This window comes from Ranitomeya imitator, chromosome 1, assembly GCF_032444005.1.
Source record: "Ranitomeya imitator isolate aRanImi1 chromosome 1, aRanImi1.pri, whole genome shotgun sequence".
Lineage (NCBI taxonomy): Eukaryota > Metazoa > Chordata > Amphibia > Anura > Dendrobatidae > Ranitomeya > Ranitomeya imitator.
The window spans coordinates 846,380,457-846,452,545 of NC_091282.1; the positions used below are offsets into that span (position 1 = coordinate 846,380,457).

At 45.3% G+C, this 72,089-nt stretch overlaps 1 protein-coding gene across 1 annotated transcript; it reads right to left on the minus strand.

Moving 5' to 3' along the window:
• Window positions 1-21,460: 21,460 nt before the first annotated feature.
• LSM4 (LSM4 homolog, U6 small nuclear RNA and mRNA degradation associated) lies at window positions 21,461-41,061 on the minus strand. Its single transcript, XM_069741107.1, has 6 exons — window positions 40,946-41,061; window positions 36,804-36,845; window positions 35,480-35,578; window positions 24,052-24,235; window positions 22,411-23,777; window positions 21,461-22,274 (listed from the first exon to the last, which is right to left on the minus strand). The coding sequence occupies exons 1-5, from the start codon at window positions 40,946-40,948 to the stop codon at window positions 23,689-23,691; spliced, it is 417 nt and encodes a 138-aa protein (XP_069597208.1). The 5' UTR covers window positions 40,949-41,061; the 3' UTR covers window positions 21,461-22,274; window positions 22,411-23,688.
• Window positions 41,062-72,089: the final 31,028 nt, after the last annotated feature.

The following is a 72,089-nucleotide window of genomic DNA, read 5'->3' on the forward strand; positions in this document are numbered from 1 at the left end:
GCTTGAATCCCTGGTTTGGTGATGCTTTCGAAGCAGCTGGTCCCGGCTGTACCCAACGATCTTCTAGCTTAGGGAGACTTCGCTTCTCCCAGAAGGCACCTGGAATATGCAAATTAGCCTCCTGAAGCTTGAATCCCTGGTTTGGTGATGCTTTCGAAGCAGCTGGTCCCGGCTGTACCCAACGATCTTCTAGCTTAGGGAGACTTCGCTTCTCCCAGAAGGCACCTGGAATATGCAAATTAGCCTCCTGAAGCTTGAATCCCTGGTTTGGTGATGCTTTCGAAGCAGCTGGTCCCGGCTGTACCCAACGATCTTCTAGCTTAGGGAGACTTCGCTTCTCCCAGAAGGCACCTGGAATATGCAAATTAGCCTCCTGAAGCTTGAATCCCTGGTTTGGTGATGCTTTCGAAGCAGCTGGTCCCGGCTGTACCCAACGATCTTCTAGCTTAGGGAGACTTCGCTTCTCCCAGAAGGCACCTGGAATATGCAAATTAGCCTCCTGAAGCTTGAATCCCTGGTTTGGTGATGCTTTCGAAGCAGCTGGTCCCGGCTGTACCCAACGATCTTCTAGCTTAGGGAGACTTCGCTTCTCCCAGAAGGCACCTGGAATATGCAAATTAGCCTCCTGAAGCTTGAATCCCTGGTTTGGTGATGCTTTCGAAGCAGCTGGTCCCGGCTGTACCCAACGATCTTCTAGCTTAGGGAGACTTCGCTTCTCCCAGAAGGCACCTGGAATATGCAAATTAGCCTCCTGAAGCTTGAATCCCTGGTTTGGTGATGCTTTCGAAGCAGCTGGTCCCGGCTGTACCCAACGATCTTCTAGCTTAGGGAGACTTCGCTTCTCCCAGAAGGCACCTGGAATATGCAAATTAGCCTCCTGAAGCTTGAATCCCTGGTTTGGTGATGCTTTCGAAGCAGCTGGTCCCGGCTGTACCCAACGATCTTCTAGCTTAGGGAGACTTCGCTTCTCCCAGAAGGCACCTGGAATATGCAAATTAGCCTCCTGAAGCTTGAATCCCTGGTTTGGTGATGCTTTCGAAGCAGCTGGTCCCGGCTGTACCCAACGATCTTCTAGCTTAGGGAGACTTCGCTTCTCCCAGAAGGCACCTGGAATATGCAAATTAGCCTCCTGAAGCTTGAATCCCTGGTTTGGTGATGCTTTCGAAGCAGCTGGTCCCGGCTGTACCCAACGATCTTCTAGCTTAGGGAGACTTCGCTTCTCCCAGAAGGCACCTGGAATATGCAAATTAGCCTCCTGAAGCTTGAATCCCTGGTTTGGTGATGCTTTCGAAGCAGCTGGTCCCGGCTGTACCCAACGATCTTCTAGCTTAGGGAGACTTCGCTTCTCCCAGAAGGCACCTGGAATATGCAAATTAGCCTCCTGAAGCTTGAATCCCTGGTTTGGTGATGCTTTCGAAGCAGCTGGTCCCGGCTGTACCCAACGATCTTCTAGCTTAGGGAGACTTCGCTTCTCCCAGAAGGCACCTGGAATATGCAAATTAGCCTCCTGAAGCTTGAATCCCTGGTTTGGTGATGCTTTCGAAGCAGCTGGTCCCGGCTGTACCCAACGATCTTCTAGCTTAGGGAGACTTCGCTTCTCCCAGAAGGCACCTGGAATATGCAAATTAGCCTCCTGAAGCTTGAATCCCTGGTTTGGTGATGCTTTCGAAGCAGCTGGTCCCGGCTGTACCCAACGATCTTCTAGCTTAGGGAGACTTCGCTTCTCCCAGAAGGCACCTGGAATATGCAAATTAGCCTCCTGAAGCTTGAATCCCTGGTTTGGTGATGCTTTCGAAGCAGCTGGTCCCGGCTGTACCCAACGATCTTCTAGCTTAGGGAGACTTCGCTTCTCCCAGAAGGCACCTGGAATATGCAAATTAGCCTCCTGAAGCTTGAATCCCTGGTTTGGTGATGCTTTCGAAGCAGCTGGTCCCGGCTGTACCCAACGATCTTCTAGCTTAGGGAGACTTCGCTTCTCCCAGAAGGCACCTGGAATATGCAAATTAGCCTCCTGAAGCTTGAATCCCTGGTTTGGTGATGCTTTCGAAGCAGCTGGTCCCGGCTGTACCCAACGATCTTCTAGCTTAGGGAGACTTCGCTTCTCCCAGAAGGCACCTGGAATATGCAAATTAGCCTCCTGAAGCTTGAATCCCTGGTTTGGTGATGCTTTCGAAGCAGCTGGTCCCGGCTGTACCCAACGATCTTCTAGCTTAGGGAGACTTCGCTTCTCCCAGAAGGCACCTGGAATATGCAAATTAGCCTCCTGAAGCTTGAATCCCTGGTTTGGTGATGCTTTCGAAGCAGCTGGTCCCGGCTGTACCCAACGATCTTCTAGCTTAGGGAGACTTCGCTTCTCCCAGAAGGCACCTGGAATATGCAAATTAGCCTCCTGAAGCTTGAATCCCTGGTTTGGTGATGCTTTCGAAGCAGCTGGTCCCGGCTGTACCCAACGATCTTCTAGCTTAGGGAGACTTCGCTTCTCCCAGAAGGCACCTGGAATATGCAAATTAGCCTCCTGAAGCTTGAATCCCTGGTTTGGTGATGCTTTCGAAGCAGCTGGTCCCGGCTGTACCCAACGATCTTCTAGCTTAGGGAGACTTCGCTTCTCCCAGAAGGCACCTGGAATATGCAAATTAGCCTCCTGAAGCTTGAATCCCTGGTTTGGTGATGCTTTCGAAGCAGCTGGTCCCGGCTGTACCCAACGATCTTCTAGCTTAGGGAGACTTCGCTTCTCCCAGAAGGCACCTGGAATATGCAAATTAGCCTCCTGAAGCTTGAATCCCTGGTTTGGTGATGCTTTCGAAGCAGCTGGTCCCGGCTGTACCCAACGATCTTCTAGCTTAGGGAGACTTCGCTTCTCCCAGAAGGCACCTGGAATATGCAAATTAGCCTCCTGAAGCTTGAATCCCTGGTTTGGTGATGCTTTCGAAGCAGCTGGTCCCGGCTGTACCCAACGATCTTCTAGCTTAGGGAGACTTCGCTTCTCCCAGAAGGCACCTGGAATATGCAAATTAGCCTCCTGAAGCTTGAATCCCTGGTTTGGTGATGCTTTCGAAGCAGCTGGTCCCGGCTGTACCCAACGATCTTCTAGCTTAGGGAGACTTCGCTTCTCCCAGAAGGCACCTGGAATATGCAAATTAGCCTCCTGAAGCTTGAATCCCTGGTTTGGTGATGCTTTCGAAGCAGCTGGTCCCGGCTGTACCCAACGATCTTCTAGCTTAGGGAGACTTCGCTTCTCCCAGAAGGCACCTGGAATATGCAAATTAGCCTCCTGAAGCTTGAATCCCTGGTTTCAAGTAGATGTTTTCAGTGGCACATAATAACACGATTTATGAAAAAACCCCAAAAAACTTTATAGTAGTGGACAATGAGACTTCTGCATCTCTCGACAGGTATTTTGGCCCACTCCTCAAGAGCAACCTGCTCCAGTTGTCTCATGTTTGAAGGTTGCCTTTTCCAGACGGCATGTTTCAGCTCTTTCCAAAGATGCCCAATAGGATTTAGGTCAGAGCTCATAGAAAGCCATTTCAGAATAGTCCAATGTTTTCCTCTTGGCCATTCTTGGGTGTTTTTAGCTGTGTGTTTTGGGTCATTATCATGTTGCAAGACCCAAGACCTGTGACTGAGACCAAGCTTTCTGACACTGGGCAGCACCTTTCTCTCTAGAATCCCTTGATAGTCTTGAGATTTCTAGACACACAGATTCTAGACACCTTGTCCCAGATGCAGCAAAGCAGCCCCAGAACATAATAGAGCCTCCTTCATGTTTCACAGTAGGGACAGTGTTCTTTTCTTGATATGCATCATTTTTCCATCTGTGAATATAGAGCTGATGTGCCTTGCCAAAAAGTTACATTTTTGCCTCATCTGTCCATAGGACATTTTCCCAGAAGCTTTGTGGCTTGTCAACATGTAGTTTGGCAAATTCCAGTCTGGCTATTTCATGATTTTTTTTTCAACAATGGTGTCCTCCTTGGTTGTCTCCCATGAAGTCCAATTTGGCTCATACAACGATGGATGGTGCGATCTGACACTGATGTTCCTTGAGCTTGAAGTTCACCTTTAATCTGCTTAGAAGTTTTTCTGGGCTCTTTTGTTACCATTCATATAATCCGTCACTTTGATTTGTCATCAATTTTCCTCATGCCGCCACGTCCAGGGAGGTTGGCTACAGTCCCATGGATCTTAAATTTCTGAATAATATGTGCAACTGTAGTCACAGGAACATTAAGCTGCTTGAAGATTGTCTTATAACTTTTACCTTTAACATGTTTGTCTACAATTTTCTTTCTAATCTCCTGAGACAACTCTTTATTCGCTTCCTCTGGTCCATGCTAAGTGTGATACACACCATGTGACCAAACAGCACAGTGAGTATATGTAGCCCTATAAACAGGCCCACTCACTGATTCCAAGATTGTAGACACCTGTACTGCTAATTAGTGGACACACCGTGATTTATCATGTCCCTTTTGTCACAATATTTCTAGGGGTACCATCAGGCCTATTTCATGAGTTTCATTTTTTTTTTTTAATTCTGTGGAAGCATGGTTGAAAAGCAATGTATGACTTTCATTTGTTCATTTTCATTGATCTTTTATTTATTATTTTTGTCAGATTCCAGTTATTTCTGTGACCATTGTGGGTTGAGTTTTAACCCCTCTAACTTCCTAACACAAAAATAAAAATCTTTCAAAAATGGTACTAATGTAAATTAGACATGTGGGAAATGTTATATATATGAACTATATTCAGCGACATACAGTACAGACCAAAAGTTTGGACACACCTCATTTAAATATTTTTCTGTATTTTCATGACTATGAAAATTGTACATTCACACTGAAGGCATCAAAACTATGAATTAACACATATGGAATTATATGCTTAACAAAAAAGTGTGAAACAACTAAAATTATGTCTTATATTCTAGGTTCTTCAAAGTAGCCACCTTTTGCTTTGATGACTGCTTTGCACACTCTTGGCATTCTCTTGATGAGCTTCAAGAGGTAGTCACCGAGAATGGTCTTCCAACAATCTTGAAGGAGTTCCCAGAGATGCTTAGCACTTGTTGGCCCTTTTGCCTTCACTCTGCGGTTCAGCTCACCCCAAACCATTCGATTGGGTTCAGGTCTGGTGACTGTGGAGGCCAGGTCATCTGGCGTAGCACCCCATCACTCTCCTTCTTGGTCAAATAGCCCTTACACAGCCTGGAGGTGTGTTTGGGGTCATTGTCCTGTTGAAAAATAAATGATGGTCCAACTAAATCCAAACCGGAGGGAATAGCATGCCGCTGCAAGATGCTGTGGTAGCCATGCTGGTTCAGTATGCCTTCAATTTTGAATAAATCCCCAACAGTGTCACCAGCAAAGCACCCCCACACATTACACCTCCTCCTCCATGCTTCACAGTGGGAACCAGGCATGTAGAGTCCATCCGTTCACCTTTTCTGCGTCATACAAAGACTTGGTGGTTGGAACCAAAGATCTCAAATTTGAACTCATCAGACCAAAGCACAGATTTCCACTGGTCTAAAGTCCATTCCTTTAGTCTCCTCTTAACAGTTGTTGTAGAGATGTGTCTGCTGCTAGAACTCTGTGTGGCATTGACCTGGTCTCTAATCTGAGCTGCTGTTAACCTGCGATTTCTGAGGCTGATGACTCAGATAAACATCCTCAGAAGCAGAGGTGACTTTCGGTCTTCCTTTCCTGTGGCAGTGCTCATGTGAGCCAGTTTCTTTGTAGCGCTTGATGGTTTTTCCACTGCACTTAGGGACACTTTCAAAGTTTTCCCAATTTTTCGGACTGACTGACCTTTATATCTTAAAGTAATGATGGCCACCCGTGTTTCTTTACTCAGAATTTGTATTATGGCAAAAAAAAAAAAAAAAAAAAGCAGCTAACAGTCTATTCAGTAGGACTATCAGCTGTGTATCCACCGGACTTCTGCACAACACAACTGATGGTCCCAACCCCATTTATAAGGCAAGAAATTCCACTTATTAAACCTGACAGGGCACACCTGTGAAGTGAAAACCATTCCCGGTGACAACCTCTTGAAGCTAATCAAGAGAATGCCAAGAGTGTGCAAATCAGTCATCAAAGCAAAAGGTGGCTACTTTGAAGAACCTAGAATATAAGACATAATTTCAGTTGTTTCACACTTTTTTGTTAAGCATATAATTCCACATGTGCTAATTCATAGTTTTGATGCCTTCAGTGTGAATGTACAATTTTCATAGTCATGAAAATACAGAAAAATCTTTAAATGAGAAGGTGTGTCCAAACTTTTGGTCTGTACTGTATCTCTCAGGTTTAAGGGCAAAAAAATGAAAATTTGAAAATTGCTAAATTTTTGCCAAGTTTCCAATATTTTTATAAATAAACGCAAGTCTTATCGAACAAATTTTACCACTATCATGAAGTAAAATGTCACAAAAACAGTCTCAGAATCAGTGGGATCCGTGAAAGCTTTCCAGAGTTATTACCTCATAACGTGACTCTGTCAGAATTGTAAAATGTAGTCTGGTCATGAAGGTGATCAGATGGCCAATAGATGCTACTGTGCAGGCGTCGCCATCTTGGAGACATTTATTTTCCCTAGCATGATGGCGCTGCATGCACAGTAGCAGCTAACGGATCACCGATAGCAGCTACTGCACAGGCGCAGCCAGCGCCATTTTCAGACTGATTTTTTTTTTCAATTTATATATAGCATAAAAAAATAATTAATTACTAGTGATGAGCAAATATACTCGTTACTCGAGATTTCTTGAGCATGCTCGGGGGTCTTCCAAGTATTTTTTATTGCACAATCCCTACGGATACAATGGCGTCCCTTTGCCCCGACGCACGTTTCTCTCTGCTTCTTCGGGACGCTATAATATGTTAACTTTGAAGTACTATACCCAGATTACATGGGGCAAGACTAGGACAAAAACGTGTGAAAAGTACTAAGTAGTGGGTATAACATGCATAGTGATCAAAGGTCAGATATAAAAAAAATGACCGTATATATTCGAGTATAAGCTGAGAATTTCAGCCAATTTTTTTAGGCTGAAATTGCCCCTCTCGGCGTATACTCGCGTCATTCCCAGGGGTCGTAGGGAAGGGGGAGCGTCAGCTGTCTAATAATACTCACCTGCTCCAGGAGCGGTCCCTGGTTCTCCGGGCGCTGACAGCTTCTTCCTGTATTGAGCTGTCACATGGTACTGCTCATTATAGTAATGAATATGGACCTGACTCCACTTTCATAGGGGTGGAGCTACATATTCATTACTGTAATGAGCAGTACCATGTGACTGCTCAATACAGGAAGAAGCTGTCAGCGCCCGGAGAACCAGGGACCTGCAGGGACTGTGCCAGGAGCAGGTGAGTTTAACAGGGGGCATATTCACCTGTCCCACATTCCACCGCTGCTCCGTCTTCCGCGTCCTCTGCAGTGATGCTCAAGTCAGAGTGCGATGACGCAATTATTGTGCGCGCCGCCCTCTGCCGGAACAGTCAGTGCAGAGGACGCGGAAGACACAGCAGTGCTCGGCGGTGGAACGGGAAAGGTGAGTATAGCAAGTGTCGGGGGCCTGAGCGACGAGGTGAGTATGTGATTTTTTTTATTTTTTATCAGCACATGGGGCAAATATCTCTATGAAGCATCTTATGGGGCGATAATCAGCATTTGTGCAGCATTATATGGGGCAAAAATCTCTATGGAGCATCTTATGGGGCCATAATCAGCATTTGTGCAGCATTGTATGGGTCAAATGTCTGTATGGAACATCTTATGGGGCCATAATCAGCATTTGTGCAGCATTATATGGGGCAAATGTGTCTATGGAGCATCTTGTGGGGCCATAATCAGCATTTGTCCAGCATTATATGGGGCAAATGTCTGTATGGAGTATCTTATGGGGCCATAATCAGCATTTGTGCAGCACTGTATGGGGCAAATGACTGTATGGAGCATCTTATGGGGCCATAATCAGCATTTGTGAAGTATTATATTATGTAAATGTGTCTATTGAGCATCTTATGGGGCAATAATCAGCATTTGTGCAGCATTATATGGGGCAAATGTGTCTATGGAGCAATTTATGGGGTCATAATCAACATTTGTGCAGCATTATATGGGGCATATTTTAGGCTACGTTCACATTAGCGTTACGCTAATGTGCGTCGCTGTTGCGTCGGCGACGCAGCGGCGACGCGCCCCTATGTTTAACATGGGGGACGCGTGCGTTTTTTTTGTTGCGTTTTCCGACACGTGCGTCGTTTTCGACGCTAGCGTCGGACGCAAGAAAATGCAACAAGTTGCATTTTTCGTGCGTCCGATTTTCGTCAAAAAACGACGCACGCGTCACCAAAACGCAGCGTTTTTGCGTGCGTTTTTGGTGCGTCGTGCGTTGCGTCGCCGACGCACCGGCGCGCAACGCTAATGTGAACGTAGCCTTATTAAGGAGCATCTTATGGGGCCCATCATGAACTGTATAGAGTATTATATGGGGCTCCTGATTCAATATGGATATTCAAAAACACAACCTACCGATGTCTCAATTCATTTTACAATTGTTATCATCCACCTCTCGTGTCTCCCCTTTTCCTCATAGTTTGTAAGTTTGCGAGCAGGGCCCTCACTCCTCCTGGTATCTGTATTGAACTATATTTCTGTTATGCTGTAATGTCTATTGTCTGTACAATTCCCGTCTATAATTTGTAAAGCGCTGCGGAATATGTTGGCGCTATATAAATAAAAATTATTATTATTATTGGTACCTATTTTTATTTTTGACATTTATTTAGCCAGATCCACTAGTCGGATCCGTCGAAAAAACTAATCCTCTCATCAGTTTTTCACAATCTGTGACGGAGCAGTCGAGCCAACGAATTGTGACTGATGGCAAAAAACTGATGTGTGAAAGGGGCCTTACTATGACTGTATGTTATACCCTAATAAGAGTATAATCTTTGATGCACCTTTCCATCTTCTTCAAGTGATCTAAATATGAATATTTTTTTTTACCTCACATCTTTAGATTTTTTTTAATTTTTGTTTTTATGAAGTACTACTTTAGTTAATTACAAATTAAAAGTTTTGAATTTTTTTCTTCATCAGTTATTTTTTTTACAGATATCTAAAGTTTTGAAAAAGCGCAAATTTTGGCCTGGTATGGCTTTACATTTTTTCATATCTCGGGCTAGAATAAAGAGAGTTGGGAAAGGCATCATTTTTCTCAGAACAGGACTGGCTTTCATTTGATATGTCACAAGACTATGTTTCGTTATATTTTGTTTTGGAGAAATCAAATTCAAAATTTTGATGCACAATTGTGAAAACATGCATGTGGGTTACTTATGTTCTTGATTATATTTGTACAGGGAGTCAACTTGGGACATGATAAATTTGTATTTTTTTTTTAAGCCTTGCATCATCTGATTTTATGTTTGTGTGAGTTTCTTCCTTTTTTCTTTTCAAATTACAACTTATTGAATTCAACATTTATATGCAACAATAAAGAAACACAAAAAACAAATACCGAAGTGCCAGAATAAATACATCTTAATCATCATAACACAACTTGCTCAGCATTTTCAACCTGAATGCCTTGAACAAGCCAAAAGAAAGAAGGGTGATATCCTCAAGTGAGATCTTCTAAATGCAGTCTCATCCTAATTATATGTTAAAAACAAGATTAAAAGAACCAATATTTTTACCACCTATTTATACATGTAACAATTTTTTTCTATTATATCACTAAACATGTCATTTATGAAGTGTTTAAGAAGAATAGTACAGTAGTTAAATCCTCGTTCTATAAAATATGAACTAATCAAGCAATAGCACTTCTATCATCAATGTGTCCCTTCTAGTGGGTGAAATGTCATCTTGTCCATAAGCGCTTACTACCAATGGCCGTTTCCTTTTGTGTCAGAGTATGGACTGCCTGATATGGTGTTCGGCTCCACCTGAGTTAATATCTGATTTTTGTAACTTTTACAATGTCTGGTTTTCTTGGATACACAAAGGACGGCGCTGGACCTGAAGGTGCAGAAAAGTCACTTCTACGTCTTCATTTTCACAATCTTTGGAGAGTACAGTAGCCGCCACCAATGAATAAAATAGTGAATCCCGGAAATGGTGGTGAACTTCCGGGGCTCGGGGTTGGAGTATCATTTCCGGGAGAACCGCCATATTGGATTCCCCCATGCGGTGCCATTATCCTAAACGCCGGACTTGTGAGTAAAAAAAAAAAAAAAAACACAGGGGGTGTGTACAGGTAGTTACTGCACTATAAAGTGCAGTCAGTAAGTGCAGTCAGTGTGCCATTATGTCGTCCCAAGAGGAGGTCAGGGTGCACCCTATGGAAGAGCCATTAGTTACTAGTGGTGAAGCCAGGAAAAGGAGTAGTGGACACTCTAAAATAAGTGACTCCACTGATAAATCAGGAAGAAAATCGTCCCGTTCTACATCCCAAGCTAAGGCAACCCCGCAGCCGGTATAAAATAATACGCTGGGTGAGTGTATATATAGCTCCACTGAGGCTTATATTGATTTCTTTGCTTATATTATTTTTAGGCAAAGAGGACGGGGAAGAGCAAGCACAAACAATGTGCTATATGTACCGAACCCCTGCCTGACTCCTATCCTAAAAGTCTGTGTCAGGCATGTATAGATAATACCCTACGGCAGGAGGAATCGGTTAAAATGAACGAGATACGACTTATAATTCGGGAAGAACTTCAGTCATTAGGAGGTGGTTCTTCTTCTTCAGTAAATATTGAAAAAAGAGAAGAGAAGAGTATCTTCACCTAAAGCTGACACGTCAGCAGAGAGTGGGGATGTCGACTCAGACGTCTCTCAGCTGTCCAATTCTTCAGAGGAGGAAGACTTTGTCTGTTTTCCAACTGAGGGCATAAACAACTTAGTGAAATCAGTAAGAAATACAATGGGGGTATCTGAGTCAAAGGAACCCCAAACACCAGAGGAAGTTATGTTCGCTGGTCTTTCTCAGAAAAAAGGCCATGTATTTCCGATAAACCAGGCTATAAAAGACCTCGTTAAAAAAGAATGGAGTAGAGGTCAAAAGGGGTTAATGCCAATATCCTGTAAGAGGCGCTACCCCTTTGATGATGAAGATCTAAATACCTGGGCCAAAATACCAAAGGTTGATGCAGCAGTCGCGTCTACATCTCGCCGTTTCTCCTTGCCCGTGGAGGATGCAGGTTCCTTATCAGACCCTATGGACCGAAAATCAGACGCACTTCTTAAAAAATCGTGGGAAGCCTGTGTCACGGCATTCAAGCCAGCGATTTCAGCCACATGTACTGGCAGATCAATGTTAGTCTGGTTGGATCAGCTGGACCAAAATATTAAAAGTGGCGTATCCAGAGAGAAATTACGAGCATCTATCCCGCTGATTAAGGGTGCTGCGGCTTTTATATCGGATGCCTCAATTGATTCCCTCCGCCTGGCGGCCAGAACCGCTAATCTCTCCAATACGGCTCGGTGTGCTTTATGGCTAAAAAACTGGAAGGGGGATGCCCAGTCTAGATCCAAATTATGTGCCATACCCTGTCAGGGTGAGTACCTTTTTGGAACAGTCCTTGATGATATACTCACTAAGGCGGGCGAAAGGAAGAAAGGATTTCCTAAGCCCTTTATTCCGTCTTACAGAAGGGCGTTCAAGAAGCCACCATTCGGAAGGAGGGGAGGCTTCCGAGACAGATGGAATAGTAAAGATTTTAAACAAAAAGGAAATCTGTTTAACAAACGCCCCTTCAAGCCAGCAGATAAATTCCATTAATGATATTCCCCCGGTGGGTGGAAGACTAAAAGAATTTAGTCAACAATGGAGAGAAATAACAACTAATCCATGGGCCATTGAATATCTTCAGGCCTCACATTAGACTTTATTAGAACTCCTGCGGATTCTTTCCTTCTTACCACCTTAAAGATACCGTCACACTAGACGATATCGCTAGCGATCCGTGACGTTGCAGCGTCCTCGCTAGCGATATCGTCCAGTGTGACAGGCAGCAGCGATCAGGCCCCTGCTGTGCTGTCGCTGGTCGGGGAAGAAAGTCCAGAACTTTATTTGGTCGCTGGACTCCCCGCAGACATCGCTGAATCGGCGTGTGTGACACCGATTCAGCGATGTCTTCACTGGTAACCAGGGTAAACATCGGGTAACTAAGCGCAGGGCCGCGCTTAGTAACCCGATATTTACCCTGGTTACCATCCTAAAAGTAAAAAAACCAAACAGTACATACTCCTCCTGCTCTGGCTGTGAGCGTCGGTCAGCCGGAAAGCAGAGCGGTGACGTCACCGCTCTGCTTTCCGGCTGCTGTGCTCACACAGACAGTACAGGAGGAGTGCAGAGCACAGCGCTGGAGGACAGACGGCTGTAGGTAAGTATGTACTGTTTGTTTTTTTGTACTTTTAGGATGGTAACCAGGGTAAACATCGGGTTACTAAGCGCGGCCCTGCGCTTAGTTACCCGATGTTTACCCTGGTTACCGGCATCGTTGGTCGCTGGAGAGCGGTCTGTGTGACAGCTCTCCAGCGACCAAACAGCGACGCTGCAGCAATCCGGATCGTCGTCGGTATCGCTGCAGCGTCGCTAAGTGTGACGGTACCTTAAGTTCTAGGCCTCAGCAGGAGGCACTTGAAACCGAGGTTAAAACCCTCCTACACAAACAAGTCCTAGTGGAGGTTCCATCTTCCCAGATAGGGAGAAGATTTTATTCCCCCTTGTTTCTGGTTAGTAAGCCCGATGGCTCTTTCAAAACCATTATTAACTTAAGAAAGCTGAATTCCTTTATAAGACCTAAAACTTTCAAGATGGAATCCATTCGTTCAGCTATAAAAAATCTATTTCCAAACTGTTACATGGTGGTATTGGATCTGAAAGATGCTTACTACCATATTCCTATACATCATTCACACCAGCAGTTTCTTCGGGTTGCAGTTTGTATAGAGGGACAAATTCGTCATCTACAATACAGGGCTATGCCCTTCGGGTTATCTATGGCCTCAAGGATTTTTACTAAATTGCTATTGGAAGTGATGTCTTTTTTACGGGTAAAGGATACTTTGGTCATTCCATATCTAGATGACCTATTAATCGTAGGTAAAGACCCCCTACAGTGTGAACAGAGGTTAGGGGAAGTAGTGTTATCCTTACAATCCCTGGGTTGGCTGGTTAATTGGGAAAAATCTAGACTTCAACCTGAAACGTGTCAGAAATTCCTTGGGCTCCTTCTGGATTCGGTCGACCAGATTTGTAAACTACCTGAGGATAAGAAAATTTCCATAGTTGATAAGGTGTCCTTAGCAATAAAGAAACGTAGAATGTCACTAAGACAGGTTATGTCGTTACTAGGTTCTCTAACATCATGCATTCCTGCGGTCCAGTGGGCACAGTTCCATACTAGGCAGCTACAATTGGAGGAGGACATTAGGAATAGAGGATGTCTGGATAAAACAGTTTTCCTAAAGTCAGAAGTATTACACTCCCTTAAGTGGTGGTTGGATCAGAAAAATCTTTCAAAAGGAGTTTTATGGGTAATCACCCCTTCTAGTATAGTGACCACAGATGCTAGTCCTGAAGGCTGGGGGGCACATTTTCAGGATCAGTGGGTTCAGGATCTTTGGTCCAGCTCAGAACTTAATAGTTCCTCGAATGTCAAAGAGTTGAGAGCCATACATTACTCCCTACTTCACTTTCTTCCGCAGCTCAGTGGCTCTCACACAAGAGTATACTCCGACAACACCACTGCGGTAGCTTATCTGAACCATCAAAGAGGTACGCGGTCGGACAAACTCAGGGAGGTGGCATCAGACATCATGGAACTAGCCGAAGGTCATCTGCTATCCCTGTCAGCAGTGCACATCAGAGGCACAGACAACTTTCGTGCCGATTTTCTGAGCCGTCACACTCTTCATCAGGGGGAATGGATGTTAAACAGAAAAATTTTCAAATTAATAACAGTTCGATGGGGTGTTCCTCAAATAGACTTGTTTGCCACAAGAGCCAACCGACAGGTCAAGGTGTTTGCCTCTCTGAACAGGGAGGACAAGCCGGACATACTCGATGCCCTCCAGGTACCATGGACATTCGACCTGGCCTATGCTTTCCCTCCTTGGAATCTATTGCCTATAGTTATAAGGAAAATAAGGGAGGATGGTGCAAAAGTACTGTTAATAGCGCCATTCTGGCCCAAAAGACCATGGTTCTCATGGCTGAGGGCAATGTCAGTATCAGATCCATGGATTCTGCCTCAGTCCAGGGACCTGCTCTCTCAGGGTCCATTCCTCCATCCTCAGACAAAGGGCATGAACTTAACTGCATGGAGTTTGAGAGGCGGTTACTAAATCTCAGGGGTTTTTCTAATGGATTGATACTCTTATGAAAAGCAGAAAACCTTCAACTACCCGTATTTACGTTAGAATTTGGAAGAAATTTCTGCAGTTCCATACTACACAACTTTCCTCTGAAGTTCCTATATTTCCTATGTTAGAATTTCTACAAAAAGGTCTGGAATTAGGACTCACCGTAAGCACTCTGAAGGTTCAGGTTTCAGCCTTAGGAGCTCTTTTTAATTATGACGTAGCGGGTAATAAATGGATATCCCGGTTTATATCTGCCTGTGAGAGATCGAAACCTATTAGCATACCCCGGGTTCCTCAGTGGGATCTATCGATAGTCCTAAATGCATTAACACAACCACCTTTTGAGCCTCTCCATGCAGCCTCACTAAAAAATATTTCTTTGAAGACCGTATTATTAGTGGCGTTAGTTTCTGCCAGAAGAGTAAGTGATCTTCATGCATTATCTATAGATCCTCCCTTTCTAGTAGTAACAGCAGATAGGATACTTTTAAAAACAGACCATTGTTATCTCCCTAAAGTAGCCTCTACCTTTCATAGATCCCAGGAGATCTTGTTACCTACCTTTTGTGAGAACCACTCAACTCCAGAGGAAGAAAGACTCCACACCCTAGATGTAAAGAGGACTGTGTTAGCCTATCTAGACAGAACTAGGGACTGGAGGAAGAGTAGGGCTCTCTTTGTGTCTTTCCAGGGTAAAACCAAGGGTGCCAGAGTTACAAAGAACACATTATCTCGCTGGATCAGAGAGGCTATAAGCTTGGCGTATAGAGCTGGAGGAAGAGATCCTCCAATGCATGTAGGAGCACACTCTACAAGAGCCTTGTCGACTTCCTGGGCAGAAAGGGCGAATGTGCTAATAGACCTTATATGTAAGGCTGCAACTTGGTCTTCACCTAATACCTTCTACAAGCATTATAGATTAGATCTATCCTCTGCTTCTGATCTAACCTTTGGTGTATCGGTCCTTGACTCAGTTAACCCACCCAGTCTATAGTCTCTGAAATTCTCTCTAGTGGGTGCTGTCGTGGCGAATAGAAAATACCGGATTACTTACCGGTAATGCTCTTTCATAGAGCCCACGACAGCACCCGTTCACATCCCTCCCTTTTCTGTATATAGTTGCACATGGTGCTTTTTTGGTGAGGTGTAAATATTAGAAAGATGTAGTATGAGGTTGTAAATATATATATATATATATATATATATATATATATATTATATATATATATATATATATATATATATATATATATATATACCTGAACCTGTTAACTAAAACATGGCGGCGGTTCCTCCTATTCTCTGTAAAACAACTGAGGAGCGAGGGGGGGCCGCCCCTTTTATCTCTCTGTAGGTTTCCTGTTCCTAGGGGCGGATCCCCTCTCTCTAGTGGGTGCTGTCGTGGGCTCTATAAAAGAGCATTACCGGTAAGTAATCCGGTATTTTTAAAATATGATCCCATCACGATCCAAACTTGTATTTTGGTACAGATGTGGCGAGGAGCATAGCAGGCACATGTGCAGTTTTTGAAGTTTTTAAATTAAACATTTTTTTTTCAGAAATGAGTTTTAAAATTGTGCGTTTGCATGAGTAAAATATTAACAAAGATACTCTTGTGACATATCTGGTGAAAGCCTGTACAGTTCTCAGTAGAATGGTGTTCATTTTGTTTGTCTAGCTTTTTTTCTAGCCTGAGTTATGAGAAGAAATGTAAAGGCAGGCAACACTGAAATTTGCACTTTTTCCGAACTTTGAAAATCAATTTAAAAAACAAAAATATCTAGAATTTTTTTCTTCGCATTTTGCATTCTCTGACACACTATTACCAAATAACAAAATCTCAAAAGAATTAAAACTATAGAGGTAAAAAATCATTGGTTCACTTGACATGCAATGACCCAGGTGCGAAACGTGCGTTGGGTCTGTTTCTTTTATTATTTAGTGAACCTTCCCCATGCCACTGTGCATATGTATTCTTTTAACCTATGGGAATATCTTCGAACTTCATGATGCCCTTTGACCTGACTTTTGCTGACTTCGATGACGTCACGGCCATGTGAGCGGTCAGGTGACCTGACCGCAACGCCATTGAAGGTCCTTCACTCACTGCATTCTTAGGAACGGAGGCAGACGCTTGCAGCGGTGACAGTCAGGGTCTTTCGGAGGGGTGAGTATATCCATATTTGTTATTTTTATTCTTTATTTTTTTTTACATGAATATGGATCCCAGGGCCTGAAGGAGAGTCTCCTCTCCTTCAGACCCTGGGAACCATCCAGGATCGCTCCGTGCACCCGTACCCGGCGTATAAGACGACCCCCGACTTTTTGGACAATTTTTAGGGGTTAAAAAGTCGTCTTATACTCCAGAAAATACGGTACTTCTAACGTCAGTTACTTGCAGGCGTTCAGTAATAGTCTTTACTGACATTTGTCATTTTCATATTCTGCTCTTCTGATCTTTTTCTAGTCTTTATTTTTTTTTCTACTCTTCTAATCCAATAACGTACACACCTCAACAACTGATTACACAATACACATGAAAACTCTAGACATAGACACAGTAACTCCATGAAAAAGAAAATAAAATGGTCCACTTCCCAAATGCTATATTTTTCCAAGCAGCCACTCTCTTGCCACTTATTCCTCTTTTTTCCTATTCTTCTCGTGGGAAAGAACTCCCACAAAAACACCCCAGGATGCAGATCAGTTACTAACCCTCTGTCAACCCTTGAAGATTACGAGCATCAGATTCCTGATTTTGTGGCCTTTCAGGAATCCAATTTGAAACGGCAGGCCTCACAGAAATTGAATATTTCAAAGCCTTTCTCTGAGGATTTCGTAAACCATATGGTGACCTGAACTATTTTATATGCCCAACAATTTCTTGCCCAAAAATCACACTTCATCATTCACTAGTTGGACCCCCATAGATGTGGTAGAAATTATGAAGGTTTGGGGCTTGTGCTTCACATGGGAATAATGAAGAAGCCAGAACTTCAGAAATATTTTAGCGTTAATATTTTATAAAAACCCAGTTGTCCGCACAGCTATAACCCTGACATACTTTGAGGCCGTTGAAGTTTGATAATGCACAGCGTCTAACCCGAAATGATTCCAATTTTCACCTTCTACTTTAAAGTTCTGCTGGTTATTGATCAGGTCAACAAATTTGCTGAGGTGTACGTTGCCCCAAAGGGACACCTGTGAAGTCCCTAAGGCTACTTTCACACTTCCGTATTTTGTCCTCCGTCACAATCAGTCGTTATGGGCAGAAAACGGATCCTGCAAATGTGCTCGCAGGATGCCCATACACTTGCATTAGTGACAGATCGCGACGGATGGGCACACGTCGCATCCGTCGTGCGACGGATCCGTTGTCTTTTGTCGGATGCGGCGCACAAAAAAAATTTAAAGTAACTTTTTGTGTGCGACGCGGCCGAAACTCCACCCCCTCCTCCCTGGACTGCAGAATGGGCAGCGGATGAGTAGAAAAACTGCATCCGCTGCCCACGTCGTGCAGTTATTTCACAACGTCCGTCGGCCCGACGCATTGCGACGGGCCCGTACCGACGGAAGTGTGAAAGTAGCCTAATACATGTCGCACAGTGCGCCTCTTTGAAGCCGGCATGATGTTAGGGGAAGAAACCACGCGCATGTGTGAGGTATGGACAGCGTTAGCGAGGTCGCCAGGGCTTTTAAGTTATATTATCACGCCCGTAGGGGCGTGATAACATGCTAAGTGGGACGACTAGCCTGGAGATACCAACGCCCCCCCGACTAGTCAAATCCCTCATTAACATATAAGCGGACTTTAGAAATAATTTTTATGTGTAATGTAATACGGGGATTGTTAGGCAGGGAATTTATATATGCAGACAACTACTGTTGGTTCTGTGGGCATGGGGGACCTCACAGGTTCTCTTTAAAGACCATTTACTTTTTTATTTACATCTCAAGCAGGCAGGATCAGTACTCGCTTGTCCGTTAACGATAAATCTATACAGACTTAACCCCTTAACAGAGGCAGTTAACTGTACTTACTCCTCAGCGCCACTTTTTAAAGTCGCTGAGAAGTGTATATCGCCCTCCAGGATCGGAAAATCTCTGGGGTCTCTGCTACTGGGGGCAGCTGAGATATCAGAGAACATGATTCGGGTCAGTTTTTATCGTCACCAGTCTTGTGATCACCGTTATTTATCAAACAGCGATCGCAAAAAAAAGTCCAATTTTCCATTCATTTCTTTCTCCTCTGATATGATCTAGCATACCAGACGAGAGAGAAATGGGGTCTCCAGAGCCCCCAGGTACCTCTAGCATCCCCTCCAGCTCTGTCCCCCAGCCCTTTGTGTAATTTTCCAGGAAGATAATGGCGGGCGCATGCGCAGTGTGCCTGTCGAGATCTGCCGGCCGGTACCCAAGCAACAATAGATTTTTCCTATTGGTTGATTTTGATCACTGTGATAGGGTCTGTAACAGTGATAAAAAAAAATGGTAAATCAAACCCTGATTTGTCACTCAGATAAAAATAATTAATAAAAAAAGTTTTTTTTTCCACTCTTTGCATTTAGGGTTGGTGGTGTTGGGGTTCTGGTTGGGATTAGGGGTGTGATGAGGTTAGGGGTGTGATGAGGTTAGGGCTGTGCTAGGGTTGGAGTTAGAATGGGGAGTTTCCACTGTTTAGGGGGTCTCCAAACGCGACACGGCGTCCGCCATGGATTTCAGCCAATATTGAGCTCAAAAAGTCAAACAGTGCTCCCTCCCTTGTGAGCCCTGCCATGCGCCCAAACAGTGGCTTTCCCCCACATACGGGGTATTGGCTTACTCAGGAGAAATTGCACAACAAATTCTATGGTCTATTTTCTCCTGATACCCTTATGTAAATAAAGTTTGGTTACAAAGTAAATTTTCATTTTTTCCTTCCACATTGCTTTAGTTCACATTAAAGCACCCGAAGGGTTAATAAACTTCTTGAATGGGGCTTTGCGCACCTTCAGGGGTGCAGCTTTTTGAATAGTGTCACTTTTGGGTATTTTCTGTTATATTGACCCACCAAACTCACTTTAAATGTGACGTGGTCCATAAAAAAATGGTTTTGTAAATTTTGATGGAGAAATAAGAAATCGCTGGTCAACTTTTAACCCTTCCAACGTCCTAAAAAAATATACATAGTATGCGTCTTAAATTGTGCTGATGTAAAGTGAACATGTGGGAAATGTTATTAACTATTTTGTGTGACACCACTCTTATTTAACCCCTTCATGACCCGGGGTATTTTCGTTTTTCGCTTCTCTCCTTCCCAGAGCCATAACTTTTTTTATTTTTCCGTCAATATGGTCATGTGAGGGCTTATTTTTTTGCGGGACGAGTTGTAATTTTGAACAACACCATTGGTTTTACCACGTAGAGTACTTGAATACGGAAAAAAAAACTCCAAGTGAGGTGAAATTGCAAAAAAAAGTGCAATCCCTCACTTGTTTTTAAAGGTTTGGCTTTTTTGCTAGGATCACTAAATGCTAAAACTGACCAGTCATTATGATTCTCCAGGTCATTACGAGTTCATAGACATCAAACATGTCTAGGTTACGTTTTTATCTAATTGGTGAAAAACAATTCCAAACTTTGATAAAAAAATAAAATTGCACAATTTTCCGACACCCGTAGCGTCTCCATTTTTCGTGATCTGGGGTGGGGTGAGGGCTTGTTTTTTGCGTGCCGAGCTGACGTTAATGATACCATTTTGGTGCAGATACTTTCTTTTGATCGTCCGTTATTGCATTTTAATGCAATGTCACGGCGACCAAAAAAACGTAATTCTGGCGTTTATTATTTTAGCGCTACGCTGTTTAGCGATCAGGTTATTCCATTTTTATTGATAGATCACGAGATTCTGAACGTGGCATTACCAAATATGTGTAGGTTTGATTTTTTATTTTGTTTTATTTTGAATGGGGCGAAAGGGGGGTGATTTGAACTTTTATATATTTTTAAAAACTTTTTTTTTTACTTTTGTCATGCTTCAATAGTCTTAATGGGAGACTAGAAGCTGGCACAACTTGATCGGCTCTATGTAGTAGAATTACAGCATTGCTATAAGCGTCGACCACAGGGTGGCGCTCATAGCAATCCGGCATCAACAACCATAGCGGGACCTCTGGTTGTCTTGCCGATGCGCCGATGACCCCCGATCACGTGACGGGTGTCACCGATGCACGCATTTCTGGCCGGATGCGCTTGTTAAATGCCGCTGTCAAGAGTTTGACAGCAGCATTTAACTAGTTAATAGGTGCGGGCGGATCGTGATTCCGCCCACACCTACTGCGGGCACATGTCAGCTGTTCAAAACAGCTGACATGTCCCGGCTTTAATGCGGGCTCACCGCCGGAGCCCACATCAAAGCGGGGGTTCTGCCATTGGACGTACTATTCCGTCCGATGGCAGAAAGAGGTTAAGGGTACAAAAGTTTGAAAATTGACAAAATTTTTTGCCAAATTTGTTTTCTTTTCATAAATAAACGCAAGTCATACTGAAGAATATTTACCATTATCACGAAGTACAATATGTCACGAGAAAACGCTTAGAATCAGTGGGATCCGTTGAAGTGTTCCAGTGTTACAACCCCATGAAGTGACAGTGGTCAGAATTGTAAAAACTGGCTTGGTCATTAAGGTCAAAATTGGCTCTGTCACTAAGGGGTTAAAATGGCTGTCCAAGATCTAGGATGGGTCATCAACATCTGATCAGTGAGGGTGCGACAGCTGGTACTCCCGCCAATCAGCTGTTTCTGCCAGCCAGCTGGCAATCAGTAGTGGGGGAGGGAGTTACACAGATTAGCTGTATTGGTTTGCATGTAACACCTAGCCCGGAAGTGATCATCTCCAGAAGAGAAAACACTGATTGTATTGAAACTAAAGAAAGTGACATCTGAAATCAGGCTCTCTGCCCCTATATTAGGCTATGCTCAAATTAAACATCAACATCTGCTGACAAGTTCTCTTTAAGTAACCAATAGAGAACCTTAGAGGTTTGCTCTTTTTATGGAATATATCAAATTTTGAACATCATACAAACTGTTAAGTACATTTAACCTCTTTATTCAGGTCATCGGCATTACAAAAATAACGATTGTAACCAGATACATGTGATTTTAACAAAACTACGTATGCCTGAACAGCAATCTAGCTGCATGAAATTCCAGTGTGTGAATTTTCAATAAAGCATGTGAACACATTCAGTTTTTAACTTTAAAAAAAAAAAGCTGAAAAGAACACTGCTGTACTTGGCAACCAGGAACTTACAGAACTTTTACACATGCTCCTTTAAAGGATAAAAATTACATTTTCTTACAGAGGGGGAAAAAAAATAATGATTAGCTCCAACTGTTGCCACGACTACGGCAAAATATTTGAGCACGTAACCAATGCAGTTGAAGAACTGAAACCCTTATTTGTTTAGGACATTCCTGACTAGAAGCAAGTGGAGAAATGTGCTTTGCATGTTCTTGGTGGGGAATCTATTCAGTGAACCCTCCTGGGGGATGGATTTACCAACTTCCATGTTTTTACTTTTGGTACAAACTGCCAGTGCCAATCAGTGAAATAAGACCATTCAGTAGAGGATTGTGTTACACTATGAGGTCATCGGGGAAATTAACTACTTCACAACTGGCAGGTTTTTTTTTTTTTACATCTCACATTCGCATTTAAAAGGGTTGTTCCACAAACAAAGTACATTTTAATCAACAGATCTTGGAATAATAACAAGTTCCACAATTGGATGTGATTAAAAAACTATTCCTGCGCTGAGATAATCTTATAAATGTGCCCCTGCTGTGTACTGTGTAATGGCCGTGTCTGACCGTGCAGGAACATGGTCTGATCATACCACAGCTCCTGGGCAGGGGAGGAAGCAAAAGAGTATGCAGTATGCTATCCTGTCTGTATACTCTTTTGCTTCCTCCCCTGCCCAGGAGCTGTGGTATGATCAGACCATGTTCCTGCACGGTCAGACACGGCCATTACACAGCACACAGCAGGGGCACATGTATAAGATTATCTCAGCACAGGATATTATTTTTTTTATTTAAACACATCCAATTATGGAACCTATTTTTATTCAAAAATCTATTAACCAAAATGTACTTTGCTCACGGGAAATCCCCTTTAAGAGAATTTCAGTTATACTGTAGTTGAACCAGGGTTATCCAGTTTCTATAAAAAACAGTTCTTGGCTTTTCTTTGCTGATCCAAAGACTCCCAGGTGGTCCCACTGGTCTTTAGTTACAAGGGGCTAATCAATGGTTACATGTCGTACTTGCTCAGAGCTTAGCAATATTGATAAGTAGGGTAGTCATGTGCTAGTTGATTGTTAAAAAAAACAAACAAGAAAAAACCCTAAAAAGTTCCACCTGGGCGCCAGTGCTGGATTAGCAAAGAATAGAAGTACTGGATTTTTTTTTTTTAGTTTTTGCTGTCATTTTATTTTTCGAAGATAACCCCTTTAAGTGTAATCAGCGCAGCTCACTATAAAACTAATGAGCAGCAGCAGCTTTGCTGAAATCTGGTCGTGACTCAGACTGTCATTAGATGGCCAAGGTCCAACTATTAGGTTACCATGGTGCAGCCCTTGCAGATCGCTCTTTTAAGCTTGAGAAATGGACATTCTGTTGTCATGTACAAGTTATTAATACTAAAAAAAAAGTTTACACAGATGTTACAAGTGATGAGCAAACGTGCTGGGATAAGGTGTTATCTGAGCATGCTAGAGTGCTACCCGAGTGTCTTTGGCGTGCTCAAAAAATATGATTGAATCCCCGTGCCTGTATGCTGCAACATATGCAGGGATTGTCCGTTAGGCAATCCCTGCATGTGTTGCAGCTGTCTAACAGCCACAAGAAATGCAGCCGCGGGGACTCGGACATATTTCCTAGCGCGCCAAAGTCACTTGGTTAGCACCCGAGCATGCACAGATAACACCTTATCCTACATGTTTGCTCATACCTAATGAGTACCACCTTTTCAGATTCTCTCAGAAATCATAAATCCTTTTTATGAAACCTCAGTTAGTAAATTCATTGGCCTCGGAAGATCATCAGTGCTATAAAAGTGTCACAGATAGGCGGGCACCTATACCAAAGACCAAAACTGGAAAAGCTGATGAAGAATCAAAATTCTGGGAGGTCGGGATTATTAGCAATCTAGAGACTTCACACTTTTCAATGCAAGGTTTGCCAAAACAGATGTTATGTTTACTTTTTTTGGGGAAAAAAAAAACAAATAAAAAAACTTTTATACACCCAATAAAGGTTCACTGTTTTCCTGCTTGTCGTCCGGGTTTTTTATCTTGGCCCCCTCGGCCTCCACCTGGCATGCCTCTACCTCGTCCCCCAAAGACACCTGTGGCAAAAAGACAAAAAAAATAACTAAAAAAGGGACTGAGAAAATTAACAACGAAAGTGGAGTCTTTAGACCAAAGTGAGTGTGATGAGATGAGGCATAATTATAGACGGAGCGCAAATTATTTATCCAGAGTATAATTTTCTTGGTACAGATGCCATAAACCAAAGGGAAAAACTGACTGTACCCTACATCTGTCTAATGTGTGTAAAATACTGCCATCTAGTGGCTTAACATTTGGTATAGGGTGCAACTGATAGTAACAAAAATGTACCTCTCCCAGATCCACCAGCCCCTCTGCCTTTCATCTGCTTTTGCTGCTGCATTCCACCACGACCTCGGCCCTTTGACATCACTTCTTCTTTCACCATATCAATAATTTCATCCGGGATTCGCAGGTATTTAATTGTGCTGCCACGTATGTAGCATTCAGGAATTCTCCAGAATTTGTCACCATCCTGTTAAAAGATGACAGAGACCATGTTAAGTTTTGTTCTTTATGGTAACTTGTATATAAAACAAAAGCCTATCATCAACATCTCGGGAGATGAGATATCCATCTGCGCATGCTCCGCCCTCGAGCAGCTATTTTCCCGGAGTCCACCATATAGTAAGCCATGTAAGGCCAGTTTCACACGTCCTGATATTTCCATACCGGAAAAACTGGTACGTACGGCACATGTGAGGCAACCGTGTGCCGCATCAGTACCACACGGACGGCCGCCGGGGAAGAAGCACTACAGTAAGCGCTGTTTCTCGGCGGCTGGTGCTGAAGCCGACTTACCATACTCCTCTGCCGGCAATTGGTGCGAGCAGAGGAGAATGATATCTGAACGATGACACCTCTCATTACTAAGCCGTGGGCTTGATGTCACCTGTCATTACAGAGGTGACATCAACCCACAAATATTACCCCACTTGCCACCGCTACAGGGCAAGTGGGACGAGCCTGGCAAAGCTCCAGAATTGGCACATCTAATAGAATTGGCAGTTGCAGGCTGCTGTTTTTAGGCTGGGGGGCCTATATCAATGGCCCCTTACCAGGCTGAGAACAGCTGCCCCCAGCTGTGAGCTTTAGCAAGGCTGGTTGTCAAAAATGGGAGGACCACCATGCCGTTTTATTTTTAAAATTATTTAAATTAAAAAAAAAAAAAAAAAACAGCGTGAGGACCCCTCTATTCTTGATAACCAACCTTGTAGAAGCTGACGGTTGCAGCTCCCAGCTGTTAGCTTTGTTTGGTTGGTTCAAGAAAATAGGGGGGAACCCACGTCGGGTTTTTCATTCATTTACTTAGTTAGATCGCAGGCGGCGTCTGTGAAATACCACAATCATCCGCTCCTGTTGTCGCTGTTATTAGCGGCAGCAAGTGTCAGATGATGGGGGAAAAGGGTCCCAAAAGCCCCCCACCTGCTGTCATCATTCAGACATCATTCTTCTCTGCTCGCGCTGATCGTCGGCAGAGCAGGGGAGAATGAGGAGAACCGGCTTCATCCCCAGCCACAGGGGAACAGCGCTTACTGTAGAAGCTTCATCCCCCGCGGACAGCATCCGTGTGAGGTACGTGTTTACACGGACCAATAGACTTGAATGGGTCCATGTGATACGTGCAGCTGCCCAAAAATGGACATGTCTACTTGTGGGTCACACAGTCCGTGAAAAAACTCAGATATGTGCACAGACCCATTCATTTGAATGGGTCTACGTGTGTCAGTGTCCCCGGTACGTGTGAAAACTGTCACCACACATACTGGAGACACTGTTGTGTGAAAGAGGCCTAAGTGCGGGGGCTCTGGGCTTTCACCAAAATGTCGGCGGAGCCCCCCGCATCACCGAACACCCGCAGCGGCGCACATCCAAACACCCCTTCATCCCAACCTGCAGCCTACAACAACACTCCACTCTTGCCTCCTCCAACAGCAACCCTGGGACTCTGCTCCACTGCAGCCGGTAAGGTATATCCGCATTATAAGACGCACCCTAATTTTCCCCCCAAATTTGTACGTCTTATAATCCAAAAAATATGGTAAATGGTGAGAAACATTCAGGAATTTGAAAGAAAACAATTCTGCTTATGTTATTTTCATTTTTTGGGATGATGGCTTATTTTTTGCACCTTGAACTGAAGTTTTTCTTGATGCCATTTTGGGGTAGACACAAGGTATTGATAGCCTCTTATTGTATTTTGTATATTTTTTGGCCAACACAATTGTGTATATTACAAAGTTGTGTTGGCCAAAAAAAAAAACCTTAATTCTGGTGGTTTCATTATTTTTTGTTATCCCGTTAATTTACTTTATATTTTGATAGGCTTGAAGTGGCGAACGTCCAGTCACCTGTGCTACACATAGAAGTGCTGAAACAGAATCACGATCTCTTATGAACACCAGCCACAAGATAGCATTCACATGAAGCTCGTAATGACAGGCAACGGGATCACCACTAGATCTCCAGGTGTCATGTCATTATTTTTTTTTTACCATTGGGCAGTAAAGAAAAAAAAAAAATTACCATATTTTCCGGACTATAAGACGCACCTAGGTTTTAGAAGAGGAAATTCGGAAAATAAAAAAATTGAAGCAAAAAATGTGGTCACTTCAGTACTTAATATCCCCTATCCTGGTAAATACGATCCCCTCATTCCCATCCTGGTATGCATGAATCCATCCTTATTCTGGTATGATTGGCCCCATCCCAATCCTGGTATGCATGAAGCCATCCTTATTCTGGTATGATTGATTGGCCCCATCCAGTTCCTGGTATCCATGGCCCCATCAGAAAAGATTTAAAAAAAAAAACCCTTTACTCTTACCTTTCTACGCTCTCTCGCAGTCGCAGGGTCCTGCTCTGGTGATAGCAGCTGCTTAAAGGGAACCTGTCACCCCCCCGGCGTTTTTAACTAAAAGAGCCACCTTGTTCAGCACTAATGCACCGCATGCGCGCAAATTATAAAAAGTAATATTGCAGCATTGGAAGGGACCCCAAAAAAAGAGCCACCTTCACAGAATGCAGCATTAGTGCTGAACAAGGTGACTCTTAGTTAAAAACGCCGGGGGGGGGGGGGGGGTGACAAGTTCCCTTTAATGCTTGTAAGCAGCGCATGGCAGGGACATCATGCGCTGTTCACAAGCAGAGCTGCCGGAATAGTCACCGGGTGTTCATCGGAGATAGAGGTGAGCATCCATTCCTCTTCAGTAGCGTGCAGTGTCAGCCGCCTGCTTCCAGCTGAATATTCATTTATCTTAAGTCTCGGCACACGTGACCGCCGGCTACAGCAGGAAGGTTCCGGCTCGCTGACACTGCGCGCTACTGAAGAGGAATGGATACTCACCGCAAACTCAGATGAACACCCGGTGAGTATTCCGGCAGCTCTGCTTGTGAACAGCGCATGACGTCCCTACCATTGCGCTGCTTACAAGCATTAAACAGCTGCTGGCAGCGGAGCAGGACGCTGCGACTGCGAGGGAGCGGAGGAGGGTAAGAGTAAAGGTTTTTTTTTAATTTTTATTCTTTGATGGGGCCACGGATACCAGGACTGGGATGGGACCAATCATACCAGCAAGGGGATGGGGCCAATCAATCATGCAAGGATGCTAGGAAGAAATGAATATTCATTGCCCTCCACGCCCATGGGCGTGAAATGTAGTGCAGTCATTTCTCTTTAGCATCGGGCACAGGAGTTAGCTGGAGCTGCCGGCTCCTGCCTCCGTGACCCGCTGCTCCTCCGATACCGCTCCCTCACCTCCCCAACACAGCCAGAGCCAATATATCCAGACTATAAGACACATCCCCCATTTTCCTCCATATTTGGGAGGGAAAAAGTGCGTCTTATAGTCCAAAAAATACGGCACCTTTTTATCACAAAATGTTGTTTTGGCCCCAGAGTTTATATTTTCAAACATGGAAGTGGGTAAAAATGGCAGCAAAATGTGTCCCACAACTTCTACTGAACATGGCAATACCCCATATGTGGCTGTACAGTACTACTTAGCCATATGGCAAGGCAGGGACGGAGCGCTTATTGACTCTTGAGAGAGCAGATATTACTAGAATAGTGTGTAGACTCCATATACAGAGCCCCCAAGTGCTAGAAGAGCAGAATTCTCCCTCAAGTGACCCCATTTTAGAAATTATACCCCTTTCAGAATTTATCTACAGGTGTTGTGACTATTTTGACTCCATTGGTGTTTTCCAGAAACAAGCAGCAGTGGAGTTGCAGAGTGAAAATTGCAAACTGCTGTTGTAGTGACCAGTACATTATGCCCATCTCATACTCCTGGAGACACGCACCTGTAGATTAGGCGGTCTCTCATTGTTACAAAAACGCCAAACATGTGGATGCTAATTGTGGTTTAGGCACACTGTGGGGTCAGAATGGAGGGGGCAGTTGGATTTGGGAGAGGAAAATTTGTTGAATTTTTTTGGGAGGCAAGGAGCTATAGCACTTTTCCAGAGCCTTTGAAATAGGCTTTTTTTTGTGCATCGAGTTGAAGCTTTTGTTGGGAAAATGTTATGTAACATTCGGGATCACATTTATCAGGGGCTCTACGATGAACACTTACATTGAGGCTTCCATCTAAATCTCAGTGACGTGTTTCAGATGAAACCCCTAAAGGGATCCATCTACTAAAATGAGGCAGCAGCATTACTCTGAACTTCGTCTGGCCTCTTTTCAGCAGTGTCCTTTTCAGAAGCGCACAAAACTGTGGCACGCCTAAGTAAACGGACACCGCCGAATTATAGGCCAGAGTCCAAAGTGCCTCCATAAGCCTCATAGGGATCTTCCATTGGGGGCGCTGTCTGAATCATGTAATTCTGATATTTACACAAAAACCCGAGTGTAGGCGCTCAGCGTAGAGCACAGGATAAATGTGCGCAGAGCCTTACTGTGATCTTTGGGAGGCAGAATGAACAAAAAAATTTTTGCGCTGTTCCTTGTGATTAGACAACTTTAATATTTGGATTGGATGCATACCAGATTTATATCTGTTTTTTCCATTTGACTGCTGTGGCACACTAAAAGACGCTTTTTATTGCAACAAGTTTTTGCATCCTCACATTTAGATAGCTAAAATTTTTCCATATTCCATATGTATGCTGACAGTCATGTGAGGGCTTGTTTTTTTATTTTTTACATTTTCGGGCACATGACATTTTTTGATCACTTTCTATTCCAATTTTCTGAAGCCACAATGAACAAAAACCAGCAATTCAGGAATAGGTTTTTTTTTTTTTTTAACGTCATTCTGTGTGTGGTAAAATTGATAAGGCAGCTTTATTCTACGGGTGAGTACGATTTCACGCAATAAAAACTTTTTTACAGAAAAATAAATTATTTTTGCATCAATGTATTCAGAGAGCTATAACTTTTATTGTTACACAGATAGAGCTGTATGACTATTTACATTCGTCTTTTTCATCACGCTTTATTCCACCTTTTGTTCGAAGGTATGATGATAAAGCATACATTTTGGCCTCTTTTTTAACGGAATTCACTCAAGGGGTTAACTAGTGAGACAATTCTATAGGGTGGGCCGTTCCAGACGCAGCGATACCAAATGTGTACTTGTTTTGTTTTATTTTTACATAATTGTATTTATTGGCTTAATATTTTTCTTTTTTGCTCTAATTTTGAGACTTTTTTTTACAATTTCTATTAACTTTTGCATTGTCTCAGGATGGGACATCAACTTTCCAATGATAGATCGCTGAACTAATACTCTGCAATGCTTCTGCATTGTAGGGCATTAGATCGGCGTCTCACAGGCAGGGAGGGGTGTCAGCTTTTGCTCTGAACAGGAGCTTACAGCCATCTTTCGGTAACCATGAAGACCACCGTCGAAGGGAGCACATAGGGAGCTCCATCCCTCTGCGATGTTGCGGCACTGTTGACAGTGACATCAGAGGGGCTTAACCCCTTTACCCCCAAGGGTGGTTTGCACGTTAATGACCAGGCCAATTTTTACAATTCTGACCACTGTCCCTTTATGAGGTTATAACTCCGAAACGCTTCAACGGATCCTGGTGATTCTGACATTGTTTTCTCGTGACATATTGTACTTCATGATAGTGGTAAAATTTCTTTGATAGTACCTGCGTTTATTTGTGAAAAAAACGGAAATTTGGCGAAAATTTTGAAAATTTCGCAATTTTCAAACTTTGAATTTTTATGCAATTAAATCACAGAGATATGTCACACAAAATACTTAATAAGTAACATTTCCCACATGTCTCCTTTACATCAGCATAATTTTGGAACCAATTTTTTTTTTTGTTAGGGAGTTATAAGGGTTAAAAGTTGACCAGCAATTTCTCATTTTTACAACACCATTTTTTTTTTAGGGACCACGTCTCATTTGAAGTCATTTTGAGGGGTCTATATGATAGAAAATTCCCAAGTGTGACACCATTCTAAAAACTGCACCCCTCAAGGTGCTCAAAACCACATTCAAGAAGTTTATTAACCCTTCAGGTGTTTAATAGGAATTTTTGGAATGTTTAAATAAAAATGAACATTTAACTTTTTTACACAAAAAATTTACTTCAGCTCCAATTTGTTTTATTTTACCAAGGGTAACAGGAGAAATTGGACCCAAAAAGTTGTTGTCCAATTTGTCCTGAGTACGCTGATACCCCATATGTGGCAGTAAACCACTGTTTGGGCGCATGGGAGAGCTCGGAAGGAAAGGAGCGCTATTTGACTTTTCAATGCAAAATTGACAGGAATTGAGATGGGACGCCATGTTGCGTTTGGAGAGCCACTGATGTGCCTAAACATTGAAACCCCCCACAAGTGACACCATTTTGGAAAGTAGACCCCCTAAGGAACTTATCTAGAGGTGTGGTGAGCACTTTGACCCACCAAGTGCTTCACAGAAGTTTATAATGCAGAACCGTAAAAATAAAAAATCATATTTTTTCACAAAAATTATATTTTTGCCCCCAATTTTTTATTTTTCCAAGGGTAAGAGAAGAAATTGGACCTCAAAAGTTGTTGTCCAATTTGTCCCGAGTACGCTGATACCCCATATGTGGCAGTAAACCACTGTTTGGGCGCATGGGAGAGCTCGGAAGGGAAGGAGCGCCGTTTGACTTTTCAATGCAAAATTGACAGGAATTGAGATGGGACGCCATGTTGCGTTTGGAGAGCCACTGATGTGCCTAAACATTGAAACCCCCCACAAGTGACACCATTTTGGAAAGTAGACCCCCTAAGGAACTCATCTTGATGTGTTGTGAGAGCTTTGAACCCCCAAGTATTTCACTACAGTTTATAACGCAGAGCCATGCAAATAAAAAATATTTTTTTTTCCACAAAAATTATATTTTAGCCCCCAGTTTTGTATTTTTCCAAGGTTAGCAGGAGAAATTGGACCCCAAAAGTTGTTGTCCAATTTGTCCTGAGTACGCTGATACCCCATATGTGGGGGGGAACCACCGTTTGGGCGCATGGGAGGGTTCGGAAGGGAAGGAGCGCCATTTGGAATGCAGACTTAGATGGAATGGTCTGCAGGCGTCACATTGCGTTTGCAGAGCCCCTAATGTACCTAAACAGTAGAAACCCCCCACAAGTGACCCCATATTGGAAACTAGACCCCTCATTGAACTTATCTAGATGTGTTGTGAGAACTTTGAACCCCCAAGTGTTTCACTACAGTTTATAACGCAGAGCCGTGAAAATACAAAATCTTTTTGTTTTCCCACAAAAATTATTTTTTAGCCCCCAGTTTTGTATTTTCCCAAGGGTAACAGGAGAAATTGGTCCACAAAAGTTGTTGTCCAATTTGTCCTGAGTACGCTGATACCCCATATGTTGGGGTAAACCCCTGTTTGGGCACACAGGAGAGCTCGGAAGGGAAGGAGCACTGTTTTACTTTTTCAACGCAGAATTGGCTGGAATTGAGATCGGACGCCATGTCGTGTTTGGAGAGCCCCTGATGTGCCGAAACAGTGGAAACCCCCCAATTATAACTGAAACCCTAATCTAAACACACCCCTAACCCTAATTCCAACGGTAACCCTAACCACACCTCTAACCCTGACACACCCCTAACCCTAATCCCAACCCTATTCCCAACTGTAAATGTAATCTAAACCCTAACCCTAACTTTAGCCCCAACCCTAACTGTAGCCCCAACCCTAACTGTAGCCCCAACCCTAGCCCTAACCCTAGCCCTAACCCTAGCCCTAGCCCTAGCGGGAAAATGGAAATAAATACATTTTTTTTTATTTTTCCCTAACTAAGGGGGTGATGAAGGGGGGTTTGATTTACTTTTATAGCGAGTTTTTTAGCGGATTTTTATGATTGGCAGCCGTCACACACTGAAAGACCCTTTTTATTGCAAAAAATATTTTTTGCAATACCACATTTTGAGAGCTATAATTTTTCCATATTTTGGTCCACAGAGTCATGTGAGCTCTTGTTTTTTGCGGGACGAGTTGACGTTTTTATTGAAAACATTTTTGGGCACGTGACATTTTTTTAACGCTTTTTATTCCGATTTTTGTGAGGAAGAATGACCAAAAGCCAGCTATTCATGAATTTCTATTGGGGGAGGCGTTTATACCGTTCCGCGTTTGGTAAAATTGATAAATCAGTTTTATTCTTCGGGTCAGTACGATTACAGCGACACCTCATTTATATCATTTTTTTATGTTTTGGCGCTTTTATACGATAAAAACTATTTTACAGAAAAAATAATTATTTTTGCATCGCTTTATTCTCAGGACTATAACTTTTTTATTTTTTTGCTGATGATGCTGTATGGCGGCTCTTTTTTTGCGGGACAATATGACGCTTTCAGCGGTACCATGGTTATTTATATCTGTCCTTTTGATCGCGTGTTATTCCACTTTTTGTTCGGCGGTATGATAATAAAGCGTTGTTTTTTGCCTCGTTTTTTTTTTTCTTACGGTGTTTACTGAAGGGGTTAACTAGTGGGACAGTTTTATAGGTCGGGTCGTTACGGACGCGGCGATACTAAATATGTGTACTTTTATTGGTTTTTTTATTTTATTTAGATGAAGAAATGTATTTATGGGAATAATATTTTTTTTTTTTTTCATTATTTTGGAATTTTTTTTTTTTTTTTTTTTTTACACATTTGGAAAAATTTTTTTTTACTTTTTTACTTTGTCCCAGGGGGGGACATCACAGATCAGTGATCTGACAGTTTGCACAGCACTCTGTCAGATCACTGATCTGACATGCAGCGCTGCAGCCTTCACAGTGCCTGCTCTGAGCAGGCACTGTGAAGCCACCTCCCTCCCTGCAGGACCCGGATCCGTGGCCATCTTGGATCCGGGGCTGGAGGGAGCAGGGAGGGAGGTGAGACCCTCGCAGCAACGCGATCACATCGCGTTGCTCCGGGGGTCTCAGGGAAGCCCGCAGGGAGCCCCCTCCCTGTGCGGTGCTTCCCTGTACCGCCGGCACATCGCGATCATCTTTGATCGCGGTGTGCCAGGGGTTAATGTGCCGGGGGCGGTCCGTGACCGCTCCTGGCACATAGTGCCGGATGTCAGCTGCGATAAGCAGCTGACACCCGGCCGCGCTCCCCCCGTGAGCGCGGCCGATCGGCTATGACGTACTATCCCGTCCAGGGTCAGATAAGCCCAGGGCACCTCGACGGGATAGTACGTCTAAGGTCACAGAGGGGTTAAAGTCCAAGATCGGTGCTAGCACCAAACGTTGGCATTGCTGCAAGGTGTCAGCTTTCATATAGAGCTGACACCTGCATTTGACTGCGACGGCGCTCCGCTTGAGACCGCGTGATTATGACGACATATATATATACGGCGATTTACGGGAATGCAGCTCCCGCGGCGCTGTATATGGCGTATGTTGGGAAGGTGTTAAGGGCATAAAAACGGAAAGTTTGAAAACTAAATTTTCTCCAAATTTCCGATTTTTTTCACAAATAAACGCAAGACATATTGAACAAATTCTACCACCATCATAAAGTACAATATGTCACGAAAAACAATCTCCGAATCAATGGGATCCATTGAAGCGTTCCAGAGTTATTACCATTCCATGACAGTGGTCAGAATGGTAAAATTTGGACGGGTCATGAAGGTGAAAACAGGGTTGGGGGTGAAGGCGTTAAGTCTATGAAAGCCAGAATGAGGCTTTCGCAGACTTACATGGAGAGATTGTGACCTTTATCTCTGATTTCTGGTCAGTCAGAAGTCACGGTCACAAGATGGCGCAGTAAGAGTAAAAAACGACAGCTGTTGATTTTAACACTAGCGTAATGAAACTTAGATTAGTGGCACCATTCCAGCGCTAAAATAAACACGCTGACGTTTTGCTTTAATGATGGCAATGTAACACTACAATTCAGATGCTGTACAGTTAATTGGTATGGGATCCGTTATTTTTTTTTACTTGAATAGGCGAGCCTCACCCATGCTGCAATTTTTCGTTTGTCATGCGGACATTCGGTCTGTGTGAAAATACAGCCTAAAGGTACCGTCACATTAAGCGACGCTGCAGCGACCTAGACAACGATCCCGATCGCTGCAGCGTCGCTGTGTGGTCGCTGGAGAGCTGTCACACAGACAACTCTCCAGCGACCAACGATGCCGGTCCCCTGGTAACCAGGGTAAACATCGGGTTACTAAGCGCAGGGCCACGCTTAGTAACCCGATGTTTACCCTGGTTACCAGCGTAAACATAAAAAAAAACACTACATACTTACATTCCGGTGTCTGTCCCCTCGCCGTCAGCTTTCCTGCACTGTCAGTGCCGGCCAGCCGTAAAGCAGAGCGGTGACGTCACCGCTGTGCTTTCCGGCTGGCGCTCACAGCCAGTGCAGAGAAGCACAGCGCCGGGGGACAGACACCGGAATGTAAGTATGTAGCGTTTGGTTTTTTTTTACATTTACGCTGGTAACAAGGGTAAACATCGGGTTACTAAGCGCGGCCTTGCGCTTAGTAACCCGATGTTTACCCTGGTTACCAGTGAAGACATCGCTGAATCGGCGTCACACGCCGATTCAGCGATGTCTGCAGGAGATCCAGCGATGAAATAAAGTTCTGGACTTTCTGCTCCGACCAACGATGGCACAACAGGATCCAGATCGCTGCTGCGTGTCAAACTGAACGATATCGCTAGCCAGGACGCTGCAACGTCACGGATCGCTAGCGATATCGTTCAGTGTGACGGTACCTTAACTGAATAACATTGGTTTGAGTGCGGTCTTTGGAAGCTCAGTTTTTGTCACGGAGCACACTTGGATTGAAAACACGGTTGTGTGAACTTTACTAAATGTGACCATCCTGATAGTTGGAGGAAATCTTTGTGGCTGGATTTACACGCTGGATGTAATCTGCACTGTGCAGCCCTTCAGGTCTGATTACATTATCCAATTTGTGGCATTAAACGACTGACAATCCGCAGCTTGTTTTCAGAGGTAGGTTAATAGCCCATTTCTACAGGCAGATTGCATGGACGATCCATCATATATATGTTGTCATAGTTCTGGGCAGCACAGCGCCTAATTATTCAGGACGACACAGTAATCTTTCATGCACCATAAAAGATCTTTTCACCCAATGAACGAGCGCTTTGCTGTTTCGTCTGCAACATTATTATGCATGGAGTGTTCCTAAGACCTTTAGTTAAATTTACAAATGACTAGATTTGAAAAAAAAAAAAAGTGTAACCCCCATGCTGTCAGCTATTGATAGGAACAGGACATACCCTAGACGTGCAAATAACCTCCCGAAGATTGATGTTCATCCAATTGTCACAGCTCACCAAGTGCCCATTGTAGGTCTCGCCATTCTTTAATTCAACCAACTATTTCAAGGGGAAAAAAAATTATTAGGAACCATCTCTGCTCAGTATAAGACATCAGGTGCCATTTCATTACATTTTCCAACTCTAAAAAGCTATTTTTGATGCAGAACATTTTGATACCATGCTAAAATTAGAAAAAAAACTAATTAAAAAAAAGACTTGATCCCAGATTCATAAAACTCTTGCACCAGAAATCTAGGGCAAAAAGATGGGAAAACTTGTGCGCAATGCTGTACTAAATTGTTACGACTTTTGCTGTTTTCACCCCATTTTGTTGGAGCTGGGGCGAGATGTGGTATTGTGACCTCTACACATCAAATTCATGATGACGGGTGGCTGTCCTCATGCCACATATCTTAAGGTACCGTCACACTAGACGATATCGCTAGCGATCCGTGACGTTGCAGCGTCCTGGCTAGCGATATCGTCCAGTGTGACAGGCAGCAGCGATCAGGCCCCTGCTGTGCTGTCGCTGGTCGGGGAAGAAAGTCCAGAACTTTATTTGGTCGCTGGACTCCCCGCAGACATCGCTGAATCGGCGTGTGTGACACCGATTCAGCAATGTCTTCACTGGTAACCAGGGTAAACATCGGGTAACTAAGCGCAGGGCCGCGCTTAGTAACCCGATGTTTACCCTGGTTACCATCCTAAAAGTAAAAAAAAAAAAAACACTACATACTTACCTACAGCCGTCTGTCCTCTGCACTCCTCCTGCACTGGCTGTGAGCGTCGGTCAGCCGGAAAGCAGAGCGGTGACGTCACCGCTCTGCTTTCCGGCCGCTGTGCTCACAGCCAGTACAGGAGGAGTGCAGAGCACAGCGCTGGAGGACAGACAGCGGTAGGTAAGTATGTACTGTTTGTTTTTTTTTACTTTTAGGATGGTAACCAGGGTAAACATCGGGTTACTAAGCGCGGCCCTGCGCTTAGTTACCCGATGTTTACCCTGGTTACCGGCATCGTTGGTCGCTGGAGAGCTGTCTGTGTGACAGCTCTCCAGCGACCAAACAGTGACGCTGCAGCGATCCGGATCGTTGTCGGTATCGCTGCAGCGTCGCTAAGTGTGACGGTACCTTTACTCCAGTCTCTACGCACGCAGGCACACATCACAATCAGACACCTTGTACTCTACCTCACCCCCTCCAAGGCCAGCGTAAAGGTCAGGGCCTTCATGTTTCCCCAGAATGCAGTAGTTGGAACAAAACCATGCGACTCCATGAGAGCTTACCATAGGGTGGTTCTGGGCAGTCTTCAGTAAAGATAAAGGAAGCTGCAAACAATAAGGAATAAGGTGTTAGCTAGGTGGAAAAGTTCTATCATGTACTGAGAACATTATCAGTATACGCGGTGCCGCACTCCCTATAGCAGCCTCTCTTCTGCTTACCTCTTCTAGTGCTGCCCTGTAAGCCATTACTAACAACCAATATGCAGTCACATACACACAAGGCTTTAAGGAAACTGCCTGCTTTCTCCTCTAAAGCTTCTAGCCTTTAACAGGTAATCCGTCAGCAAAAAATGACTGTTCAAACCAAGCCCATTCACTCAGTACAACCTAGTAGTGACCAATCAATTGTTACCACCTTTCCAACTACTTGTTTCCCATCTATCTGTACCCTCCTTGGCTCCTGTAACATCTACGGTAAGTTCTCAATCAAGGAAGAGGAGGGTAGATAGAGATGAAAAGCAGTTGTGATGGAAGGTGTAGTCAACTGTTGACCACACCAAGGGTGCAACAAACACCTGTGCTTTGTTTGAGCTGACAGACTACATTCAAAGGGAACCTGTTAGCAAGTTTTTGTTGTGTAATCTGACAGCAGTATGAGGTAGGGACAGAGACCCTGATTCCAGCAATGTATCACTTAGTTTCCTGGGTGCAGCAGGTATGGTAGAGCCACAGTTTCCTCTCCTGCAGATCTCCCAGAGTTTACATAACCTGCCTACACCACAGCTTTCTGTGTACAAGGTATAGTGACAGAGCGCTGCTAATCAGTGCTGGGAGCACGGTTGGACTAGGAGGCACGAGGCTAGTTGTCCTGTAGTGATAATCTCTAGAAAAATGGCATCGGCGTCACATGAGCAGAGGCATTTATGGGATCACTGCTGGATGTGAAATTATTTTTTCAAAACATATAATATTCAGTATATAAAATAGGGGGCAGGTCAGTGAGGGATCAGTGACCTTTCTTAAGCCCATGAGGATGAACACCTAAGGCTACTTTCACACTAGCGTCGGAATCTCCCCGTCGCATTGCGTCGGGCCGAGATTCCAACGCTAGCGTTGTTAGCGCCGCACAACGGGTGCAGCGGATGCATTCTCCGGCGCATCCGCTGCCCCATTGTGAGGTGCGGGGAGGTGGGGGCGGAGTTCCGGCCGCGCATGCGCGGTTGGAAAAAGCGGTCCGTCTGGAGCAAAAAAACGTTAAATTTAACGTTTTTTGCTCCCGGCGGTCCACCACTACACGGCGCAACCGTCGCATGACAGTTGCGACGTGTGTTAATACGTCGTAATGCGTCGGTAATGTTACTCTATGGGGCAAAAACTCGTCCTGCAAACTTTGCAGGATGCGTTTTTTCCCCTAAACGACGCATTGCGACGTATTAAAAAAAACGCCAGTGTGAAAGTACACAGAGCACCACATGAAGATCCTCACAGGCTGCGGAGCATATCATTAACTCAAAACTGCAAACACAGATTACCAAGAACCACAAGGCGGATTTCATCACCCCAGGTAGCATTTTAATCAGTATAACGGTGCCGACCTGATACTGCCGGTAGGTTCCTGCTGACAGATTCCCCTTAAATGTTGTAGATAACGTGCACGACTTTTATTATGTTTGAATTTTTTTCTGACTGCATCAACAGAGGCAGATGTATCTACCTTCATGAGCCACTGTGATCATATTCAGTTTTTCTATATATTCATGTCAGAATATTTTGTGCCTTAGCTGATGACGGCCAATTCCATGTTGCCATCAGTGGCCTTTTTTTTCTCTCACCAATTTCTCTTGTTAGACTATGTGCACATGTTACGGATTTTGCTGCGATTCGCAGCAGTTTTCCATGTGTTTACAGTACCATGTAAACCTATGGAAAACAAAATCCGCAGTGCACATGCTGCGGAAAAAACTGCATGGAAACATAGCGTTGTTTATTCCACAGCATGTCAATTCTTTGTGCGGATTCCACAGCCGTTTACACCTGCTCCTCAATAGGAATCCGAAGGTGTAAAACCACAGGTGAAATCCGCACAAAAAACGCTGGAAATACGCAGTAATTCTGCAGTGATGATTTACCAAAATCAGTGCAGAAAAATCCGCACACCTTTCCGCAACGTGTGCACATAGCCATAAACTGATGAGCTGGGTCAAAGACACAACACTGGCCATTTGAAGAGTCAAACGAATATAAATGAGCCCACAGCAAACGACGAGATGCATTTGCACACCAGCTTCCCTCCAGCATAGCCTGATGGCAGGACAGAGACCACATTGCGTTTTGGCACCGGTTCTGTGGCCCAGTTGGGGCTTACGTCTGAACCCCCGCAACAAAGGATTCAGACTTGTGTGCTGACAGGGTGAACGTGCGCTCTGACCTGCATAATTCTCCAGCATGTACGCCTAGCAGAGGTGTTGTCTATTTAGTGGCCAGTGTGAACATGTGCCTACACGTTGCATCCATTCCAACTTATATTCCAGCTCATCTTTTCAGGTTTTTACATTAACAGCAATGTCAAAATGACTTGCTGTGCATACGTTCAGTCATTTCGATTTTTTTTTAGTTTTTTTTTTTAACCGCTTCAGCCATGTGGCGGCGTGTTGACAAGGGCAGAAGACTACTCTCATCAGAACAGTACTGCGCTAAGATGTCACTACATTGGTTACCTAATACGTGTCGCCCCCTAAGCGCACATTCGGCCACTTACACTTCACCCCTGTAAAAATCACAAATATTTACCGTAGTTGTAAATTGCAGTATTTTTTTCGCCTGCATATTAGGGGGATTCGGTGCACATCCCTCTAATTAGCATATTGAGGACTAGCCCTAATCTTGATTGACAGCGATTGCCTACTAACAGCTGCCTAATCTCAAACCCCTGCTCCTGTGTGGGCACGCACTGGCACTAGAAGAGCCTAGCGGCATGCACAGCAGGTCCGTGTGCAGACTCTGGTGGCACACCTGGCACTGTGTGTGTGTTGCTGGGCTCCATCAGTGTCAGTGCGCATGCACAGGAGCAGCGATGAGTTGATGTAAATGACGTGTGTAACGGTGACCGGACAGTGGGCACATCATGGGGGGCATCGGAGAACCCTAATTTGCATACAACATAAAAGCCAATTGATTTGTAACCCTCAATCCCGAGATGTGTATTACTGCTGTGATTTCTACAGGGGTTAAGTCCTCCATACAATTAAGTAGCCCAATTTGTGGACCGACTCTTTAAAAGGAATTTGTCACCAGGTTTTCCTATATAAAGTACGGCCACCACCATTAGGGCCTTTTTTCTTACAGTACATTTGAACGCTGTGAAAGTCCCCAATCCTGTCTGCGGACCCCACAAAGCAGCTTTCATTATACTCACACTGCGCTCCGGGTCTGATGAAGTTGCTGGTATTGACCCGGCCTGTCCTCATCCTACGTCATCCAGTGTCCCCATCGCTCTCCCGCACTGGCGTACTTCCCTGCAGAGGCCAAAGCCGTGGTGTACTGTACCGTAGAGCGCATGCGTTGGGAAAAGGTGCAGACCGTTGATGACCTGGCATTAAAGCTGGCACCTGCGCATTACAGGACTGTGCAGGGAAGTACGCCTGCCCAGGAGGACATTGCGTGGAAGACGTAGGACGTGTCAGGAGGACGACATCGCAAGAGGAGGCGCCTGATCGAGACCAGCGATGCCCCCCGGACTGCACCGTCTGTGGGTAAAATACATGGTCTACTCGGGGATCGATTTACAGCATTCTATTAACAAAACCCTAATAATGGGGGCTGTAATTTATATGGGGAAACCTCTCACCAGTTCACCCTCTGGTCTACAATCGTCTCCATCATGCTGCCCCTCATCTCACCTGCCTACTCACCCTACCCCTGTGACCTACGAATAACTCCCAAGACTTTCCCCCTGCTGCACCTGATGTCTGGAGTGCGCTACCCTGGAGAATCACACACAGTCCCAAGCATGTCTTTAGGCAGGGCCTCCCCATGCCAGAATGCTGCCCCCCTGCCAACACACTGGCAGCTTTCTGCCTCTCCCAGTGCCGCGGATGGAGCGTTTCCATGTGGACACTGGGAAGTTCCCGCCATAGCTGCACGGTCAGAGGATCTACGTCTTATGGCGCCAGAGGTAGGCTACGGATGGAGCTGTTCGGCCTCACCATTTTCCCCGCGCTTCCGTTCCGTTGCTTGGACGACTACTACCCTGCACTGTACCGGCAGCCCTGACTGCTGACGGCCAGCACCAATGAGGAAGCACGCCGCCACACACGGAGCGTGAACTCCTAGGCTTCTGTCACATATGCTTGTAGTTATTTACAGTGGCGGCCATTTTTCCGGAGCCAAATTGTATGTAAAGCTTCTAGGAAGCTAGCCAAAATGGCCGCGGTACTGAGGACACACTGAAGGTCTGCTGCTGGTGTAGAGAGCTGGTTCTTCCTGTTGGACAAAACTATCTCGCTGTGCCCTCTAGTGGTCAAAACAGATATAGGAAAATACCAGCTGAACCTTTGCTATTTCTCTGCGCCCTCTAGTGGTGAAGTGAGGTATCGGGCTAGAACCAGCCGAGTCATTCAGGAAAAAGCCTTCCATAAAGGATCTCCATGCCCTCTAGTGGCCAGCTCCGGTACTGGTCTGAAACTACTACATATAGCAGACAGCAATTTCACATGGAGTCAAATAGCCCATGTTCACACACGATAAGAGCTGCCCCTTTTGTAATCCAGAAAGAAAAACGCACCATATCACAGTCATCTGAACAATGTATGGAGCTGTGGTGTTCCGCTCTGTACTGCTAACATTCTGCAGCGGGCAGAGCTGGGAAGAGAACTGATCACCTATCCTAACAGAGTCAGATTGGGGTGTCTGAGACCCACAGGTGGAATGGACTCTAGGGGTCCACCCTACAGCTATATGCAAATATCTGTTAGCCATCATCTGTGATATAGTGTAGCGAGGCTCCTGCACATCTCCTGTGCACCAACATAACTGGGATGTACAATTACTGTAGTTTACATTAAAGGGTTCTTTGGTGAAAACGCGTCATCACCGATCCACAGGTTAGGTAGGTGATAACTTTATTAATCGGTGGAATCCAACTATTGGAAACCGCACCAATCGGAAGAACAGTGAACTTTTATCCCTATTTTAAAATGGAGCAGCAGATGGGATGTCTGACCACAGCTCCATTCATCCTCTTTGGCTATGTGCACATGTTGCGGATTCTCTGCGGATCCGCAGCGTTTTTTGAAGTGCAGAAATGCTACAGATCTGCAATTGATTTACAGTACAAGGTAAATCAATGAGAAAAACAAAATGTTGTGCACACTTTGCGGAAAATCCACTGTGGAAACGCTGCAGTTTAACCCCTTTCTGACATCGGACGTACTATCCCGTCGAGGTGGGGTGGGCCCCCATAACCACGGACGGGATAGTATGTCCAGCGCGATCGGCGGCGCTCACGGGGGGAGCGCGGCCGGGTGTCAGCTGCCTATCGCAGCTGACATCCGGCACTATGTGCCAGGAGCGGTCACGGACCGCCCCCGGCACATTAACCCCTGGCACACCGCGATCAAAGATGATCGCGATGTGCCGGCGGTGCAGGGAAGCATCGCGCTGGGAGGGGGCTCCCTGTGGGCTTCCCTGAGCCCCCCGCAGCAACGCGATGTGATCGCGTTGCTGCGAGGGTCTTACCTCCCTCCCTGCTTGCTCCAGGCCCAGATCCAAGATGGCCGCGGATCCGGGTACTGCAGGGAGGGAGGTGGCTTCAAAGAGCTTGCCCTCCCTCCCCCCCGGGACAAAGTAAAAAAGTAAAAAAAAAAATTTCCAAATGTGTAAAAAAAAATTAAAAAAAATATTCCTAAATAATGAAAAAAAAAATATTATTCCCATAAATACATTTCTTTATCTAAATAAATAAAAAAAACAATAAAAGTACACATATTTAGTATCGCCACGTCCGTAACGGCCCGACCTATAAAACTGGCCCAATAGTTAACCCCTTCAGTAAACACCGTAAGAAAAAAAAAAAAAAAAACAGGCAAAAAACGACGCTTTATTATCATACTGCCGAACAAAAAGTGGAATAACACGCGATCAAAAAGACAGATATAAATAACCATGGCACCGCTGAAAGCGGCATCTTGTCGCGCAAAAAACGAGCCGCCATACAGCATCATCGGCAAAAAATTAAAAAAGTTATAGTCCTGAGAATAAAGCGATGCCAAAATAATTATTTTTTCTATAAAATAGTTTTTATCGTATAAAAGCGCCAAAACATAAAAAAATGATATCAATGAGGTGTCGCTGTAATCGTACTGACCCGAAGAATAAAACTGCTTTATCAATTTTACCAAACGTGGAACGGTATAAATGCCTCCCCCACAAGAAATTCATGAATAGCTGGTTTTTGGTCATTCTGTCTCACAAAAATCGGAATAAAAAGCGAACAAAAAATGTCACGTGCCCGAAAATGTTACCAATAAAAACGTCAACTCATCCGGCAAAAAACAAGACCTCACATGACTCTGTGGACCAAAATATGGAAAAATTATAGCTCTCAAAATGTGGTAACGCAAAAAATATTTTTTGCAATAAAAAGCGTCTTTCAGTGTGTGACAGCTGCCAATCATAAAAATCCGCTAAAAAACCCACTATAAAAGTAAATCAAACCCCCCTTCATCACCCCCTTAGTTAGGGAAAAATTAAAAAAATGTATTTATTTCCATTTTCCCATTAGGGCTAGGGCTAGGGTTAGGGCTAGGGTTAGGGCTAGGGTTAGGGCTAGGGTTAGAGTTAGGGCTAGGGCTAGGGTTAGGGCTAGGGTTAGGGCTAGGGTTAGGGTTAGGGCTAGGGTTAGGGCTAGGGTTAGGGCTAGGGTTAGGGTTAGGGCTAGGGTTAGGGCTAGGGTTAGGGCTAGGGCTACAGTTTGGGTTGGGGCTAAAGTTACAGTTAGGGTTTAGATTACATTTACAGTTGGGAATAGGGTTGGGATTAGGGTTAGGGGTGTGTCAGGGTTAGAGGTGTGGTTAGGGTTACCGTTGGAATTAGGGTTAGGGGAGTGTTTGGATTAGGGTTTCAGTTATAATTGGGGGGTTTCCACTGTTTAGGCACATCAGGGGCTCTCCAAAAGCGACATGGCATCCGATCTCAATTCCAGCCAATTCTGCGTTGAAAAAGTAAAACAGTGCTTCTTCCCTTCCGAGCTCGCCTGTGTGCCCAAACAGGGGTTTACCCCAACATATGGGGTATCAGCGTACTCAGGACAAATAGGACAACAACTGTTGGGGTCCAATTTCTCCTGTTACCCTTGGGAAAATACAAAACTGGGGGCTAAAAAATAATTTTTGTGGGAAAAAAAAGATTTTTTATTTTTACGGCTCTGCGTTATAAACTGTAGTGAAACACTTGGGGGTTCAAAGTTCTCACAACACATCTAGATAAGTTCCCTGGGGGTCTAGTTTCCAATATGGGGTCACTTGTGGGGGGTTTCTACTGTTTAGGTACATTAGGGGCTCTGCAAATGCAATGTGACACCTGCAGACCATTCCATCTAAGTCTGCATTCCAAATGGAGCTCCTTCCCTTCCGAGCCCTCCCATGCGCCCAAACAGTGGTTCCCCCCACATATGGGGTATCAGCACACTCAGGACAAATTGGACAACAAATCTTGGGGTCCAATTTCTCCTGTTACCCTCGGGAAAATACAAAACTGGGGGCTAAAAAATAATTTTTGTGGGAAAAAATTTTTGTTTTATTTTTACGGCTCTCCATTATAAACTTCTGTGAAGCCCTTGGTGGGTCAAAGCGCTCACCACACATCTAGATAAGTTCCTTAGGGGGTCTACTTTCCAAAATGGTGTCACTTGTGGGGGGTTTCTACTGTTTAGGTACATTAGGGGCTCTGCAAACGCAACATGGCGTTTCATCTCAATTCCTGTCAATTTTGCATTGAAAAGTCAAACGGCGCTCCTTCCTTTCCGAGCTCTCCCATCCGCCCAAATAGTGGTTTACCCCCACATATGGGGTATCAGCGTACTCAGGACAAATTGTACAACAACTTTTGGGGTCCAATTTCTTCTCTTACCCTTGGAAAAATAAAAAATTGGGGGCGAAAAGATAATTTTTGTGAAAAAATATGATTTTTTATTTTTACGGTTCTGCATTATAAACTTCTGTGAAGCACTTGGTGGGTCAAAGTGCTCACCACACCTCTAGATAAGTTCCTTAGGGGGTCTACCTTCCAAAATGGTGTCACTTGTGGGGGGTTTCAATGTTTAGGCATATCAGTGGCTCTCCAAACGCAACATGGCGTCCCATCTCAATTCCTGTCAATTTTGCATTGAAAAGTCAAACGGCGCTCCTTCCCTTCCGAGCTCTCCCATCCGCCCAAACAGTGGTTTACCCCCACATATGGGGTATCAGCGTACTCAGGACAAATTGTACAACATCTTTTGGGGTCCAATTTCTTCTCTTACCCTTGGAAAAATAAAAAATTGGGGACGAAAAAATAATTTTTGTGAAAAAATATGATTTTTTATTTTTACGGTTCTACATTATAAACTTCTGTGAAGCACTTGGTGGGTCAAAGAGCTCACCACACCTCTAGATAAGTTCCTTAGGGGGTCTACTTTCCAAAATGGTGTCACTTGTGGGGGGTTTCAATGTTTAGGCACATCAGGGGCTCTCCAAACGAAACATGGCATCCCATCTCAATTCCAGTCAATTTTGCATTGAAAAGTCAAATGGCGCTCCTTCGCTTCCGAGCTGTGCCATGCGCCCAAACAGTGGTTTACCCCCACATGTGGGGTATTGGCGTACTCAGGACAAATAGTACAACAATGTTTGGGGTCCATTTTCTCCTGTTACCCTTGGTAAAATAAAACAAATTGGAGCTGAATTAAATTTTTTGTGAAAAAAAGTTAAATGTTCATTTTTATTTAAACATTCAAAAAATTCCTGTGAAGCACCAGAAGGGTTAATAAACTTCTTGAATGTGGTTTTGAGCACCTTGAGGGGTGTAGTTTTTAGAATGGTGTCACACTTGGGTATTTTCTATCATATAGACCCCTCAAAATGACTTCAAATGAGATGTGGTCCCTAAAAAAAAATTGTGTTGTAGAAATGAGAAATTGCTGGTCAAATTTTCACCCTTATAACTCCCTAACAAAAAAAAATTTTGGTTCCAAAATTGTGCTGATGTAAAGTAGACATGTGGTAAATGTTACTTTTTAAGTATTTTGTGTGACATATCTCTGTGATTTAATAAATTCAAAGTTGGAAAATTGCGAAATTTTCATAATTTTTTGCCAAATTTCCGTTTTTTTCACAAATAAACGCAGGTACTATCAAAGAATTTTTACCATTGTCATGAAGTACAATATGTCATGAGAAAACATTGTCAGAATCACTGGGATCCTTTGAAGCGTTCCAGAGTTATAACCTCATAAAGGGACAGTGGTCAGAATTGTAAAAATTGGCCCGGTCATTAACGTGCAAACCACCCTTGGGGGTAAAAGGGTTAAAAGAAGTAGCATGCCACTTCTTTTTGTGAATCTGCAGCGTTTTTGTACCCATTCCATTATAGAAAACCGCAGGGGTAAAAAACGCAGCAAATCCGCAAGAAAACCGCAGCAAAAAACACGACAAATCCGCAGCTGTGTTTTCTGCCAGGAGAGGCAGAATCCGCACCAGAAATTCCTAAGCCTAATCCGCAACGTGTGCAAATAGCCTTTGGGCGCTTTCCAAAAAGCCAAGTGCAGCTGCGGCGCCCCAGGGTCCTGGTCATCGCAGTGGTATTGCTTTCCTCTCAAGGAGAGTGATGCTACGTTTGGAGGCAAAGAAGGAGAACTCTTTGTCAGGTAACACAATGCATGCAACATAGTTACACTCTAGACCAGAAGGGGGAGCTCTAAGCCTCTTTAAGGTGTACTCCCCTATAAGAACATCCTGATCTGGAGGGAAAGAGTTCAGTTCCTGTCAGCAGGGCCGGACTGGCAATTCTGGCAAATGCCAGAAGGGCCTGTCTGGTTATGGGCTGCCTTGTCTGCTACGTTGTTAACAGAATCAGTGTTCTCAAGATACCTATACTGTTAAGAGTTGTGATGGAGCACAAAGTTGCTGACTCCGTCACTTATCCCAGCAGCCACGGGTATCATTAGAAATATAGGTCTTGTAGTAAACCTTGCTTTCTTCAATCCAGGGTAATATTAGTAATATATCCCATCTGATGCTCGGGGTCGGGGATGGCATGGGCCTGTGTGATTTTAAATGCCAGAGCTGAATTTCAGTCCCAGTCCGTACCTGCCTGTCAGGGAGACAGAGGGAAAGGAAGCAGAGGAGCCGTGTAGCCTAAAGTGCTACTGGGAAGAGACATTGTAAAGCCGAACAGATTGCAGAGAGCGTGCAAGGAAGTCAGAGCAAAGGAGAGGATACCAGAAGTGGACCAGCCCTACACAGGCTGCCTCCTTCTGAGGCGCAGAATCCCGGTAGCCGGCACACCGAGGGAGTAAGGACCCTTATGCTTTACTTCAGAGACCGGCAGGACAGCTAATTGCAGGTTACCTGTCCGCACCTACACCCAGGAGGCACGGTGGCACCCCTCAGAGGCCGGGGCGTGCTAGAGTCCCTACTAACAGCCTCAAGCCACCAGTCATACGGGTATTGTCCTATCCGACTACAGAGGACAGAGAGAGAAACACCACATCTGTGAGACCCTTATGTGAAGCTATAGGCCCATAGGCAGTAAGGGACTACACCACTACAGCGCAAGGGAAGGCTATTGATTTCCACCTGGACAAAGGGGACTTTGGACTTGCCTCCAAACCGGCCGGACTCTGCCTGCCCTGTGATCTGGTGCCCTGGACTGTGGATGCTGAAGCCTTCAGTAAAGGTAAAGAGACTGCAACCTTGTGTCCTCGTTCTTCACTGCGCCATTCATCACTCACCATCTACACACCGGGAAGCCCTGGGGATACACTTCACCTGTGGGAAGGTATACCATCTAGCTGCCATAACATCACCCCAGCGGACTCCTTAAAGCAGCGTCGGTCACCCTGACCGAATACCACAGGTGGCATCATGAACATAAACTTTATCCCTTTAAAGACCTTTCCCTTTTACACGGACATCCCAGGGCCACGGACCAGGTCAGCCACCGTGACATCCCCCCTGTGAACCGCAGGACCCGGGGCGCTCCACAGCCCCTTAGGGAATGAATGGATCAGTGGTCGAGTCATACATGTCACTCCATACTAATGGGGATAAAAGTTGCACATTCCGCAGATCGGTGCAGGTCCCAGCAGTCGGACCCCACCAATCTAACTTATTGCTTATCCTTAGGCCATGTCCACACTAGCCGTATTTGGTCAGTATTTTACCTCAGTATTTGTAGCCAAAACCAGGAGTGGAACAAATAGAGGAAAAGTATAATAGAAACATATGCACCACTTCTGCATTTATCACCCACTCCTGGTTTTGGCTTACAGATACTGATGCCAAATACTGACCAAATACTGAATGTGTGAATGTCGCTTTAGGATGCCCGTAGCTTGGCAAGTATTTCCGGCTTTGCCCAGCAGAAGTTCGGGTCCCAGCCCTGCATGTTTGGTGCACTTTAGAGAACCAATCAACATGCAGGGATTGTCTACCACACGCTGTAATGCTGCAGCCATGTTGGTTGTGGCATTACAGTGATTGGCTGGCCGCACAGCGTCATCAGGTCTATATCAGACCTGGCGCCACCCTGTTCATCACAGTCAGCTCCGGAATCATGTAGTAGGCCGGGATCACACATGCGTGAAACACAGTCGAGTCTCGCATGTTAATACCGCCGCCACTCCGGAGCGGAGCGTGCGGCCGCATAGCAATAGATGGAGCCACAAGCTCTGCTCCCGAGTGCCGGGTATTAACATGCGAGACTTGGCCATGTTTGTCACGTGTGATCCCGTATAGGGAGAGTTGCTGCTGAGATAGGGAGAGATTTTAAATTTTATTAGTGTGGGTATACCATCTGTAATACACAAATCCATCTCAACCAAAAGTCCTTTTGATGACTAATCAAGATGTATATAGATATCAGTGCTAGGCAGTAGGGTTGAGCGAAACGGGTCGGTCATTTTCATAAGTCGCCGACTTTTGGCAAAATCGGGTTTCATGAAACCCGACCCGATCCCTGTGTAGGGTCGGCCATGCGGTACGCGACTTTCGCGCCAAAGTCGTGTTTCAACAACGCGAAAAGCGCCATTTCTCAGCCAATGAAGGCGGACGCAGAGTGTGGGCAGCATGATGACATAGGTCTCAGTCCCCACCATCTTAGAGAAGGGCATTGCAGTGATTGGCTTGCTTTCTGCGGCGTCACAGGGGCTATAAAGGGGCGTTCCCACCGACCGCCATCTTACTGCTGCTGATCTGAGCATAGGGAGAGGTTGCTGCCGCTTCATCAGAAGCAGGGATAGCATTAGGCAGGGTACATTAACCCCCAAACCGCTTGTGCTGTAGCGATTTCCACTGTCCAACACCACCTTTTGTTTGCAGGGACAGTGGAGGCTACATTTTGTTTTTCCTCAGCGCTGTAGCTCATTGGGCTGCCCTAGAAGGCTCCCTGATAGCTGCATTGCTGTTTGTACACCGCTGTGCAAACCAACTGCTTTTTTCAAAGCACAAATCCTGTTGCTCCTTCCTTTCTGCACAGCTATCTTGTTTGTCCACACTTTTAACTTTTTTGTGCAGCAGTCCACTCCTTGTTATTGCTGCCTGCCATACGTGGCTGAGATTACTGCAGGTAGATAGTAATTGTAGGACAGTCCTTTTTTTTTGTTTCGTTATATCTCTTCAAGCCACTTTCTGCCACAGAAAATATACTCTAATACAGTGGCCCAGATTTATTCACTAGTCTCCCTGAAAAAAAAAAAAGGGTGCAGATTAAAATTGGCAAATCTGTATCAGTGGCAGTCCTGTGTGTGGCATCTGTGTCTCATTTTCTGGCACAGAAAACATACAGTCTAACAGTGGGCCTGATTTCTTGCCAATTCTCCCATAAATAAAAAAAAAATAGTGGGAGATTAAGATTGGCAATTTTGCCTCAGTGCCAGTGCTGTGTGTGGCATCTGTCTCTAATTTTGTGCCACATTAAACCTAGTGTGTAATACTGGGCCAGATTTCTTTTAAATTCTCCCTAAAAAAAAATAGTGGGAGATTAAGATTGGCATTTATGCTTCAGTGCCAGTCCTGTGTGTGCCACCTGTCTCAAATTTTGTGCCACGTTAAACCTAGTGTGTAATACTGGGCCAGATTTCTTTTAAATTCTCCCTGAAAAAAAATAGTGGGAGATTAAGATTGGCATTTCTGCTTCAGTGCCACTCCTGTGTGTGCCACCTGTCTCAAATTTTGTGCCACATTAAACCTAGTGTGTAATACTGGGCCAGATTTCTTTTAAATTCTCCCTAAAAAAATAAAAATAGTGGGAGATTGTTATGAGCTGGTGATTCAGAACCACAATGGACCTGGTGGTTAAGAGCACACAAAGTGACCTGATAGTTACTAATAACATAGGACGAGCTCTGAGACGTGGGAACTCTGCTGACTGCAATCCCTAATCCTATCACACCACACTAGAGGTAGCCGTGGAGCGCTCCTGACCAGACCTAGGCGCCTCGGGCACAGCCTGAGAAACTAGCTAGCCCTGAAGATAGAAAAATAAGCCTACCTTGCCTCAGAGAAATTCCCCAAAGGAAAAGGCAGCCCCCCACATATAATGACTGTGAGTAAAGATGAAAATACAAACACAGAGATGAAATAGATTTTAGCAAAGTGAGGCCCGACTTACTGAATAGACCGAGGATAGGAAAGATAGCTTTGTGGTCAACACAAAAACCTACAAACAACCACGCAGAGGGCGCAAAAAGACCCTCCGCACCGACTAACGGTACGGAGGTGCTCCCTCTGCGTCCCAGAGCTTCCAGCAAGCAAGACAAACCAATATAGCAAGCTGGACAGAAAAAATAGCAAACAAAAGTAACACAAGCAGAACTTAGCTTATGCAGGGCAGACAGGCCACAAGAACGATCCAGGAGAGAGAGCAAGACCAATACTGGAACATTGACTGGAGGCCAGGAACAAAGAACTAGGTGGAGTTAAATAGAGCAGCACCTAATGACTTAACCTCGTCACCTGAGGAAGGAAACTCAGAAGCCGCAGCCCCACTCACATCCACCAGATGAAGCTCATGGACAGAACCAGCCGAAGTACCACTCATGACCACAGGAGGGAGCTTGACCACAGAATTCACAACAGTACCCCCCCCCCCTTGAGGAGGGGTCACCGAACCCTCACCAGAGCCCCCAGGCCGACCAGGATGAGCCAAATGAAAGGCACGAACCAGATCGGCAGCATGAACATCAGAGGCAAAGACCCAGGAATTATCTTCCTGACCATAACCCTTCCACTTAACCAGGTACTGGAGTTTCCGTCTTGAAATACGAGAATCCAAAATCTTCTCCACTATATACTCCAACTCCCCCTCAACCAAAACCGGAGCAGGAAGATCAACGGATGGAACCACAGGTGCCACGTATCTCCGCAACAATGACCTATGGAATACATTATGGATGGAAAAAGAAGCTGGAAGGGTCAAACGAAAAGACACAGGATTAAGAACCTCAGAAATCCTATACGGACCAATGAAACGAGGCTTAAACTTAGGAGAGGAAACTTTCATAGGAATATAACGAGACGACAACCAAACCAAATCCCCAACACGAAGTCGGGGACCCACACAGCACCTGCGGTTAGCGAAACGTTGAGCCTTCTCCTGGGACAATGTCAAATTGTCCACTACATGAGTCCAAATCTGCTGCAACCTATCCACCACAGTATCCACACCAGGACAGTCCGAAGACTCAACCTGCCCTGAAGAGAAACGAGGATGGAAACCAGAATTGCAGAAAAACGGCAAAACCAAAGTAGCCGAGCTGGCCCGATTATTAAGGGCGAACTCAGCCAAAGGCAAAAAGGACACCCAATCATCCTGATCAGCAGAAACAAAACATCTCAGATATGTTTCCAAGGTCTGATTGGTTCGTTCAGTTTGGCCATTTGTCTGAGCATGGAAAGCCGAGGAAAAAGACAAATCAATGCCCATCCTAGCACAAAAGGCTCGCCAAAACCTCGAAACAAACTGGGAACCTCTGTCAGAAACGATGTTCTCCGGAATGCCATGTAAACGAACCACATGTTGGAAAAACAATGGCACCAAATCAGAGGAGGAAGGCAATCTAGACAAGGGTACCAAATGGACCATCTTAGAGAAGCGATCACAAACCACCCAAATGACCGACATCTTTTGAGAGACGGGGAGATCTGAAATAAAATCCATAGAGATATGTGTCCAGGGCCTCTTTGGGACCGGCAAGGGCAAAAGCAACCCACTGGCACGAGAACAGCAGGGCTTAGCCCGAGCACAAATCCCACAGGACTGCACAAACGAACGCACATCCCGCGACAGAGACGGCCACCTAAAGGATCTAGCCACCAAATCTCTGGTACCAAAGATTCCAGGATGACCAGCCAACACCGAACAATGAACCTCAGAGATAACTCTACTCGTCCATTTATCAGGGACAAACAGTTTCTCCGCTGGGCAACGGTCAGGTCTATTAGGCTGAAATTTTTGCAGCACCCGCCGCAAATCAGGGGAGATGGCAGACAAAATTACCCCCTCTTTGAGAATACCCGCCGGCTCAGGCAATCCCGGAGAGTCGGGCACAAAACTCCTAGAAAGGGCATCCGCCTTCACATTCTTAGAGCCCGGAAGGTACGAAACCACAAAGTCAAAACGGGAGAAAAACAGCGACCAACGAGCCTGTCTAGGATTAAACCGTTTGGCAGACTCGAGATAAGTCAAGTTCTTGTGATCAGTCAAGACCACCACGCGATGCTTAGCTCCTTCAAGCCAATGACGCCACTCCTCGAATGCCCACTTCATGGCCAGCAACTCTCGATTGCCAACATTATAATTACGCTCAGCAGGCGAAAACTTCCTGGAAAAGAAGGCACATGGTTTCATCACCGAGCCATCAGAACTTCTTTGCGACAAAACAGCCCCTGCTCCAATCTCAGAAGCATCAACCTCGACCTGGAACGGGAGCGAAACATCTGGCTGGCACAACACAGGGGCAGAAGAAAAACGACGCTTTAACTCCTGAAAAGCTTCCACAGCAGCAGAAGACCAATTGACCACATCAGCACCCTTCTTGGTTAAATCAGTCAACGGTTTAGCAATACTAGAAAAATTATTGATGAAGCGACGATAAAAATTAGCAAAGCCCAGGAACTTTTGCAGACTCTTCAGAGATGTTGGCCGAGTCCACTCATAAATGGCCTGAACTTTAACAGGGTCCATCTCGATAGTAGAAGGGGAAAAAATGAAACCCAAAAATGAAACCTTCTGAACACCAAAGAGACACTTTGACCCCTTCACAAACAAAGAATTAGCACGCAGGACCTGGAACACCATTCTAACCTGCTTCACGTGAGACTCCCAATCATCCGAGAAGACCAAAATATCATCCAAGTATACAATCAGGAATTTATCCAGGTACTCTCGGAAGATGTCATGCATAAAGGACTGAAATACTGATGGAGCATTGGAAAGCCTGAATGGCATAACCAGGTACTCAAAATGGCCCTCGGGCGTATTAAATGCTGTTTTCCATTCATCGCCCTGTTTAATACGCACAAGATTATACGCACCACGAAGATCTATCTTGGTGAACCAACTAGCCCCCTTAATCCGAGCAAACAAATCAGACAGCAGCGGCAAGGGGTACTGAAATTTGACTGTGATTTTATTTAGAAGGCGGTAATCAACACAAGGTCTCAACGAACCATCCTTCTTGGCCACAAAAAAGAACCCTGCTCCCAATGGTGACGACGACGGGCGAATATGACCCTTCTCCAAGGATTCCTTTACGTAACTCCGCATAGCGGCATGCTCAGGCACAGACAAATTAAACAGTCGACCTTTAGGAAACTTACTACCAGGAATCAAATTGATAGCACAATCGCAATCCCTATGCGGAGGTAGGGCACTGGACTTGGGCTCATCAAATACATCCCGGTAATCCGACAAGAACTCTGGGACCTCAGAAGGGGTGGATGACGAAACAGACAGAAATGGAACATCACCATGCACCCCCCGAAAACCCCAGCTGGACACAGACATAGATTTCCAATCCAATACTGGGTTATGGACTTGTAGCCATGGCAACCCCAACACGACCACATCATGCAGATTATGCAACACCAAAAAGCGAATATCCTCCTGGTGCGCAGGAGCCATGCACATGGTCAGTTGGGTCCAGTACTGAGGCTTATTCTTGGCCAAAGGCGTAGCATCAATTCCTCTCAGTGGAATAGGATACTGCAAGGGCTCCAAGAAAAACCCACAGCGCCTAGCAAACTCCAAGTCCATCAAATTCAGGGCAGCGCCTGAATCCACAAATGCCATGACAGAATAGGACGACAAAGAGCAGATCAAAGTAACGGACAAAAGAAATTTCGACTGTACCGTACCAATGGTGGCAGACCTAGCGAACCGCTTAGTGCGCTTAGGACAATCGGAAATAGCATGAGTGGAATCACCACAGTAAAAACACAGCCCATTCCGACGTCTGTGTTCTTTCCGTTCAGCTCTGGTCAAAGTCCTATCACATTGCATAGGCTCAGGTTTATGTTCAGATAATACCGCCAAATGGTGCACAGTTTTACGCTCACGTAAGCGTCGATCGATCTGAATGGCCAAAGACATAGACTCATTCAGACCAGCAGGCATAGGAAATCCCACCATGACATCCTTAAGGGCTTCAGAGAGACCCTTTCTGAAAATTGCTGCAAGCGCACATTCATTCCATTGAGTGAGCACAGACCACTTCCTAAACTTCTGACAATATATCTCTACCTCATCCTGACCCTGACACAGAGCCAGCAAATTTTTCTCTGCCTGATCCACTGAATTAGGTTCATCATAAAGCAATCCGAGCGCCAGAAAAAACGCATCAATATTACATAATGCAGGATCTCCTGGCGCAAGGGAAAATGCCCAGTCTTGAGGGTCGCCACGTAATAAAGAAATAATGATCCTAACTTGTTGAACTGGGTCACCAGAGGAGCGGGGTTTCAAAGCCAGAAACAGTTTACAATTATTTTTAAAACTCAGAAACTTAGCTATATCTCCAGAAAACAAATCAGGAATAGGAATTCTAGGTTCTAACATAGAATTCTGAACCACAAAGTCTTGAATATTTTGTACTCTTGCAGTGAGATGATCCACACAAGAAGACAGACCTTTAATGTCCATCACTACACCTGTGTCCTGAACCACCCAAATGTCTAGGGGAAAAGAAAGACAAAACACAGTGCAGAGAAAAAAAAATGGTCTCAGAACTTCTCTTTTCCCTCTATTGAGAAGCATTAGTACTTTTGGCCTCCAGTACTGTTATGAGCTGGTCATTCAGAACCACAATGGACCTGGTGGTTAAGAGCACACAAAGTGACCTGATAGTTACTAATAACATAGGACGAGCTCTGAGACGTGGGAACTCTGCTGACCGCAATCCCTAATCCTATCACACCACACTAGAGGTAGCCGTGGAGCGCTCCTGACCAGACCTAGGCGCCTCGGGCACAGCCTGAGAAACTAGCTAGCCCTGAAGATAGAAAAATAAGCCTACCTTGCCTCAGAGAAATTCCCAAAAGGAAAAGGCAGCCCCCCACATATAATGACTGTGAGTAAAGATGAAAATACAAACACAGAGATGAAATAGATTTTAGCAAAGTGAGGCCCGACTTACTGAATAGACCGAGGATAGGAAAGATAGCTTTGCGGTCAACACAAAAACCTACAAACAACCACGCAGAGGGCGCAAAAAGACCCTCCGCACCGACTAACGGTACGGAGGTGCTCCCTCTGCATCCCAGAGCTTCCAGCAAGCAAGACAAACCAATATAGCAAGCTGGACAGAAAAAATAGCAAACAAAAGTAACACAAGCAGAACTTAGCTTATGCAGGTCAGACAGGCCACAAGAACGAGCCAGGAGAGCTCTTTCGCCTCCTCTTCTGAAACTGCTAAATGTAAAAGCAGCGCGTCGTTAGTGGATGTTCACGGTTAGGGACAAGTCTCTTCCTTGTCTTCTTCACCAAGAACAACAGAGAAGGATGCGTCAGGCGACACAACGGGTTACTCCATGGAGCTCTTTACACATACCGTTCCTGGGTTAGAAAGTGAAACAGTTAATAGGCCATGCCCATTACAAGTTTAATCGGGTATGGAGTGCACAGATGCACAGCCACAGCCAGATTACTATGCTGTTCCTTTGACTCAGACCAGAACATTGCCCTCGCAGTGTACTGATCCAGAATCAGACCCTGATGAGACTATGGTGCCCCGTCACGAACGCTATACTACCGGCTTACACGGTGACACAGACGAAGTTGCACACGAGATAGAAGAGGAGGTCATAGATGACCCAGTTGTTGACCCCGATTGGCAGCCATTGGGGGAACAGGGTGCAGGCGGCAGTAGCTCTGAAGCGGAGGAGGAGGAGCCGCAGCAGGCATCAACATCGCAATAGGTTCCATCTGCCAGGCCCGTATCTGGCCAAAAACGCGTGGCAAAACCAAAACCAGTTGTAGGACAGCGTGGACATCCGGTTAAAGAAGCTCAGTCTGCAATGCCTGAAAAGGTATCCGATAGTAGAAAGAGTGCAGTCTGGCATTTTTTTAAACAACATCCAAATGATCAGCGCAAAGTCATCTGTTACAAATGTTCAACTACCTTAAGCAGAGGTCAGAATCTTAAAAGTCTAAATACAAGTTGCATGCGTAGACATTTAACCACCATGCATTTGCAAGCCTGGACTAACTACCAAACGTCCCTTAAGGTTGTAGCACCCTCGGCCAATGAAGCTAGTCAGCAACGCTACATCCCTTCCCTCCCTGTAAGCCCTGTTGTGGATTCTGTTTTTGGGCTCCCTCTGGTGGTTACAGATGGTACTGGGTGACTTGTGTTCTCTGCGGTCTCTGGTGTCCACCTGTTCTATCAGGATATGGGAGTTTCCTATTTAACCTGGCTTTCTTGTCATTTCCTCGCCGGCGAGCAATGTAATCAGTGTGTCTTGTTACCTCTGCTTCCCGCTTCTGTAATCTTCAGGACAAGCTAAGTTTTTGATTTTCCTGTTCCACGTTTTGCTTTATTTTTGTTTTAGTCCAGCTTGCAGTTATGTGATTCCTTGTTGCTGGTTGCTCTAGTGGGCTGATATTACTCCTCATGTTCCATGAGTTGGCACATGAGTTCAGGTAATTTCAGGATGGTTTTTTGTAGGGTTTTTCGCTGACCGCGCAGTTCACTTTTGTATCCTCTGCTATCTAGTTTTAGCGGGCCTCATTTTGCTGAATCTGTTTTCATTACTACGTATGTGCTTTCCTCTCATTTCACCGTCATTACATGTGGGGGGCTGCTATTTCTGTGGGGTGTTTCTCTGGAGGCAAGAGAGGTCTTTGTTTCTTCTAATAGGGGAAGCTAGTCCTTCGGCTGGCGCGAGACGTCTAGAATCATCGTAGGCACGTTCCCCGGCTACTGCTAGTGTTGTGAATTAGGTTCAGGATCGCGGTCAGCTCAGTTTCCATCACCCTAGAGCTTGTTCTGTTTTTGTGTGCTTGTGACAAAGCCCACCATTTCCCACACCACCTGCAGTAAATGTGCAGGTTTCGTCGCCAGGCCAAAGCAGTCAGGGAATCACCAGTTTCGTAGTAGGAATCACTGCATGTAGGGCACCAGCAAGAATACCATCTCCAACCCTCTCTCAGTCTGCCATGTCCACCGGCACCCCCGCTAGTTCCACGATCTGCAGCTCTCCAGTCCAGCTCACCCTACATGAGACTCTCGTTAGGAAAAGGAATTACTCATCCTCGCATCCGCGTACACAGGGTTTGAACGCCCACATTGCTAGACTAATCTCATTAGAGATGATGCCCTACCGGTTAGTTGAAAGCAAAGCTTTCAAAGCCCTGATGGACTACGCTGAACCATGCTACGAGCTACCCAGTCGACACTTCTTTTCGAGAAAAGCCATCCCAGCCCTCCACCAGCATGTAAAAGACCGCATCGTCCATGCACTCAGGCAATCTGTGAGTACAAAGGTGCACCTGACAACAGATGCATGGACCAGTAGGCATGGCCAGGGACGTTACGTGTCCATCACGGCACACTGGGTTAATGTGGTGGATGCAGGGTCCACAGGGGACAGCAATATTGGGACAGTTCTGCCTAGCCCATGGTCTAGGAAACAGTTGGCTGTAGGCATTCGCCCCCCCTCCTCCTCCTCCTCGTCCTCCTGCAGAAGCGAGAGCTCGTCCACAGACCGCAGTCGCACAACCACTCCATCCGCAGCTGCCACTGTTGCACACGAGCTGTCCCATTATGGGACAGCTAGTGGCAAGCGTCAGCAGGCTGTATTGGCAATGAAGTGTTTGGGTGACAACAGACACACCGCGGAAGTTCTGTCCGAGTTCTTGCAGAAAGGAACTCAGTCATGGCTGGGCACTGTACATCTTGTGGCAGTCAAGGTAGTGAGTGATAACGGAAGGAATTTTATGGCTGCCATAGCCCTTTCCCAACTGAAACACATTCCTTGCCTGGCTCACACCTTAAACCTGGTGGTGCAGTGTTCCTGAAAAGTTATCCAGGGTTACCCGACCTGCTCCTCAAAGTGCGCAGACTTTGCACGCATACCCGCTGTACGCCCGTACACTACAGCCGTATGCAGAACCATCAGCGGTCTTTGAACCTTCCCCAGCATTGCCTAATCATCGACGTTGCAACAAGGTGGAACTCAACACTGCCCATGCTTCAGAGACTGTGCGAACAGAGGCGTGCTGTTATGTATTTGTGGGAGGATACACATACACGGGCAGGCAGTTGGATGGCAGACATGGAGTTGTCAGGTGTGCAGTGGTCGAAGGTACAAGACCTGTGTCAAGTCCTTCAGTGTTTTGAGGAATGCACACGGCTGGTTAGTGCAGACAACACCATAATAAGCATGAGCATCCCCCTAATGCGTCTGCTGATGCAAAGTTTGATGCACATAAAGGAGCAGGCGTCTGCAGCCGAGGAAGAGGATAGCCTTGATGACAGTCAGCCATTGTCTGGTCAGGGCAATCTACAGCATGAGGTAGCGGGCGAAGAGGAGGAGGACGAGGAGGATGATGGGTGTTATGAAAGGTAATTCAGTACCACAATGGACATAGAGGTCAGCGCACACACAGTGACCTGGCAATAACCCAAAAAACAAGAACGAGCTCTGAGACGTGGGAACTCTGTTGACCGCAATCCCTAATCCTCTCCAACCACACTAAAGGCAGCCGTGGATTGCGCCTAACGCTCCCTATGCAACTCGGCACGGCCTGAGAAACTAGCTAGCCTGAAGATAGAAAATAAGCCTACTGTCATGATCCAGTTCTGAGATTATGTTCAGCTCTCTTGTCTCTGGACTGGTCATGTGGGAGTTAATCCTCTCTGCCTCACCCTGGAGCTGGCTGTGTTATTTAAGTCCTCTGCAGCCTGGGGGCCAGTGTCAGCTATAAGTTCATCCTGCACTGATTGAGCTCCTGACCTGGATCCCTGTTCTAAGTGTTCCTCTTTGCCTCTGACTGACTGCACCCGTTTGTTACTTGTTCTGACCTTTGGCCTGTACCCCGACTCTGTCTTACGCCTCACGTTTTGGTTACCACGTTCCCGGTAGGTTCTGACATCTTGCTTGCCCCCGACGATTCTCTGCTCGCCCCTTCTGTACCGTGCTGCTATCTCCGTGTATGACCTTGGCTTGTTTCATGTCCCTTTCTTTACCTGTGACACCTGTGTTGTTGTTCAGTGTAGCTGTGCTGTGTGTGCAGCCTCCTTTCCTTATCTAGCACCCCCTGGTGGAGATTGCTCCATACTGCACTGCAGCAGCACATCACACCTACCTTGCCTCAGAGAAATACCCCAAAGGAAAAGGCAGCCCCCACATATAATGACTGTGAGTTAAGATGAAAAGACAAATGTAGAGATGAAATAGATTTAGCAAAGTGAGGCCCAACTTTCTGAACAGAGCGAGGATAGGAAAGGTAACTTTGCGGTCAACACAAAACCCTACAAAAACCACGCAAAGGGGGCAAAAAGACCCTCCGTACCGAACTAACGGCACGGAGGTACACCCTCTGCGTCCCAGAGCTTCCAGCAAGCAGAAAAAAACAAATTGACAAGCTGGACAGAAAAAAACAGCAAACAATAGCAAAGAGGAACTTAGCTATGCAGAGCAGCAGGCCACAGGAACGATCCAGGAGGAAACAGGTCCAATACTAGAACATTGACTGGAAGCCAGGATCAAAGCACTAGGTGGAGTTAAATAGAGAAGCACCTAACGACTTCACCACATCACCTGAGGAAGGAAACTCAGAAGCCGCAGTACCACTTTCCTCCACCAACGGAAGCTCACAGAGAGAACCAGCCGAAGTACCACTTGTGACCACAGGAGGGAGCTCTGCCACAGAATTCACAACAGGGCGCCTCACCGCAAATGAATGTAAATATAGGTCATTGACCTACTTTACCTCCATTCCCCGGGGTTTTGTAGCCAGGAACAACGCTGCATTAGCAGAGTTCGTGGCTGCAAAATATTTTAACCCCTTCAGATGGATTTACATCGTTGGACATTACAGATCTGCGGAAGGTATGGATATTCTTGGTTTATTTTTATTTTTTTGTTACAGATCGAGGGTCTTCAGTGATTGGATTGAGCGTAGAATAAAATATTACAACAACCTTTGTTTTTATTTCATTAAAATAATTTTTAATAATGTGGTTGTGTTTTTTTTAACCCTTTACTAGTATTGGATTAATAATGGATAGGTGTCATAATTGACGCCTTTCCATTATTAATTTGGCTTAATGTCACCTTACAATAGCAAGGTGACATTAACCCTTCATTACCCCATATCTCACCGCTACACGGGAATGGGAAGAGAGTGGCCAAGTGCCAGAATAGGTGCATCTTCCAGATGTGCCTTTTCTGGGGTGGCTGGGGGCAGATGTTTTTAGCCGGGGGGGGGGCAATAACCGTGGACCCTCTCCAGGCTATTAATATCTGCCCTCTGTCACTGGCTTTACTACTCTGGCGGAGAAAATTGTGCGGGAGCCCACGCCAATTTTTTCCGCCATTTAACCCTTTAATTTAATAGCTAGAACGGCCAAATTTTGCATATACACACTACTAACATTAGTACTATCTAGCGCTGTATGAAGTAATAATATATATACATATATTTGTCTCACTGACATATATATATATATATATATATACCTATTCTATGAGTACACATTTATTCTACCTATTCTACTGTAAGCTGTCAGTGTGATTTTACTGTACACCGCACTGAATTGCCGGCTTTTCTCTCTAACACCGCTGTGTATTTCTCGCAAGTCACACTGCTGGTCCGTGTGTAATCCGTATTTTTCTGGCTTCCATAGACTTTCATTGGCGTTTTTTTTTGCGCAATACGGTGACAAACGCAGCATGCTGCGATTTTCTACGGCCGTAGAAAGCCGTATAATACAGTAAAATACGGCAGATAGGAGCAGGGGCATAGAGAATAATTGTGCCGTTTGTTTTGCGAGTTTTATGGACGTATTTTCTGCGCTCTTACGTCCGTAAAACTCGCTAGTGTGACTCCAGCCTTATAGTTTGGTTGGGGCCTACTAACAGTGTCTGCCGCTCCAAGGTGTTCTCCAGGTTGCTTCTCCCTAGCTTCTATCTTGAAGCTCTCGTTAAGTAGTTGTTGAAACAACACTGCATTAGGCCTACAAGTTGGGTCTGGGTTGTAGAGACGGTGTCTGCCGCTCCAAGGTGTTCTCCAGGTTGCCTCTCCCTAGCTTCAATCTTCAAGCTCTTGTAAGTAGTTGTTGAAACAACACTGCATTAGGCCTACAAGTTGGTTCTGGGTTCTACAAACGGTGTCTTCCGCTCCAAGGTGTTCTCCAGTTTGCCTTTCCCTAGCTTCTATCTTCAGGCTCTCGTTAAATTGTTTTTAATATAACACTGCATTTGGCCTACTTGTTTTGTTGGCCCTACTAACGGTGTCTGCCGCTCCTTGATGTTCTCCTACACTGAACAAACCAGTGCCGCCTGTTTACTTCTGTTACCAATTTTGAACTGCATTTAGCCTACTTACTGATTTGGGCCAACTCACTGTGTCAGCCTCTCATTACAGTTGTACTCCACTGAACAAAGCAATGACCCCTGGCTAGTCCTGTTACTAATTTTGAACTGCATTTAGCCCACTTTATTATTTGGCCCTATATCTGTGTTTCCTCCTCATCCTGCCCATTGCCCAGCCAGTGATAGATGAGTCTGCTGGTACATTGACCCAGAACACTACAATCCCCGTGCACGCTACACAGCCAGAATGTGACCCTGCTGAAAGTCAGGTTCCCCTTCCCGCATACCATACCAACTTACACAGGGACAAAGAGGAAGGTGCAGATGAAAGTGCAGGTTCCTTCATCAGGTGGGGGGGAATACTCGTTGGCGACGTCACTGGCACTGGGCCCCTCATAGTACGCAAAAGTGTTGCTGCCGGTGGAAGGTGTGTTATGATGCGGTGGTCTAGGAGCAACATGGAACGAGCTCTGAGGGAAGTGGTAACTGTACTGACCGCAGACCTTAAGCTCAACACAACACTAGAAGCAGCCGTGGAATGCTCCTAACTCTCCCTAGGCATCTCGTCACAGCCTAAGAGCTAACTACCCCTGAAGAGGAGTAGCAGGAAAACTATCTTGCCTCAGAGAAAATCCCGAAAGGATAGATTAGCCCCCCACAAATAATGACTGTGAGTGGAGAGGAAAAAGGCATACACAGAATGAAACAGGATGAGCACAGGAGGCCAGTCTAGCTTGATAGATAGGACAGGATGGAACACTGTGCGGTCAGTATAAAACACTACAAAAATCCACGCAGAGTAAACAAAAAATCTCCACACCTGACTAAAGGTGTGGAGGGTCACTCTGCTTCCCAGAGCTTCCAGCAAGACAGAAAAATACTTCAAACTGATAATGCTGGACAAACAAAGAAAGCACAGAATGGATAAGTCCACAAACTATGGACAGAAAAAGTAAGCAAAAACTTAGCTTAGAAGAACTGGTCTGGAAAACAGGGAACTCCAAAGAGATGTGAATCCAACCAGGAACCATATACAAGTAGCACCAGCTGAAGGAACAGCCAGGCTTAAATAGGCGAGAGAGGAGATGATGAGTGGAGGCAGCTGACAACAGCTAACTCCAAGGAGCAGCCATACCACTTGAAACCACAAGAGGGAGCCCAAGAGCAGAACTCACAAAAGTGCCACTTACAACCACCGGAGGGAGCCCAGGAGCAGAATTCACAACAGAGCTGCCCCCGCCGTGCAAACACACCGCCGTACTTTGAGGGGCTCTGTGCCAGTGCCAATGCCAACAAGTGGCCCCCCCTGCTTGCTCAGGAGAACAGCACTTGCAAAGTTTAAATACTTACCTCTCCCTGCTCCACTGCCGTGACGTGGTCCAGATTTCCTGGGCCCACTAAATACTTGAACCAGCCCTACCCCCCACAACTTTAGCCAAATGACCCCCAATTTCCAATGCCTTACTATTATTATAAGGTAACGTAAGATTGACAAGCTTCAGTAACAAGAATGGATGTTTTTGCCATTAAATTGGCACTGTAGGTGTTTTCCTGGCCTCCACTCACTGCCGACTATGCTCCCCCATTGATTTGCATTGGGTTTCGTGTTTCAGTCGATCCCCGACTTTTCGCGATAATCGGCCGATTCCACTCGACTCGACTTTTGAGATAGGCCCTAAAAAACTAAAAGTCGCTCAACCCTACTAGGCAGGCAGGCAGGCAGGCAGTGTATGTGGGTATATATACAGTATATCAGTGCTAGGCAAGCAGTGTATGTGGGTTTATAGATACTAGTGCTAGGCAGACAGGCAGTGTATGTGGCAGACTTCATTGCATATAGCAAGAGGGTCCATTCTAGTTCTGTCTGCTGACTCTGGCCTATTTGTTTTAAGGACTTTAGGTTTTGTGGTTTTTGTTTGTTTTTTTTGTTTTGTAAAATTGTAATATTTCTGTAAGTTTTGTATTTTTATAATAAAAGAGAGTTCCAGTTCTGGCTGCTGCTGCCTATTACAGATATTTATATACATAGTCCCAGGTATCTGGGGCTAGGAATAATTTTTTGGGGATTTTAATCTTGATTATTTTCTTTAAAAGCAATCCAGAGCACACCATTTTCCTGCTCCATTTGCTGATTGGCACTGCACAATACGACCAGATCCTTTCTATATTACAGAATAAAAATCCAACTCTTTTAAACAGGGGTTTGGCCGTCACATAGATCACATCTCAGTGCGTTGAAAATTCTGCCATTTGCGGCCTACTGTTAAATTTTGTTGTATTGTCTTAGATAAGCCTCCAGTTTGCTGAAAAAAAAAGTTACCTACAGAACAGATATTTTAAAAAGGGGTTTGGCCATCACACGGATCGCCTATTAGTGCGGTCAAAATTGTGCCATTTCTGGCCTCAATTAAAATTTTGTTGCTGTGTCTTAGGCAAGTTATTGACACCAGTTTGCTTAAAAAAATTATTTACCTACAGGCCACATATTTTACATTGGGGTTTATCTGCCACACAGATCGCATGTCAGTGCAGTCAAAATTGTGCCATTTCAGGCCTCAATTTATATTTTGTTGCAGTGTCTTAGGCAAGTTATTGACACCAGTTTGCTGAAAATAAAATAGTTACCTACAGGCCAGATATTTTACATTGGGATTTTCAGTCACATGGACCACATATAAGTTTGCTCCAAATTCAGCCATTTATAGTGAACGTTGAAAATATTGTACTCCATTTAAAATGGGCAAGGCACGTGGCAAGGGATGGGGAAGTGGACGTGATGGTGATGGTGCATGCAGAGACAGAAGCCGAGGCCGTGGGAAGCAGAAATTGGGCCACAACAAACACCCACATCTTCTTGCCCGACTTTCCTTTCCCAATTACTAGCAGCCCACCACTATTAAACCCAGAGCAGTGTCAAAAGGTAGTTGGTAGGATAGCGGATAATGATTCCAGTCACTTTGCTGTCACCACCACCACCCTGTCTTCCATACGGTCAAGTGTGAGTAGCTGAGAGACTGGATTGCATATTCCTCACCCTAAGCCTCCTTCCTCTCACCATGTCTAGTGCCTGGAGATAACTGATCCCACACTTGGGCACTCTGAAGAGCTGTTCACTTTTCCATTTATAGATTCGAGTCTCTTGCCCGGTCCACTTGAAGCAGGGCAAGAGGAGATCGCATGTAGCGATGCCCAAATATTTGAGCAGCCACGGTCACTTGAAGGCGATGATGGGAAAGTGTCGCAAGAGGTGGATGATGATGAGACACAATTGCCAGAAAGTCAGTAGAATGACCAGGGTGTGGAAGTGGAGGATGAGGTGGTGGATGATATAGTAACTGACCCAAGCTGGCAGGAGGACATGTAGAGTGAAGACAGCAGCACGCAGGGGGACGGAGGCATAGCACCCCAACAGACAGGCAAGAACAAGCAGTGTGGTGGCTACAGACAGAAGGCGGGCAATAGTTCCCTGTAACACCAACGCGACGGAAGTTGCCAGTCCAACTGTTAGGTCTTCCCGAATCTGGTTGTTTTTTAAATACTTTGCCGATAACCTCAAAAAGGCCATTTGCACCAACTGCCAGGCCAGCATCAGCAGTGGTAGCAAAACTACCAGCCTGACCACCTTCAGCATGATCAGGCACATGGCAGCAAAGCACCCAACTTTGTGGGCTAAACCCCAGGCTCCAGGAACAGTGTTTGCCAGTGATACCACTGCTTCTTCCATTGTTGTGCGTGCAAGTGTGGCACCCTAGGAGTTCGGGTACCACCGTATTGCTGCCTTCCTCTCGGGGAGGGTAGTGCTGTGCCTAGAAACATGAGGGATTTCTTTGACAGGTAAACAGCAAAAGCACAAAAAGAGGATTCAGAGATCCTCCAAAAATTAGAAAAAAAACAGCAAAACACGGCAGAGGTTCTTACCTGCCTAGGCCTCCAAACAAATGCACTAAAAGGATGCAGTGGACCCATATGGTTAAAATAGAAACACAGGTGCAGCATAACAGATGAGGCAGCTACCAAACTAATGGAGGGGGTGGCTGCTTGGCACATTGCTGCACATAAAAACTTGTATGTGGCGCTGTGCACAGCGTCCAGGCAGGCCTAGTAGTGACACCCTTCTATTAGATCAGGCAGGCCTGCCCAGCGCTATCCAAATGCACCCCATGTGCACAGACACCACAGTTTACAAGCAGAAAATGGGCCCAACTGCACCCCAAAAAAAGGGCAAAAAACACATAGAAAATTATTATGTGAGGTATTAGTTTATGTTCTGGCCAAAATACGCAAGCTCATAACCCACGTCAAGGGTCCTCACGGACAGGTAAACCACACACACAACACCTTCTGAATCCAGGCCAGGAGGGGGAGCTCAAAACCCTGTTTTAGGGGAACTTCCCTTATATCCATCCTGGTCTGGAGGAGGAGCTAGTCAGTTGGTCCCAGGAGTCCAGTGAAAGCAGACATCTGGAGCAGACAGGAAAGGAGCAGAGGAGAGATTGAGGGTTCAAGGAGGTGACAGAGGGCAGAAACCGTGTACCGCGAGCTCGAGGTTGTGGATAGCTGTAAGATCCACAACAGAGTTGGAGGGCTTAGGACTATAAGTAAAAGTATACCAGCCATACCATACCTGAGGCACAGCAGCAGATAGAGCCTGGAGTCACCGTGTCAGCGACCCCCAAGAGTACAGCTCAAGCTGCCTGCCGTGCAGGTTCTGTCCCAGGACAGGATAGAGAAAGGAGTACTTTGCCAGCAAACCACAAGTAGCAAGGTACAAGAAACCCAGCGGATAGTGGAAGGCTCCCAACCTGACCTGCCGAGGGGATTACAACTTGTTTTCGGGCTGCCTGGACTCCTTTTGTAACTGTGGCCAGTACCCTGGACTGTGGCCTACTACCACCAGTAAACCAGGTAAAGACTTTACAACTCTGTGTCCTCCACTTATTCGTCGGCATACACCATCTTTGCCACACACCGTGGGAGCCCTGGGGACCCCGCTTTACCTGTGGGAAGTGTTACCATCTTGCTGCAACAACTGTTGTGAATTCTGTTTTCGGGCTCCCTCCTGTGGTCATGAATGGTACTTCGGCTGGTTCTGTCCATGGACTTTCTCTGGTGCCTGTGGGTGTTTCTGAGTTTCCTTCCACAGGTGGCGAGGCTAATTCGTTAGTGGGCTGCTCTATTTAACTCCGCTTGGATCTTTGCCCCATGCCAGCTGTCAATGTTGTAGCATTGGTCTAGTTCGCTCCTGGATCTTTCTGGTTACCTGTTTCCTCCAGCAGAAGCTAAGTTTCGCTTTGCTTTTTTCTTGTTTGTTTTTTTTTCTGTCCAGCATGCTTATGTGAATTTTGCCTTGCTTGCTGGAAGCTCTGGGATGCAGAGGGGCGCCTTCGCTCCGTTAGTCGGTGCGGAAACTATTTTTTCCAGCACTCTCTGTGTGGCTTTTGTAGGGTTTTGTGCTGACTGCAAAGTGACCTTTCCTATCTTCTGTCTGTTTAGTAAGTCGGGCCTCTCTTTGCTAAATCTATTTCATCTCTGTGTTTGTGATTTCATCTTACTCACAGTCAATATATGTGGGAAGCTGCCTTTTCCTTTGGGGAATTTTCTCTGAGGCAAGATAGGCTTATTTTTCCTATCTCTAGGGCTAGCTAGTTCTGAGGCTGTGACGATGCGCCTAGGTCATGATAGGAGCGCTCCACGGCTATTTCTAGTGTGCGTTATAGGATTAGGGATTGTGGTCAGCAGAGGTTCCACTTCCCAGAGCTTGTCCTGTGTTAATGTACTATCAGGTCTTTCCTGGTGCTCTAACTACCAGGTCCACTATTTGTCCTAACCACCAGATCATAACAGTACAGCTGGCCAAAAGTATTGATGCATCTCAATCGAGGGATAAGTGAAGCTCTGAGACCATTTTTTTTTCTGCAGCGTGTTCTGTCTCACTTTTCCCCTTTACCTCTGGGTGGTTCAGAACACAGGTGTAGACATGGACATTCAAGGTCTGTCCTCTTGGATGGATAATCTCACTACAAGGGTACAAAACATTCAAGATTTTGTGGTTCAGAATCCGATATCAGAGCCTAGGATTCCAATTCCTGATTTATTTTTTGGTGATAGATCTAAGTTCTTGAATTTCAAAAATAATTGTAAATTGTTTCTAGCTTTGAAACCTCGCTCCTCAGGTGATCCTCTTCAACAAGTAAGGATCATTATTTCTTTGTTACGTGGTGACCCTCAAGACTGGGCATTTTCCCTTGCGCCAGGAGATCCGGCATTGCGTGATGTGGATGCGTTTTTCCTGGCGCTCGGATTGCTTTATGACGAACCTAATTCAGTGGATCAGGCAGAGAAAATCTTGCTGGCTCTGTGTCAGGGTCAGGATGAAGCAGAGATATATTGTCAGAAGTTTAGAAAGTGGTCTGTGCTCACTCAGTGGAATGAATGTGCCCTGGCAGCAATCTTCAGAAAGGGTCTCTCTGAAGCCCTTAAAGATGTCATGGTGGGATTTCCCATGCCTGCTGGTCTGAATGAGTCTATGTCTTTGGCTATTCAGATCGATCGGCGCTTGCGTGAGCGTAAAACTGTGCACCATTTGGCGGTACTATCTGAGCATGGGCCTGAGCCTATGCAGTGTGATAGGACTTTGACCAGAGCTGAACGGCAGGAACACAGACGTCGGAATGGGCTGTGTTTTTACTGTGGTGAATCCACTCATGCTATCTCCAATTGTCCTAAGCGCACTAAGCGGTTCGCTAGGTCTGCCACCATTGGTACGGTACAGTCAAAATTTCTATTGTCCGTTACTCTGATTTGTTCTTTGTCTTCCTACTCTGTTATGGCATTTGTGGATTCAGGCGCTGCCCTGAATTTGATGGACTTGGAGTATGCTAGGCGTTGTGGTTTTTTCTTGGAGCCCTTGCAGCATCCTATTCCATTGAGAGGAATTGATGCTTCGCCTTTGGCCAAGAATAAGCCTCAGTACTGGACCCAATTGACCATGTGCATGGCTCCTGCACATCAGGAGGATATCCGTTTTTTGGTGTTACATAATCTGCATGATGTGGTCGTTTTAGGGTTACCATGGCTACAGGTCCATAATCCAGTATTGGACTGGAAATCTATGTCTTTGTCCAGCTGGGGTTGCCAGGGGGTACATGGTGATGTTCCATTTTTGTCAATTTCGTCTTCTACTCCTTCTGAAGTTCCGGAGTTTTTGTCGGATTATCAGGATGTATTTGATGAGCCCAAAGCCAGTGCCCTACCTCCTCATAGGGATTGCGATTGTGCAATTAATTTGATTCCTGGTAGTAAGTTTCCTAAGGGCCGATTGTTCAATTTATCTGTGCCAGAACACGCCGCTATGCGAAGTTATATAAAGGAATCCTTGGAGAAAGGCCATATTTGCCCATCGTCATCACCGTTGGGAGCAGGGTTCTTTTTTGTGGCCAAGAAGGATGGTTTTTTGAGACCTTGTATTGATTACCGCCTTCTTAATAAAATTACTGTCAAATTTCAGTATCCTTTGCCGTTGCTGTCCGACTTGTTTGCTCGTATTAAAGGGGCTAGTTGGTTTACCAAGAGAGACCTTCGAGGGGCGTATAATCTTGTGCGTATTAAACAGGGCGATGAATGGAAAACAGCATTTAATACGCCCGAGGGCCATTTTGAGTACCTGGTGATGCCATTCGGGCTTTCCAATGCTCCATCAGTGTTTCAGTCCTTTATGCATGACATCTTCCGAGAGTATCTGGATAAATTCCTGATTGTGTATTTGGATGATATTTTGGTCTTTTTGGATGATTGGGAGTCTCATGTGAAGCAGGTCAGAATGGTGTTCCAGGTCCTTCGTGCTAATTCCTTGTTTGTGAAGGGGTCAAAGTGTCTCTTTGGAGTTCAGAAGGTTTCATTTTTGGGGTTCATTTTTTCCCCTTCTACTGTCGAGATGGACCCTGTTAAAGTCCAGGCCATTCATGATTGGACTCAGCCGACATCTGTGAAGAGCCTGCAAAAGTCCCTGGGCTTTGCTAATTTTTATCGTCGCTTCATCGCTAATTTTTCTAGTGTTGCTAAACCGTTGACTGATTTGACCAAGAAGGATGCTGATGTGGTCAATTGGTCTTCTGCGGCTGTGGATGCTTTTCAGGAATTGAAGCGTCGTTTTTCTTCTGCCCCTGTGTTGTGCCAGCCAGATGTTTTGCTCCCGTTTCAGGTTGAGGTTGATGCCTCTGAGATTGGAGCAGGGGCTGTTTTGTCGCAAAGAAGTTCTGATGGCTCGGGAATGAAGCCATGTGCTTTCTTTTCTAGAAAGTTTTCGCCTGCTGAGCGCAATTATGATGTTGGTAATCGAGAATTGTTGGCCATGAAGTGGGCATTCGAGGAGTGGCGTCATTGGCTTGAAGGAGCCAAGCATCGCGTGGTGGTCTTGACAGATCACAAGTAGAGTTGAGCGACCTTGACCTTTTTAGAGTCGAGCCGGGTTTCGCGAAACCCGACTATCTCAAAAGTTGGGTCGAGTGAAATCGGCCGATTATGACGTAAAGTCGGGATCGACCGAAACACGAAACCCAATGCAAGTCAATGGGGCAGCATAGTCGGCAGTGAGTGGGGGCCAGGAAAACACCTAGAGTGCCCATTTTAATGTCAAAACCATCCATTCTTCTTAATGAAGCTTGTCAAGCGTAATTTACCTTATAATAATTGGAAGGCATTTGAAATTGGGGTTCATTTGGCTAAAGTTGTGGTGGGTAGGGCTGGTTCAAGTAATTAGTGGGCCCAGGAAATCTGGACCACGTCACGGCAGTGGAGCAGGGAGAGGTAAGTATTTCAACTTTGCAAGTGCTGTGAACCTGAGCAAGCAGGGGGGGCCCACTCGTTGGCATTGGTACTGGCACAGGGCCCCTCAAAGTACAGCGGTGTGTTTGCACGGCGGGGGTGCCTCCCACCGGCAGCAACACTTTTGCGTACTATGAGAGGCCCTGTGCCAGTGACGTCGCCAACTAGTATTCCTCCCCCCACCTGATGAAGGAACCTGCACTTTCATCTGCACCTTCCTCTTTGTCCCCGTGTAAGGTGGTATGGTATGCGGGAAGAGCAACCTGACTTTCAGCAGGGTCACAATGTTATTGTGTAGCGTGCACGGGGAATGTTGCGTTATGGGTCAATGTACCAGCAGACTCATCTATCACTGGCTGGGCAATGGGCAGGATGAGGAGGAAACACAGATATAGGCCCAAAGAATAAAGTTGGCTAAATGCAGTTCAAAATTGGTAACACAGGAATAACCAGGGGGCATTGCAGTGGAGGACAACTGGAATGAGAGGCTGACACAGAGAGTAGGCCCAAATCAGTAAGTAGTCGAAATGCAGTTCAAAATTGGCAACCGTAGTAAACAGGCGGCACAGCTTTGTTCAGTTGAGGAGAACAGCAAGGAGTGGCAGACACCGATAGTAGGCCCCAACCCAACTAGTAGGCCAAATGCAGTCTAACATTAACAACTACTTAACGAGCGCCTGAAAACGGAATTTCAGGACAGGAAACCAGGAGAACAGCAAGGAGTGGCAGACACCGATAGTAGGCCCCAAACCAACTAGTACGCCAAATGCAGTTGTTCCGTTTAACCACAATTTAATGAGAGCCTGAAGATAGAAGTTCAGGAAAGGCAACCTGGAGAACACCTTGGAGTGGAACACACCATCTCTCTACACCCGATACCCAATTTGTAGGCCTAATGCAGCGTAGTTTCCAACAACTACTAAACGAGAGCCGGAAGATCGAAGCTCAGGAAAGGCAACCTGGGGAACACCTTGGAGTGGAACACACCATCTCTCTACACCCCATACCCAATTTGTAGGCCTAATGCAGTGTAGTTTCCAAGAACTACTAAACGAGAGCCGGAAGATCGAAGCTCAGGAAAGGCAACCTGGAGAACACCTTGGAGTGGAACACACCATCTCTCTACACCCCATACCCAATTTGTAGGCCTAATGCAGCGTAGTTTCCAACAACTACTAAACGAGAGAATGATGATCGAAGCATTGGCGAGGAAACCTGGGGAACACCTTGGAGT

Excerpts from the sequence above, each read along its gene's own strand:
- LSM4 (XM_069741107.1), bottom strand. Across the intron at positions 24,236-35,479 it reads AGGTTATTTGCACGTCTAGG|GATGGTGACAAATTCTGGAG; the intron begins GTATGTCCTGTT and ends ATCTTTTAACAG. Across the intron at positions 23,778-24,051 it reads GGCTGGTGGATCTGGGAGAG|GTGTCTTTGGGGGACGAGGT; the intron begins GTACATTTTTGT and ends TTTTTGCCACAG.